General features: G+C 44.9%; 1 protein-coding gene across 1 annotated transcript; it reads left to right on the top strand.

Annotated features, from left to right (window-relative positions):
• Positions 1 to 16,622: 16,622 nt before the first annotated feature.
• LOC141100006 (uncharacterized) lies at positions 16,623 to 44,742 on the top strand. Its single transcript, XM_073588180.1, has 4 exons — positions 16,623 to 17,350; positions 17,516 to 17,675; positions 17,781 to 18,270; positions 44,557 to 44,742. The coding sequence occupies exons 1-4, from the start codon at positions 17,305 to 17,307 to the stop codon at positions 44,740 to 44,742; spliced, it is 882 nt and encodes a 293-aa protein (XP_073444281.1). The 5' UTR covers positions 16,623 to 17,304.
• The last annotated feature ends 27,347 nt before the right edge of the window (positions 44,743 to 72,089 follow it).

Below are 72,089 nucleotides of genomic sequence, written 5' to 3'. Positions count from 1 at the left end.
ATAATTCGAGGACATGTTCCGTTCTTACAGACCTCCACCTTCTAGTTTTGTCTGGTTTTCAAACAGCTAAGTACATTTGCTGTTTGATCACATTCAAAACTATAGAGAGACAGCGTGTGTCAGTCCGTATACTTAAAAAACACGGAGCTTGACAATTTTACAGACACCGGACAGCGGTGTACGTGCACGCTCCTCTCTCAGTACCGTGTAACGGCTGTTATCACGGCCACAGTGAAGCTATTTATGTGTGACTCTGTAAGGATGTCGAGGACATGTTCCGTTCTTACAGACCTCCACCTTCTAGTTTTGTCTGGTTTTCAAACAGTTAAGTATATTTGCTGTTTGATCACATTCAAAACTATAGAGAGACAGCATGTGTCAGTCCGTATACTTAAAAAACACGGAGCTTGACAATTTTACAGACACCGGACAGCGGTGTACGTGCACGCTCCTCTCTCAGTACCGTGTAACGGCTGTTATCACGGCCACAGTGAAGCTATTTATGTGTGACTCTGTAAGGATGTCGAGGACATGTTCCGTTCTTACAGACCTCCACCTTCTAGTTTTGTCTGGTTTTCAAACAGTTAAGTATATTTGCTGTTTGATCACATTCAAAACTATAGAGAGACAGCGTGTGTCAGTCCGTAAACTTAAAAAACACGGAGCTTGACAATTTTACGGACACCGGACAGCGGTGTACGTGCACGCTCCTCTCTCAGTACCGTGTAACGGCTGTTATCACGGCAACAGTGAAGCTATCTGTGTGTGACTCTGTAAGGATAAGTCGAGGACTTGTTCCGTTCTTACAGACCTACACTCTAGGGAGATTCCTTTTCTGCCCAATTCTATATACACCTTGTAGTTTGTCATACACTAGGAGCGGTGTACGTGCACGCTCCTCTCTCAGTACCGTGTAACGGCTGTTATCACGGCAACAGTGAAGCTATCTGTGTGTGACTCTGTAAGGATAAGTCGAGGACTTGTTCCGTTCTTACAGACCTACACTCTAGGGAGATTCCTTTTCTGCCCAATTCTATATACACCTTGTAGTTTGTCATACACTAGCCAATTTCTGCCTGTGACATAGCGGTGTGATATTCACTGGGCCTCACACAATCCAACAGTGTCCACAAGTGTGTTCAGAAATTCTACATCTCCCCTGTCCTATAGTGACATTTTTCACACCTACGACATTGAGCCTGTGACATAGCGGTGTGATATTCACTGGGCCTCACACAATCCAACAGTGTCCACAAGTGTGTTCAGAAATTCTACATCTCCCCTGTCCTATAGTGACATTTTTCACACCTGCGACATTGAGCCTGTGACATAGTGGTGTGATATTCACTGGGCCTCACACAATCCAACAGGGTCCACAAGTGTGTTCAGAAATTCTACATCTCCCCTGTCCTATAGTGACATTTTTCACACCTGCGACATTGAGACTGTGACATAGCGGTGTGATATTCACTGGGCCTCACACAATCCAACAGTGTCCACAAGTGTGTTCAGAAATTCTACATCTCCCCTGTCCTATAGTGACATTTTTCACACCTGCGACATTGAGACTGTGACATAGCGGTGTGATATTCACTGGGCCTCACAAAATCCAACAGTGTCCAGAAGTGTGTTCAGAAATTCTACATCTCCCCTGTCCTATAGTGACATTTTTCACACCTGCGACATTGAGACTGTGACAGAGCGGTGTGATTTTCACTGGGCCTCACAGAATCCAACAGTGTCCACAAGTGTGTTCAGAAATTCTACATCACCCCTGTCCTATAGTGACATTTTTCACACCTGCGACATTGAGACTATGACATAGCGGTGTGATATTCACTGGGCCTCACACAATCCAACAGTGTCCACAAGTGTGTTCAGAAATTCTACATCTCCCCTATCCTATAGTGACATTTTTCACACCTGCAACAATGAGACTGTGACATAGCGGTGTGATATTCACTGGGCCACACACAATACAACAGTGTCCACAAGTGTGTTCAGAAATTCTACATCTCCGCTGTCCTATAGTGACATTTTTCACACCTGCGACATTGAGACTGTGACATAGCGGTGTGATATTCACTGGGCCTCACACAATCCAACATTGTCCACAAGTGTGTTCAGAAATTCTACATCTCCCCTGTCCTATATATACCTTGTACCTTGTTTTACATTACTATATAGTTTGTTGGATTTTGTCTACATTTTTACCAAAAATGAGGAAGGCTGGTGGAAGAGGCCGTGGAATTGGGCGGGGGTTGCCAGCTGGTAATGATGGTGTTGGTGGTGGATCTGATGGTAGTGGCAAAAGCAAAATAGGACCGAATGCAGGAGGTGTTGAGCCTGCGTCATCGTCTGGCTCTACAAGGACTCGAAGGCTTAGTTTTCTAGGAGCTGGCAAGCAGCTTTTAAAGCCAGAGCTTCAGGAAAAAGTTTTGGCTTACATTGCTGACTCACTTCAGCTCTATCGCCTCCTCTTCTGAAGTTGTAAAAAATAAAAGCACTGAGTCGTCATTGGAGGCTCATGTTCATGAACCAAACCTTTCCTTGTGTCCTTCACCCCAACCAAAATTGAAGGATGACGCAGGCCATACAACTGATTACTCCATGCAGCTGTTTTCACATACCATGACTGGGTTATCAAGTGAAATGGTGAATTACCCAGGCCAAGATGAATCTGACATGGAGTGCACTGATGCACAGCCACTGATAGATGATTCTGCTGGTACATTCACTCAGAGCACTACATTGTCCTCGCAGTGTAATGAGCCAGATTCTGACCCTGATGAGACTCAGGTGCCCCTTCCCGCATAATATACCACCATACACGGTGACACAGAGGAAGGTGCACATGTCATTGAAGAGGAGGTGATGGATGACCCAGTTGTTGACCCAGATTGGCATCCATTGGGGGAAGAGGGTGCTGCTTCCAATAACTCAGATGGGGAGGAGGAGCATCCACAGCAGACATCGACATCGCAACAGCTGTTATCTGGCAGGCCCGAAGCACTCCAAAGACAGGTTCCAATAATCAAAAGAGTTGCTGGACAGCTTGTCCAGACGGTCAAAACAGCACAGCGTGCTAGGCCGCAAAATGTCTTCCAAAGTAGGAAGAGTGCAGTGTGGCACATTTTTGAACAAAATCCTCATGATCAGGCCAAGGTAATCTGTAAGAAGTGCGCAAAGACCTTTAGCCGAGGGAAAAATCTGAAAAATTTGAATACCAGTTGCATGCTTAGACATTTAACCAGCATGCACTTCCAAGCATGGACACAACACCAAACCTCAAGTACCACATGTGCAACTGATCACAAAGAAGGTAGTCAGCAACGCTACATTGTTTACCCCACTGTAAGCCCACCGGTTAGCACAGCAGCAAATGTTGAGGTGTCGTTGCAAGGCCACAGCAGTCAGGGAATCCCACTGTTATATCAACGAAAGACTGAATCTAGGCCATCAGAAAGAACACCAACTCCATCACCATCATCAACCCTCTCTCAGTCCGACCTGTCCACCGCTAGTTCCACCATATGCAGCTCTCAAGTCCAGCTCACCCTCCCAGAGACTATGAGTAGGTCAAGAAAGTACTTAGTCTCTCATCCACATACACTGGGTTTGAACGCCCACATTGCCAAACTAATCTCGTTAGAGATGATGCCCTATCTGTTGGTTGAAAGCACAGCTTTCCGCGAACTCATGGCCTATGCAGTACCACGCTATGACCTACCCAGTCGCCACTTCTTCTCTCGCAAAGCCATCCCAGCCCTCCACCATCATGTGAAAGACCGCATTTTCCATGCACTCAAGCAGTCAGTGAGTGGAAAGGTGCACCTCACAACAGATGCATGGTCCAGTCGGCATGGCCAGGGCCGTTACGTGTCCATCACTGCGCACTGGGTTAATGTTGTGGATGCAGGGTCCACAGGGGACAGCGTTGGTGGGACAGTGCTGCCTAGCGCACGTTATAGGAAACAGTTGGCTGTAGGCATTCGACCCTCCTCCTCCTCCTCCAGAAGCGAAAGCTCGTCCACAGAGCGCAGTCGTACGAGCACTCCATCTGCAGCTGCCACTGTTGCACACGAGGTGTCCCCCTATCGAGCAGCTAGTGGAAAGCGTCAGCAGGCTGTGTTGCAGATGATGTGTTTGGGCGACAGACACACCGTGGAGGTGCTGGCCGAGTACTTTCAGAGACAAACTGAGTCATGGCTGGGCAGTATACATCTTGAGGCAGGCAAGGTAGTTAGTGATAACGGCCGTAATTTTGTGGCAGCCATAGCCCTTTCAAAACTCAGCCACATACCTTGCTTGGCTCAAACCTTGAACCTGGTGGTGCAGTGCTTCCTCAACAATTATCCAGAGTTAACAGCCCTGCTCCAGAAGGTGCGAAGACTGTGCTCGCACATCCGCCGGTCGCCTGTACACTCCATTCGTATGCAGAAGCTGCAGCGATTGCTCCACCTTCCCAACCACCGCCTCATTATCGACATTGCAACAAGGTGGAACTCCACCCTGCACATGGTTGAGCGGCTGTGAGAACAGAGGCAGGCTATAATGCATTTGTGGGAGTATACACGGCCAGGCACTTTGAGAGCAGACATGTAGTTGACAGGTGTGCAGTGGTCGAAGCTGAAAGACCTCTCTAAAGTCCTTCAGTGTTTTGAGGAATGCACAGGGCTGATAAGCGCAGACGACGCCATCCTAAGCATGAGCATCCCACTTATGCGTCTGCTCATGCAAACTTTGACGCACCTTAAGGAGCAGGCGTCTGCAGCCAATGTTGACGAGGAGGAAGAGGAGGAGGGAATCCATGATGACATTCAGCCATTGTCTGCTCAGGGACCTCTCCTGGATGAGGTGGAGGAAGAAGAGGAGGAGGAGGATGATGATGGGGATGATTACTTAGGGGAGGAGGATGTATCTCATGGGGCAAGTGAAAATGTTGGCATGGCAAGGTCTGGTGCAGGGTTTGTGCGTGACAGGAGGGATGTGGATTTGCCAGAAAGTGCTCCTCCAACCAGCACTGATGGTTCTCACACGAGCCGTACGGGCCGGGGGCAGCTTGGCAGAGGTGTTCGTGGTGCACACAGCAGAAGTGGCGTTGGAGACAGGGGTTTCATGACATTGTTGTGGACTGATTTTTCAAGTACCGCTCACACAACTGGTAATACTGCATTGATGAAAAAGTGACAGGAGACAGCAGTTGTCAACTATGGTTACAAACTACTTTTCCTCCCATATCGATGTTCTCCTGCACAGGTCATTCCCCTTTGACTATTGGGCCGCTAAACTGGACACCTGGCCTGAATTGGCACAATATGCCTTACAGGAGCTCGCTTGCCCAGCTGCAAGTGTGCTATCGGAAAGAGTCTTCAGTGCAGCTGGATCAATCCTGACAGAAAAAAGGACCCGTCTGTCAACCCAAAATGTGGATGATCTATCCTTCATTAAAATGAACCATGCATGGGTTTCCAAGGATTTTGTCCCACCTTCCCTTGATGACACATAGGTTGCCAGAAAAATGGCTTGCTTTGGTCCTCCTCCTATTCCGCGAACTTGACCTATTTCGCCTTTTGCAGCAGCTGAATGTCCCACATCAACATATGCCACTTTGTAAACCACCCTAACTGGGCTGCCCCCACCCCCATGGCCAGGGTCACCACCTAGCGCACAAAACCATGCGAGTGCCATTGCCCTGGACAGGTGGGTAGGCCGACTCTTGGGCACGGGCACTGGCACAGGGTCCCTCATAGTGCAATCAAGTGTCTCTGACGGTGGTGGTGCACACCCGCCGTCAGACACACCACCGTACTATGAGGGGCCCAGTGCCAGTACCGACGCCCACGAGTGTGCCCCCCTTGCTTGGGCAGGGCCCCAGCATTTGCAATGTTTACCTCTCCCTGCTCCTCCGCTGTGTAGTCTGGGCTGTCAAATCCTTCACTGGGAGTGCCACTACAAATTGATTGAACTGAAAGATGATGGTTAAGATGTAGCTATGCCCTGTCCTGCTGGCCGGGCTCTAGCTCCAGATGATCAATGGCTTCCATTTCTTATGGACGTTGACTCACAATTACATGCAGTGGTGGTTTATCATCAGCTTTCACAGTTTTCCTACTCACAAACGTGTGACATTCCGGCGCACATTTTAAAATGTGCCCTCTCATGCCAATCAAATAGAATCGCCTACGGCCTGTGGCTTCTGTCTTTTGCACTCCAAAGTTATGTGACAGATCATGATAGCCAGTGAGCACCATGTTTACATGACTCCCTGTGATAAAAATTGGATTGAGATGAGTAACAGTGATGGAATCAACGGAAGTGCGATACAGCAAGACTTTATTCACAAAAAAATGTTTTCACTGTCTCAACACACAAATTAATTGAGGGTCAGCATCGCCTATGAGAATTGTGATGGAAATTTTTTACGTGAATAGTAATTCCTAGATTTCTGCAATCACTAGCCTTTATGTCAGTAATTGTATGCATCTCATTTCCTATTGCGGAGAGGCTGGACTGTATTACTGAGACAGAAATATATATGAAGATTTAAAAATAACACCAAAAGTATATAGTTGTGTACGCCTCAAATGCATTTCCTTTTTTCCACTTTTTAGATTGCTGTGTAATCCATACTGAGAACACGGAGATTTTACATGTTTAAACTATGCTATATATACCTGCTATCCAGTGATAAAGTACCCTTTCTCAACTTTGTATAATCTGGTCAAATCCATACTGGGCCTGAGAACATCTGAGTCTGCCTCCTGATCTATAGACATATATTTTTAATGTGTAAACTAGGCTACATATATACGTGTTATCCGGTGAAACTGTACCCTTTATCAACTTTCTACAATGTTGTTGAATCCATACTGGGCCTGAGAACGGCTGCCGAGCTGTTAAGCAAGCTACAGCACCTGTGGTTTGGACACGTAATTTTTTCAGGAATGACGGTGAGGCCTAACTCCGGAATTGCGGTTGACCTGAACTTACTGGGAAATCATCGCTCGCGAGGAATAATCTGAATCCCAGATCCCCATCACTAACGGAGTTCAGCAGGTTATCTGCACCTGTAAGCGACAAAAGCTGGTCCTTTCAGTGTAGCGTGCATGCAGCCCTGGACATGTACGGGAATGCTAGACCTGTTATTGCTCGATCTCACGTGCCAGAGCCTCGCTTATCCCTCTAGTAAGCTTGATGCGTACTGCGGGGGCTTGCCGAAGTCTCGGTTGTTAACGGAATAAAGCTGAGAAATCGCTAGCACAACTACAAACACACATACCACACCACACACAGAATCGACAAAGCTTTCAAAGTGTGCATCTTTTCTTTAGGTGGCATGGTTGTGGTTTCCCGGGTGGAGTCCAATTAAGCCACAGGCTCCACTCCTGGTGGTGCCCTTTTGGACATTCCTTTAAGGTTCAGCTTTGCAATCATACTGCCCCCGGAAACCAAAAACTTTGCCTTCATGGACGCTGTTTGGAGGTTCGTGGGAATAACGCCGCCCGATCAGCAGTCGGCATATGGGTCGCCCTCCCAGGGCTGTGGGGTACTCGGTACCGGGCCGGTGTCAGTGGGATGTGTCACAGCAGCGGTGACCCGGACGGTGGCCCTAGGCGCCCATGTAAATGGCGTGGTATAATGGTAAAGAGTTTATATAGATAGTTTGACGCCACCTGTGGTGTTCGGCAACATAGATGTTAGGCCGACGCTGCATGCAGATCCTCTGGGACTGATGGTGTTGTGCAGCAAAGATGGTGAAGCTCCCCACAGGAGGAGTTGAAGTCCCAGGGAAGTGTAGATGTAGTGATGGGGGAAAGGCACAGGCGGTGTAGGTGCTGGTACCCAGATGTTGCGGTGCTGGAATAACTGTAGGACACCAGAGCGTGCAGTTCCAAAGCTTTACTCACAGTCTGCAGGTTACACAGATGCCTGCCTCCTTGCTGTGTCCTCCGGGTCAGGACCTCAGCCAACCTCCGGGACCACAATGGAAAGCTCCCTTCCAACACTCCGCCAAAATGTACCTTCCTGAACGTCTCCTTTCTAGCGCTTGTGGGGGAAGCACTCACAGGACCGTGGTTCACTGAAGCGCCTCCTGTCTAACAGATGTTCCTCAGACTTTACTTGTATGGCAGACAGCTGTAGCCTTTTGCTTCTGGCTCCCACACGTTGATGCTGGGGCCTCCGAGCCTTAGTTAGGTACAGAGCATTTATAGCTGCTACTTCCCCCGATTTCTGCTGCAGGAACGTCAGTGTCCCTACAAACTCGGAGACCGGAATCGGGACCATGAGCTCCAGCTAGGAGTGAGCCTTAACTCTGCTCATCCTCCAGCTCCCCTTCTCACATCCACACACTTCCCCTTCCCTGCACAGAGTGCCCTAACTTACCTCCTCCCGACCACAGAGAGCAGCTCCTCAGCAGTCAGGTTCAGAGGTCTCCCTGCTAGCCTGGAGTGGGAAATGTGTTGTGTCTTGATTTCACTGCTAGAGATCCTTCGTTGCTCCCAAGCTTGACAACACACTCCCAAGGAGGAAGGTAATGCCACAGTGGCGACAGTACTCTTGGGGACGCCACAAGTGCACTGAGGCCCAGCCACTGCTTGATGATGCTGCTGGTACATTGACCCAGACCACAACATTCCCCTCGCACTCTACACAGCCAGAATCTGACCCAGAGGAAACTCAGGTTCCCCTTCCCACATACTATACCACCTTACATGGTGACAAAGAGGAAGGTGCAGATGAAAGTGCAGGTTCTTTGAGCAGGTGGGGGGGGCATACTCATGGGCGATGGCACTGGCACAGGGCACTGCATAGTACGCCAAAGTGTCTCTGCCGGTGGGAGGGACTAAACAGCCAAGTGCAGTGAGATGGAAGATGGGGACGACAAGGAGTTCAGAGTAGTGCAGGGATTCCATAGCAAGGAGACTTATGTAATTGTTTTCAATGTTGGGACAGCAATTTTTGGGGAGCACTATACTCTGGTGAATGATATATGGGGCCCACCATACACTGGAGCATTCCAAAGGTGGACATCAGACACTGGAGCAGCATTTAAAGGGCCCATTATACACTAGAGCAGTAGAAATGGGGCCCATTATATATGGAGCATTATTTGGACCCATAAGACAGTGGAGCTTCATCCATTGGGACCAACATATACTATAGCATTATGTGGAGCTCATCATATACGGTTTGAAACATTATATGGGATCAATGATTCCATATGGAAAAATATATGGGCCTCATTACTCTGTATAGCGCACTAAGCGCTGGCCATAATACTGTATGGAGTAATATACTGTCCGTTTTTGGAGGTATTGGAGAATTTAAAATGGATATCAGTCATGAGATGCAAGAAGTGAAGTATTTTTCATTGTACTATACCGCTATTTCTCTGCCGTATCGGAGCATCATGAGTTGTGGTATGTGTTAAAGGGACGCTCTTTGGCCCTGGGCCCATGAAAACCTGGAGCCAGCCCTACGCCCCCACAACTGTAGCCAAATAACCCCCATTTTTCAGTGCGTAACTAGTATTATGAAGTAAATTAAGGTTGACAAGCTTAAGTAATAAGAATTGATGCTTTTGGCATTCAAATGGGCACTGTAGGTGTGTTTCCTGTCCTCCTCTCACTGCCGACTTTAATTCCCCATTGACTTACATTGGGTTTCGTGTTTTGGTCGGACCCCCGACTTTTCCCTATAGTCGGCCGATTTTGCATGAAACGAAACTCGACCCTAAAAAAACAAAAGTCGCTCAACTCTAGCTATTACTATCAGCTCTTCACTTTTGTTAAGAAATGAGTATTTCCTAGCAGGGGACTCCTTCATTATAATAACTCACAACTTCTTATTTCAATATGTGATAAAGTGTAAACTGTTAAAACGGTGTAAACTATAGGATCCAATTAAACATAAACAGTATGTGATACATTTTGTAAAAGTTGAACTGTTCCACAGTTTATGTTTTATATATTATAACAGGTAAATATTATTCTACTACTTAGTTCATTCTACTAGTGTAACTATTTTCAAAACATTTCCTCTTTTATTTTATTTTCCTTCCTGCTGTCATATTATTTCAGCATGGAGACTGGTAATAGCTTTTATACTTTGAGTAAAATATATTTCCAAACAACAACAAAAACAACTTTTCATTTGTCTCATATTAAAAAGATAATGCATGCTCATACGTAGCGTTTATGTCTTACTGCTGATCACCATCCACCTTCTGACCTTATGATATTGATTATAATTACCATAATATGTTTTAAATAATAAGACTTTGATAATGCAATTGTCTACTGCTTCATTGTATAAAATGTCTGTTAAGTTAACTATCAGATATCTCATATGTAGTGTGCAGAATATCACAGAGGCTTAAAATAGCAATGAACTTTTGTAACCTCTTACAAAGCGAGTATTAAAAAGACCAGTCCAGTTTTAATACCTTGCATATTGAAGCTTTTCAGCAATATAATATATTGGTACCCAACTTTACCAGATATCTTTGACTATAGCATGAATACATTGCAATGTTCAAAGTATGCTGTGTAAAAAGTTCAAAAGCATATTGTTAATTTTATTGAATGTGTCCAGACTTCCAGAAGTGATAGCTTTACAAGATGGGATTTAGAAATCCATGTATACATTTCCTTTAGAATTCACAAATACTTGGACTGTGACATGGCCAGAGGAAAGTGCCCTATGATTAGCACTGCTGCTGAGGTAACAGGTGGGCAAAGGAAAGTTTTATTTCCAGCCTGTCCGGATGTTCCAGTCTGTAGTAGTGTCTCCAGTCTGTCAGGATGGGGGGGAAGTAGTATCCCCAGTCTGCCAGATTGGTGGGAAAGTTGTATCCCCAGTCTTTCTGGAAGGTGGGAAAGTGTGTACCACAGCCTGTCAGGATGATGGGCAATTGGTATCCATAGCCTGTCAGGATAGTGGAAAACCAAAGAAAAGACAATTACCCTTATCAAAATAAATAAGTAAAAAAGCAAGTGCATTAAATAATTAACTTGGGGTACTTAGTAAACACTATTTTTTATTAAAGCTGTCCCACCATGACAAGGTGTACCTCATTGGGACAGTACATGCACTCTCTAATGTTAAAACCTGGTTAGTGTGAATTGTGGCAGAGAGTCACTGGGTCCCAACCCCTTTGCCACTAGTCACACTAAGTAGGTTTTATTGTGGGATCCAGGGAGGTTTGCCGTAAGGTGGACTTGGGAGATAATCTGTAAATCAGTCTCGTGCCATTTTTAAATGGAGGTGTCTTGGTGAAAAAATAAAATCCATCAAACTTCTCCAGAAGAGAACAAGAGCTGAAACTTCAAACTCCTTTTGAAGTAGGCCTCACCTTGAACATTTAAAAAGGGAGAGAGAATCAAATTAAAATAACTTTTGAAGCAGAGATTACCTGCCATTGACACGTAATTAAGACAGGAAGATCTACCTGGGAACCAGAATGATTGCAGAAGAGAACTGTCCCCACAAGCCAGAATCTTCTCTTTCCTAATAACCCCCCACGACAGCACACAGGAAGATGTCACCTCACCTTAATAGAGACAGGAAACATAAAAAAAGTCAAGTAGCTCCTCCCACATCCTTTCTCCAGTGTTTTTTTCTGTCCCTAATGGGATGAAGAGGTCATCCTAGGGTGCTCTGTGCACCGTCTGGAACTGACAGGGACCTAAGGTACAGTTGAGATTGCAAGTCTGTTTGCCAAAGAGGGGCAACATAGACGGGGAGCGTCCAGTGGCTGCCAATGGGAAGATTCTTCTGGCCTTGGTGATAGAGATTGTGCAGGACAAGAAATGGCAGGGCCAGAACAGGAACAGTACAGGAGATGTCATGCTTGTGTTTTGCTGGAGCGGATAGACTATGACTATGAAAAGAGAACTTGATCCTATTAAAGTTTTACAGAAAATGCACAAGGCTCCTGAAGATATTTTTGTGTGTTTGCAGCCCCATGGGACCCTGTATCCTGACCAGGCTACGGTCCCGCAGGTGGGGGAATAACTACATACAGACCGCACCAACACCAAGACACACTCCAAAGTTGTTGTTTAGGAGAGCCAGGTTGCTGAAGAGTTAAAGCCCCTCATCACAGCTGGCACCCGGGCCCCCGTTACATCAGGCAGCATTAATCTTCTTAAAGGGGCAATATTCAACAGTGGGTCTCATAAAATGTTGTAGCCTATGCTGTGAGTGTATGGGCTTCCAAGAATTCCGACACACCCCAATATCCCTTTCATAAGATGTCCAGGAGGGCCTTCCTAAAAAAGGTATTATTGAATGCAAGGCCTGCCCTGCTACCAATTCATATGCACCCCATTACACCATGGTACCCACATACTGGATGGGCCCAGGAAAATCCACTTCAACCCATTAGACCTTTGAAACCACACACAGTATGGACCCGAAAAATCCACTTCACAATTTTCATTTGGTACTCCTGTACTCTTTGTTTTACACATTCCCAGCAAGGCCATCTCTGATGCATAGTCATATGCACCCCATTATACCTTTGAAACCACATACTAGATGGGAATACGAAAAGACACTTCTCCATATTTATTTGGTATTCCTGTACTCTTTGTTTGACACATTGGCAGCAAGGCCATCTCTGCTGCATAATCATATGCACCCCATTACACCTTGATACCCACATAGTGGAAGGGCCCAGGAAAATCCACTTCACAACATTCATTTAGTAGTCCTGTACTCTTTGTTTTACACATTGGCAGCAAGGCCATCTCTGCTGCAAAGTCATATGCACCCCATTACACCTTGGTACCCACATACTGGATAGGCATAGGAAAATCAAGTTCACAATATTCATTTGGTACTCCTGTACACTTTGTTTTACACAGTGGCAGCAAGGCCAGCCTTACAGCCTAGTCATATGCACCCCATTACACCTTGGTACTCACAGTATGGACCCATGAAAATCCACTTCACAATATTCATTTGGTACTCCTGTACTCTTTGTTTTACAGATTGCCAGCAAGGCCATCTCTGCTGCATAGTCATATGCACCCCATTACACCTTGGTACCCTCATACTGGATGGGCCCAATATTTATTTGCTACATCCAGAAGTCGCCAATGATAGACATACAGTTGTGGCCAAAAGTATTGACACCCCTGCAATTCTGTCAGATAATACTCAGTTTCTTCCTGAAAATGACTGCAAACACAAATTCGTTGGTATTATTATCTTCATTTAATTTGTCTTAAATGAAAAAACACAAAAGAGAATAAAGCAAAACATTGATCATTTCACACAAAACTCCAAAAATGGGCCAGACAAAAGTGTTGGCACCCTCAGCCTAATACTTGGTTGCACAACCTTTAGGCAAAATAACTGCGACCAACCGCTTCCGGTAACCATCAATGAGTTTCTTACAATGCTCTGCTGGAATTTTAGACCATTCTTCTTTGGCAAACTGCTCCAGGTCCCTGATATTTGAAGGGTGCCTTCTCCAAACTGCCATTTTTAGATCTCTCCACAGGTGTTCTATGGGATTCAGGTCTGGACTCATTGCTGGCCACCTTAGAAGTCTCCAGTGCTTTCTCTCAAACCATTTTCTAGTGCTTTTTGAAGTGTGTTTTGGGTCATTGTCCTGCTGGAAGACCCATGACCTCTGAGGGAGACCCAGCTTTCTCACACTGGGCCCTACATTATGCTGCAAAATTTGTTGGTAGTCTTCTGACTTCATAATGCCATCCATGTCAAGCAGTCCAGTGCCAGAGGCAGCAAAGCAACCCCAAAACATCAGGGAACCTCCACCATGTTTGACTGTAGGGACCGTGTTCTTTTCTTTGAATGCCTCTTTTTTTCTCCTGTAAACTCTATGTTGATGCCTTTGCCCAAAAAGCTCTACTTTTGTCTCATCTGACCAGAGAACATTCTTCCAAAACGTTTAAGGCTTTTTTAGGTAAGTTTTGGCAAACTCCAGCCTGGCTTTTTTATGTCTCGGGGTAAGAAGTGGGGTCTTCCTGGGTCTCCTATCATACAGTCCCTTTTCATTCAGACACCGACGGATAGTACGGGTTGACACTGTTGTACCCTCGGACTGCAGGGCAGCTGGAACTTGTTTGGATGTTAGTCGAGGTTGTTTATCCAACATCCGCACAATCTTGCGTTGAAATCTCTTGACAATTTTTCTTTTCTGTCCACATCTAGGGAGGTTAGCCACAGTGCCATGGGCTTTAAACTTCTTGATGACACTGCGCACGGTAGACACAGGAACATTCAGGTCTTTGGAGATGGACTTGTAGCCTTGAGATTGCTCATGCTTCCTCACAATTTGGTTTCTCAAGTCCTCAGACAGTTCTGTTGTCTTCTTTCTTTTCTCCATGCTCAATGTGGTACACACAAGGACACAGGACAGAGGTTGAGTCAACTTTAATCCATGTCAACTGGCTGCAAGTGTGATTTAGTTATTGCCCACACCTGTTAGGTGCCACAGGTAAGTTACAGGTGCTGTTAATTACACAAATTAGAGAAGCATCACATGATTTTTCGAACAGTGCCAATACTTTTGTCCACCCTCTTTTTTATGTTTGGTGTGGAATTATATCCAATTTGGCTTTAGGACAATTCTTTTTGTGTTTTTTCATTTAAGACAAATTTAATGAAGATAATAATACCAAAGAATTTGTGTTTGCAATCATTTTCAGGAAGAAACGGAGTATTATCTGACAGAATTGCTGGGGTGTCAATACTTTTGGTCACAACTGTAAAAGGTCTAAGTAAATCAACACAAGTGATGAATAATGGGGCATCAGTGCAATATTTTCAACAGATCAAAGTAAATAACATTTGCACGCCCAAAAAAATTAATGAAACCTCCATGCAAAGTGTTCTTTTTCTGACCATATATTTTTTTTTTTTTTAAGTGTAATTGTATCAGATAAAGAAAATAATGTGGCTTCACTGAAATCGTCTTCTCATGGCAAATAGAAGCATTCGGTGAACTGTTAAAATGTAGGAAAAATCTTACTTTGCAAGATGGTGGACGTTACACAAGGCATGGTTACAAAAGATTATTCAAAGGTCCGAAAACTGCTTTTTTTCCCTAAAAAATTACATTTCTCAGTGTTCAAATAAAAAATCACATAGAAAATCACACAGAGTGAAAGAGAAGTGACTGCAAGTAAAAAAGGAAAGAATATGCATCTCTTCCACCAAAACTTGCTAACACTTCAGAGTTGTGGTTGATCAAAATGTAAAAAATTAGTCCAAAAGCCAGTGAAATAGATAACTTTAAATCCTTGCAAGACTATAAAGTTTACTAATGTGACACAAAATCGTGTAGGTTTTCAGTTAAGCTTTTGAGAATAAACAACAATGTAGTCTGAATGATGTGATTGGAGACAGGAGACTGTTGAAACAAAAAAGAGAAAAAATGGACCATGAAACCTTAAGCTGTCAAACCCTTTACTGGTTTTCAAATGTTAATGGAATTCCGACAATATGTTGAGAGCAGGATGCACTACATTAAAGAACAATCAACTTTTCGTACTTTTTTAATGGTATGATGGTTCCCTCTTTGCAGAATAATTTAATGAATAATAATTTGGTTATTTTATTTGAAATTTTTTTAAAAGAAAGGTTCATATACGGCTTTAAATATGGCTAAGGCTGGTTTCACATTTGCGCTTTTGTGCGCAGCGCATCGTGCGCACCAGTGCGCATGCGCACTGCGCACCTATATTTAACATGATGTGCGCATGGTCTTGCACATACTTGCGCTTTCGTGCGCATGCGTTTTTTTGTCTTTCGCGCCAGGCGCGTCAGACGCAACATGTTGCATTTTTGGTTCCGCCCTGTCTCGTCAAAAAAACGCATGCGCACGCTTGTGCACGGAATGCGCAAAAACTCCACATTGGAGCCTATGGGAGCGCATACGTGCGCATGGTCTTGCGCACGCTTGCGTTTTTATGCACATGCGTTTTTAAGATAAACACGACTGAAATGTGGTCTAGACAGTAAAAAAAAAAAATTAAACCAAGGTGATAAAATGGTGTGGGCACTGGGATTCCACAATACTTTAAGGATTGCTCACGAGTGGACACACAGCACAAGCTGCACCAATGTAAGTATGAAAAACCTAATGTCTGGCTGAAATTTCAATACATTTCTATAGTACTTATGTCTCTTTTTTTTTTTATTGCAGCATGTCTTCATCTGGTGAGGAATATGTCCCCGGGACAGGGCAAGAGGCAGAAGAAGTGAGTACCATGCTTCCGTATGGATTGGAAAAAATAAACACATGTGGTTAATTTTTTTGGTTTAATTTTCAGACCTCATCCTCCATCACGCCACCACCACCGGAGGAACGGCAGGAGCAGCAAGGCCAAGTGCGGGCGGGAAGACGTGATGTAAGTACAGACGGACTGTTTTTTTTTTTTACTTATTTTCTAGGCTGGTTTATTTTTATTTATTTTTTTTTGGTATTTTTTAAAGTTTTTTTTTTAAATTTTCATGGTTGTTTTTTTCGATGTTTGTTGCTTTTTTTTGCATTTAAAACAAAAAAATTTTTCATGGCTTGTGTACCAATATCTAAAGCTCAAAGTATGTATGTGTGTATGTGTATATATGTGTGTGTGTGTGTGTGTGTGTGTGTGTATGTTTGTTTGTTTGGGTATATGGGCACGGGACTATGGGATGGCGGATATGTATGATGGTATATGGGCACGGGACTATGGGATGGAGGATATATATGATGGGTATATGGGCATGGGACTATGGGATGGAGGATATGTATGATGGTATATGGGCACGGGACTATGGGATGGAGGATATGTATGACGGGTATATGGGCACAGGACTATGGGATGGCGAATATGTATGATGGGTATATGGGCACAGGACTATGGGATGGCGAATATGTATGATGGTTATATGGGCACAGGACTATGGGATGGCGAATATGTATGATGGGTATATGGGCACAGGACTATGGGATGGAGGATATGTATGATGGTATATGGGCACGGGACTATGGGATGGAGGATAATTATAATTTTCTATAACTAACCACAGTTAGTTACTATGCCCGGGCAGCGCCGGGCTCTTCAGCTAGTTTTCGAGATTTTTTATTTTAAAATCTTTCAAAGATTAATGTTTGTCTTTCTTTTCTAGGCTCCACAGCGGGAGGAGGACCTCGCCCTGGACAACGACGAGCTCATTCGTCTAGTCCAGGAGCGAGTCCCGTTGTGGGACACCCGTCACCAACTGCACTCGGACAACGTGGTGATCCGGCGGCTCTGGAACGAGGTGGCCGCATCGCTGATGGATGGCTGGGACCACGCCTCTCCCCGGGTCCGCAAGGATTTTCGTAAGTATTTAAATGCAGTGTGATGCAGCAGTGATCTTGGCCGGGATCACCCAACTGTGTGTGATGCTATTAACTCCATGGAGTTTCTATCATCACACACAGTTGGATGATCACAGCCTCCAGTGCATAGTCTTACTTTTTTCTTTTTTTTTTTTTCCACCACAGTGAACAAAGTCAGAACCCGTTGGCGCTCGATGAAGGACCGCTTCAACAGGGATATCCGTCAGGAGAGTCAGGTTCGCAGTGGTGCTGCGGCAAGGACCGGCACGAAGTACAGATACCATCGTGCCTTGGCATTTTTAAGACCGGTCCTTGCCTCCCGAACGTAAGTATTTTCTAGTTGTATTGTGTTTTATTCTGTGCTTTTCTATTCCACAGGAGTTGGCGATTGTTAATTTATGGTAGTAATTTCTTTCTTTTCTTTTCACAGCACCTGGAGCAGCACCCTGCAACCTGGGCCCAAAGCGGTCCTTCATCAAGCTGCCCCGGACCCCTCCCAGCCATCCATCAGCGAGGAAGCACCTTGCAGGTCTGCACCACAGTCATCTGGAGACCAGGAAGCTGGTCGCTCAGGTGTTCCCCTGTCCCAGGTCTCTGCCACTGTTTTTGCGGGCACTTCCCGCCAGCAGCGGCAGAGGACCTCGGACAGGCCTCTCATGCCCGAGTTCGTTGAATTGAGCTCGGTCTTTCAGAGTAGCCTCAAGGCACTCTCCGATAGACTTGAGAGTGGTTTCCTCCTTTTGGACCAACGCTACAAGTCTATCGAGGGTCGCCTTGAGCGCCTGGAAGTCGACCTCGCCAGACCAGCGCATCATTTTTATACCCAAATAGCTCGGGACACGGCGGAACACCTTACCCCTGACCTCCAGTTGACTGTCATGCAGCCTGCAACAATGCTTTTATGCAGGCTATGCAGCAGAGTAGGATTATGCAGCAGTCAGTGGTGGCATTTCCACCGGTGCCACCCCTGACTCGTTTTACAGCATTACCTACTTCTGCTGCATATCACTGCACAGCCACCACACTTCCAAGCCTCGCCAGACACCAATATACCGCCCCAAGTCCGAGTGCAGCTGGACACTTACCCGCCAACATAATGCCAAGCGCTGCTCCTGCCTGGCCCACCACTGCTGCCGCCACCACCACTGGATGGCCCGTCGTCACCACCCCTGCCTGTAGCGCCGCCACCACCACCACCAGCGGGAGGACCACCCCGGTATGGACCGCCACAGCCACCACGCCTGCATGGACCGCCACCACCATCAGCACCACCACCTCGGAGCAGCATCAGCTGGGGGACCCGCATTCAATATTTACGGCCCCTGCCAGGACATCCACCACCACCAGCATGCCACAGCAGGTACAAGATCCTGGCAGGCGGTCCACAAGCGCCAGGCGGTCCCCCAGCTCCAGCCAGTCCACAGCCTCCAGGCGTTCCAGAGGCTCAAGGCGGTCCAGAGGCTCAAGGTGGTCCAGAGGCTCAAGGCGGTCCCCGGGGTCTAGCCAGTCCTCAGGCTCTAGCGAGGACAGCAGCAAGATGACGGGCCACCGTCATAAAAAAACAAAGAGGAGGACTCTTACCCTCCCTCCTCCCTCACCTCCCACTTCACAACTTTCCTTGCCTCGGCTCCCTTCCCCCACTTCTTTGGTTCCTCCTTCCCCTAGAACCCCTTACTCCACCCAAAGCCGTTCCTCATCCCTCCACACCCCCCAGTTTCCACCAACTCAAAAATAAGTAAAATAAATGTTATATTTTTATTTCAAAATAATGTTTGGTTATTGTGTCTTTCGACGCCTGCACACACTGCGCCGTACACTATGGTTTGTTTTTCTTTAGTTTATACCGGATGGTCAGCCATCCAACTCTGAAAGGGATACTATATTTCATTTTTTTTTTTTTTATATATATATATATATATATATTTAAATATATATATATATATATATAAATAAAAAAAAAATGAAATATAGTATCCCTTTCAGAGTTGGATGGCTGACCATCCGGTATAAAGTAAAGAAAGGGAAACCACCAAAAAAAAATAAAAAATAATATATATATATATATATATATATATATTTATATATATATATATATAAATTTATATATATAAATATATAAATAAATATATATATATAAATATATAAATATATATATATATAAATATAAATATATATATATAAATATATATATATTTTTATATATTTATTTATATATATATATATATATATATATATTTATATAAATATATATATATATATATATTTATATATATTTATATAAATATATATATATATTTATATAAATATATATATATATATATAAATATATATATATTTATATAAATATATATATATATATATATATAAATATATATATATATATATATATTTTTTTTTTTATGGTGGTTTCCCTTTCTTCACTTTAACCTGGGCAGGTGAGTAGTGGAGTTTATTAAGACACAGTACACTGGGTACAGGTATAAAAAACCATGTATTTTATTTTTAACAAACAACAAAACTATTAAACCATTTGATCCTGCCATGCTACACGACCAACATCGGATAAAAAGAAGTCTGCAAATTGGTCCCTCATTTGGGCAACTTCGACTGAGGACCGAAGAGGGTGCTGAGTAAAATCTGGCAAAGGGTTGGCAGCAGGCTCATCCATGTCAAAGTTCGGCCGCTCCTTTGCCATAACAAAATTGTGCAGAACCACGCATGCCTTCACCACCTCATCCACTGTTTCCATTTTGAGATTGATGGCGGTGCTGAGAATTCGCCATCTGGACACTAGAATGCCAAAGGCGCACTCTACAGTCCTGCGAGCCCTCGTAAGCCTGTAGTTGAAAATTTTCTTGCGGTGGTCCAAGTCACGGCTGGAGTACGGCTTCAGCAGGTTTGGGCACATCTGAAATGCCTCATCCCCAACCACTACAAATGGCAGTGGTGGAGTTTGGGTTTGGGGAAGAGGCCGTGCCAGTGGAAAATTGAAATGGTTGCCGTACAACCTCCAGCCCATATCAGAGTTCTTAAAAGTCTGTGAATCGTTGCCCCGTCCGAATGCCCCTATGTCCACCGCCACAAACCGTCAGTCTGCATCCGCAATGACCATTAGGACTGTGGAAAAGTACTTCTTGTAGTTGTAGTACTCGGAGCCACTTCTTGCGGGTTTTGTGATGCGGATGTGCTTCCCGTCCACCGCTCCTAGGCAGTTCGGGAAATTGCAGACTGCCCAGAATTTCTCCGATATTTGAAGCCACTTTTCGGCAGTGGGCAATGGCAGAAACTCCGGACACAGAACATCCCACAGAGCCCTGCAGGTGTCGGCAACAATCCCGGATAAAGTAGAGATTCCCAGCCGGTACTGGAAATGCAGGGATGAAAGACTCTCTCCAGTTGCCAGGAACCTGCCAAACATAAAAAGAAAAAATAATTATATTTCTGTCTTGGGTATTACTAAAAACACTGAAAATAAAAAAGTACATGGCCTAACTATTTTGCATGTTTTTTTAATACAACATAGCAAAAAAACATTTTATAAAGGCTTGGGATTAGTACATGACAGAAGAAAAACCATTATGCAAAAAAGCAATTTCCCAAAAATAATGTTAAAATTCAATAGCCAAAAAAAAACCTAATTTTTTGGACCAAAAAAAAAAAAAAAATGGAAAAAGCCAAAAAAAATTATGCAAACATAACAACATACATACCGTAAGGTGACAAGGAGCCTTTCTTCGGGAGGAATGGCACGCCGGAGCTGAGTGTCCCGTCTCCGGATGTTTCCTTCAACCATACCCAGCAAGTCAAGGAAGCTTTCCTGGGACAGCCGTGTATAGTCAGCAAATTTCTCCGGGTTTTCCTGTAGCTCGCTGTACAGCGTGTGATATGCTCCACGGCTTGCCCGGAGTTCGATGATTGGATGCCTCCAAAACCGACGCCGCTGCCGTCTCTGCTGTCTCTCCCTCTCCCTTTCTTGCTGGCAACAAAAGGCATACGCCTGAGACAGCGCGATGTCAAGATTCAGCTTGAAGCGGAAATTATCCAGACGCAGGTCCATCTTGACACTGGAAACAGCAGCAAAATCTGATGGATTCAGCAGTACAGGGTCTATAAAACATTCCAATGACACACGCCCACTGGTGACCCATTGGTGTTCAAGGATTTTTCTATTGTGAAATGTCACACCTAAAAACGCATGCGCATAAAAAACGCAACCGCATGCAAAAACGCATGTAAAACGCAAGTAACGCTGCGCTATTTTGACGCATCAGCGTGCGCATGACGAAAAAAAACGCGCGTTTGTTTTGCGTTTTTCTTTGCGTTTTTTATGCGCACGATGCGCTGCGCAAAAAAACGCTAATGTGAAACTAGCCTTATACATGCAATCTATCTGTTTTGTAATTGAAAGTAAAAAAATAAAGTAATAGTATGATTGAATAGAATGAATGCGTGCACTTTGGTATATTTTAATATACAAAGGCTAAGTACATATATCAATTAAATACATCTAATGATTAAGTATATATAAAGATTAACTACATACAGTATACTTACATCACCACCAAGAGGCTTTTAAGCATCATCCGTCTGGAATATCAGAGAAGCAACACCAAGACAGAGAACCCCTGGAAGATTCAATACACTGCATGGGCGTCCCCAATTATGCAAGTATGAACACACTGTACATGTACAGGTACCCCATTTTTGGCATCTGTCTTTGTTATGTTTCTCTGGTGTTAAATAGTGATTTACACTATGTAGTAACTCAAGTTTCACCCAGCCCTTCAAGTGGCCAGCTTTCAAGGTCGTATGAAACTAAGATATCATGTAGTCATCAGACAAAGGGCCATAAACCCTTAGGGCCCCGTCACACATAGCGACTGACCAGTGATCCCGACAACGATATCAACCTGTCAGGATCGCTGGTAAGTCGCTATGTGAACGCTGGTGAGCTGTCAAACAGACAGCTTCACCAGCGATCAGCGCAGCAACACCGAGCGCGTGGCATCGCTGTGTACATTAGTTACCAGCGCATTGATGCAGGGAGCTGGTAGCTAAGGTACACATCGGGTATCTAAGGGACGTGCATCCCTTAGATACCCGATGTGTACGTTAGTTACCAGCTCCCTGCATCAGCGCGCTGGTAGCTAACGTACACATCGGATATCTAAGGGATACATGTCCCTTAGATACCCGATGTGTACGTTAGTTACCAGCTGATCGCTGGTCTCCCGCCTGTCACACGCAGAGATGCGTGCTGGCCAGCGGGAGACCAGCGACCAAAAAAATGTCCAGGGATTTCCTACAGCAATCAGCGATACTGGCAGGGGGGCCGGTCGCTGATCGCTGTCACACACAGCGATCTCGCTGGTGAGATCGCTGTTGTGTCACAAAACTTGTGACTCAGTAGCGATCTCGCTAGCGAGATCGCTATGTGTGACGGGGCCCTTTGAATATAAAAGCCACAAGGATTTCAATAAAACCACTACAGACAGAGGTTAAGTAAACTGTAAAGTTTTACAATCACAAACCATAAACATATGGAAGCTTAGAAGGGTTTGTGAAGTCAGTAAACAATCAGTTCTCAATATTGTTGCAGAATGATATTTTTCTTTCACATCTGTACATCTTTTACCAGGAATACAGCTAGGTAATTGTCTGAATGCATTCTGTCTATTTCAATATGGATTCAAAAGATCCATTTGTATATTCGCACGACACTATTAACAGCAATCATATGTATATTCAGCCATTCTTAAAAAAAAAAAGATTAACATATAGACTACTATGGATAATCATGACAATGTTCTTGACCAGTATCTATCGGTAAGTAATGTTCAAAATATGTTCCACTATGTATCCTGTAAATAAAAGAGGGAACTGCAAGAATGTGAAGATGTTCTAAAACATAACTGTGACCATGGTCACTATTCCAAAACTGTTCCATTCTGCTGTGGTGTAAATATTGGAGACTCAATAGATGATCTGACATCGTTTCACAAAAATTTCTTTACAGATAAAAATAGCATTTATTATTAGTCCTGTTTATTATCCTAGAAAGAAAGAAGGAACATGCAGTCTCCCTCATCCAAGTTATCTCAGCCAAAAATGATTACATTACGTACTCTGCGTCCACAAGCATTCAGCTGTCAATTTTTGCTATTAAACACTTCCCATTGGATGCAGCCAAAGTAACGGCTTTCAATACGATAAAATATATCGTGTCAAAATATATCTTTATAGTTAACTACTGAACCAAATTAACAGCATTTCTTTATCAATGTTATATACTGTAGATTGTGTCCAATTTGATCAACCAGTCAACCAAAAACTGAGCTTAAAGGGCATGTCACAATAAGAGATATCGCTAGCAATATCGCTATAACTTGTGACGTTATAGCGATATTGCTAGCGATATCGCTATGTCTGATACTTACCTACAACCCGCTCCCCCGCTGGTTATCGCTGATCGCGCGAGATATGGCTGGACTGTTTCTCGTCGTCAGCTTCATGCGGCGCTTCCTGCTCTGACGCCGAGCGACGCGTGGAGCCGGGCGGGAGGACGCAGGATCGCCTGGTGTGACAGGTAAGTAGCGATCCCGGTCCCCAGCGATGTCGCTAGTGAGATCTGCCTGTGTGGCAGCTCACTAGCGACCACTTAGCGATGCACCAGCGATCCTGACCGCTTCATATCGCTGGTCGGGATCGCTGGTGCATCGCTAAGTGTGACAGCACCTTTACAAGTGATGTCTTTAAAGCACAAATAATTTCTGAAGGATTTGCAAACAAGGCTGTGGTTTACAAAGGCGGGGGTACCTTGGTAACAAATATACTCTTGTCATCACAGACACACTTGCCCTAAATTGTACTGCCTATAACAGCACAGAAGACGTTCCCCCTGGTCATCTATTGGCTGTTAAGGAGGAGACAGTGATGAAGGCCTCATTAACAAGTAGGCCAAATGTAAAGTACCATGTCTCCTATACTAGTAATGCCCATACATGCCGTGCATTGGCTGACAAACATTTCCCCATGGTGGCGAACTTAGTAAACAAAATTTTAGTGCAATCATAGACATACTTGCCCAACATTGTACTTCCATAAACAGTGCAGACCACGTTTACCCTGGTCATGTCATTGCAGAAAAGAGGTACACATTGAAAAGGTTTCAGTACCAAATGTGCACAAAGTAGTGTTGAGCGACTTTTGGTTTTTTAGGGTCGAGTTTCGTTTCATGAAACCTGACTTTTCCAAAAGTCGGGTCGAGCAAAATCGGCCGACTATAGGGAAAAGTCGGGGTCGTCCCGAAACACGAAACCCAATGTAAGTCAATGGAGAATTAAAGTCGGCAGTGAGAGGAGGACAGGAAACACACCAACAGTGCCCATTTGAATGCCAAAAGCATAAATTCTTGTTACTGAAGCTTGCCAACCTTAATTAACTTCATAATACTAGTTAGACAATGAAAAATGGGGGTTATTTGGCTACAGTTGTGGGGGGGAGGGCTGGCTCCAGGTTTTCGTGGGCCCAGGGCCAAAGAGCGCCCCTTTAACACATACCACAACTCATGATGCTCCGATACGGCAGAGAAATAGCAGTATAGTACAATGAAAAAAACTTCACTTCTTACATCTCATGACTGATATCCATTTTAAATTCTCCAATACCTCCAAAAACAGACAGTATATAACTCCATACAATATTATGGCCAGCGCTTAGTGCGCTATACAGAGTAATGAGGCTCATATATTTCTCCATACGGAATCATTATTCCCATATAATGTTTCAAACCGTATATGATGAGCTCCACATAATGCTACAGTATATGTTGGTCCCAATGGATGAAGCTCCACTGTCTTATGGGCCCAAATAATGCTCCATATATAATGGGCCCCATTTCTACTGCTCTAGTGTATAATGGGCCCTGTAAATGCTGCTCCAGTGTCTGATGTCCACCTTTGGAATGCTCCAGTGTATGGTGGGTCCCATATATCATTCACCAGAGTATAGTGCTCCCCAAAAATTGCTGTCCCAACACTGAAAACAATTACATAAGTCTCCTTGCTAGGGAATCCCTGCACTACTCTGAACTCCTTGTCGTCCCCATCTTCCATCTCACTGCACTTGGCAGTTTAGGCCCTCCCACCGGCAGAGACACTTTTGAGTACTATGCGGTGCCCTGTGCCAGTGCCATCGCCCATGAGTATGCCCCCCCACCTGCTCAAGGAACCTGCACTTTCATCTGCACCTTCCTCTTTGTCACCGTGTAAGGTGGTATAGTATGCGGGAAGGGGAACCTGAGTTTCCTCTGGGTCAGATTCTGGCTGTGTAGAGGGGAATGTAGTGGTCTGGGTCAATGTACCAGCAGCATCATCCAGCAGTGGCTGGGCCTCAGTGCACTTGTGGCGTCCCCAAGAGTACGGTCACCACTGTGGCATTGCCTTCCTCCTAGGGAGTGTGTTGTCAAGCTTGGGAGCAACGAAGGATATCTCTAGCAGTGAAACCAACACACAACACATTTCCCACTCCAGGCCAGCAGGGAGCCCTCTGAACCTGACTGCTGAGGAGCTGCTCTCTGTGGTCGGGAGGAGGTAAGTTAGGGCACTCTGTGCAGGGAAGGGGAAGTGTGTGGATATGAGAAGGGGAGCTGGAGGATGAGCAGAGTTAAGGCTCACTCCTAGCTGGAGCGCATGGTCCGGATTCCGGTCTCCGAGTTTGTAGGGACACTGACGTTCCTGCAGCAGAAACCGGGGGAAGTAGCAGCTATAAATGCTCTGTACCCAACTAAGGCTCGGAGGCCCCAGCATCGACGTGTGCGAGGCAGAAGAAAAAGGCTACAGCTGTCTGCCATACAAGTAAAGTCTGAGGAACATCTGTTAGACAGGAGGCGTTTCAGTGAACCACGGTCCTGTGAGTGGTTCCCCCACAAGCGCTAGAAAGGAGACGTGCAGGAAGGTACATGTTGGCGGAGTGTTGGAAGGGAGCTTTCCATTCTGGTCCCGGAGGTTGGCAGAGGTCCTGACCCGGAGGACACAGCACGGAGGCAGGCATCTGTGTAACCTGCAGACTGTGAGTAAAGCTTTGGAACTGCACGCTCTGGTGTCCTACAGTTATTCCAGCACCGCAACATCTGGGTACCAGCACCTACACCGCCTGTGCCTTTCCCCCATCACTACATCTACACTTCCCTGGGACTCCAGCTCCACCTGTGGGGAGCTTCACCATCTTTGCTGCACAACACCATCAGTCCCAGAGGATCTGCATGCAGCGTTGGCTAACATCTATGTTGCCGAACACCACAGGTGGCGTCAAACTATCTATATAAACTCTTTACCATTATACCACGCCATTTACATGGGCGCCCAGGGCCACCGTCCGGGTCACCGCTGCTGTGACACATCCCACTGACACCGGCCCGGTACCGAGTACCCCACAGCCCTGGGAGGCCGACTCATATGCCGACTGCTGATCGGGCGGCGTTATTCCCACGAACTTCCAAACAGCGTCCCTGAAGGCAAAGTTTTTGGTTTCCGGGGGCAGTATGATTGCAAAGCTGAACCTTAAAGGAATGTCCAAAAGGGCACCACCAGGAGTGGATCCTGTGGCTTAATTGGACTGCACCCGGGAAACCACTACCATACAAGCTACAGAAAAGATGGACAGTTTGCAAGCTTTGTCGATTCTGTGTGTGGTGTGGTATGTCCGTTTGTAGTTGTGCTAGCGATTTCTCAGCTTTATTCCGTTAACGACCGAGACTCCGGCATGGCCCCGTGGTACGCGTCAAGCTTACTAGAGGGATACGTGAGGCTGTGGCACGTGAGATCGAGCAATAACAGGTCTACCATTCCAGTACATGTTCGGGGCTGCATGCACGCTACACTGAAAGGACCAGCTTTTGTCGCTTACAGGTGCAGATAACCTGCTGAACTCCGTTAGTGATGGGGATCTGGGATTCAGATTATTCCCCGCGAACGATGATTTCCCAGCAAGTTCAGGTCAACCGCAATTCCGGAGTTAGGCCTAACCGTCATTCCTGAAAAAATTACGGGTCCAAACCACAGGTGCTGTAGCTTGCTTAACAGCTCGGCAGCCGTTCTCAGGCCCAGTATGGATGCAACAACATTGTAGAAAGTCGATAAAGGGTACAGTTTCACCGGATAACACATATATATGTAGCCTAGTTTACACATTAAAAATATATGTCTATAGATCAGGAGGCAGACTCAGATGTTCTCAGGCCCAGTATGGATTTGACCAGATTGTACAAAGTTCAGAAAGGGTACTTTATCACTGGATAGCAGGTATATATAGCATAGTTTAAACATGTAAAATCTCCGTGTTCTCAGTATGGATTACACAGCAATCTAAAAAGTGGAAAAAAGGAAATGCATTTGAGGAGTACACAACTATATACTTTTGGTGTTATTTTTAAATCTTCATATATATTTCTGTCTCAGTAATGCAGTCCAGCCTGTCCGCAATAAGAAATGAGATGCATACAATTAGTGACATAAAGGCTATTGATTGCAGAAATCTAGGAATTATTATTCACGGGAAAAACTTCCGTTACAATTCTCATAGGCGATGCTGACCCTCAATTAATTTATGTGTTGAGACAGTGAAAGCATTTTTTTGTGAATAAAGTCTTGCTGTATCGCACTTCCGTTGATTCCATCACTGTTACTCATCTCAATCCAATTTTTATCACAGGGAGCGATGTAAACATGGTGCTCACTGGCTATCATGATCTGTCACGTAACTTTGGAGTGCAAAAGACAGAAGCCACAGGCCGTAGGCGATTCTATTTGATTGGCATGAGAGGGCACATTTTGAAATGTGCGCCGGAATGTCACACGTTTGTGAGTAGGAAAACTGGGAAAGCTGATGATAAACCACCACTGCATGTAATTGTGAGTCGACGTCCATAAGAAATGGAAGCCACTGATCATCTGGATCTAGAGCCCGGCCAGCAGGACAGGGCATAGCTACATCTTAACCATCATCTTTCAGTTCAATCAATTTTTAGTGGCAGTCCCAGTAAAGGATTTGACAGCCCAGACAACACAGCGGAGGAGCAGGGAGAGGTAAACATTGCAAATGCTGGGTCCCTGCCCAAGCAATGGGGGCACACTCGTGGGCGTCGGTACTGGCACTGGGCCCCTCATAGTACGGCGGTGTGTCTGACGGTGGGTGTGCACCACCACTGTCAGAAACACTTGATTGCACTATGAGGGACCCTATGCCAGTGCCCGCGCCCAAGAGTTGGCCTACCCACCTGTCCAGGGCAACGGCACTCACACGGTTTTGTGCACTAGGTGGTGACCCCGGCCATGGGGGGGCCGCCCACTTAGGGAGGTTTACAAAGTGGCATATGTAGATGTGGGTCATTCAGCTGCTGCAAAAGGCGAAATAGGTCAAGTTCGCGGAATAGGAGGAGGACCAAAACAAGCCATTTTTCTGGCAACCTATGTGTCATCAAGGGAAGGTGGGACAAAATCCTTGGAAACCCATGCATGGTTCATTTTAATGAAGGTTAGATCATCCAAATTTTGGGTTGACAGACGAGTCCTTTTTTCTGTCAGGATTGATCCAGCTGCACTGAAGACTCTTTCCGATAGCACACTTGCAGCTGGGCAAGCGAGCTCCTGTAAGGCATATTGTGCCAATTCAGGCCAGGTGTCCAGTTTAGCGGCCCAATAGTCAAAGGGGAATGACCTGTGCAGGAGAACATCGATATGGGAGGAAAAGTAGTTGTTAACCATAGTTGACAACTGCTGTCTCCTGTCACTTTCCATCGATGCTGTATTAACAGTTGTGTGAGCGGTCCATGAAAAATCAGTCCACAACATTGTCATGAAACCCCTGTCTACAACGCCACTTCTGCTGTGTGCACCACGAACACCTCTGCCAAGCTGCCCCCGGCCCGTACGGCTCATGTGAGAACCATCACCATTGCTGTGTGCTGGGAATACCTCAACCAACCGGTTAACCAGAGTTGCTTGTTTAGTAGCCAATATTAGGTCAAGGTTCTCCTGTGGCATGATGTTTTGTAATTTGCCTTTATAGCATGGATCCAGGATGCTGGCCAACCAGTAGTCGTCATCGTTCATCATTTTGGCAATGTGTGGGTCCCTTTTTAGGATCTGCAAGGCATAATCTGACATGTGGGCCAATGTTCCCGGTGTCAATGATGCACTGCGAGTGCTGGGTGGAGGAGCACTTTCTGGCAAATACACATCCCTCCAGTCACGCACAAATCCTGTACCAGACCTTGCCACGCCAACATTTTCACTTGCCCCACGAGATGCATCCTCCTCCCCTAAGTAATCATCCCAATCATCATCCTCCTCCTCCTCTTCTTCCTCCACCTCGTCCAGGAGAGGTCCCTGAGCAGACAATGGCTGAATGTCATCAAGGATTCCCTCCACCTCTTCCTCCTCGTCAACATTGGCTGCAGACGCCTGCTCCTTAAGGTGCGTCAAAGTTTGCATGAGCAGACGCATAAGTGTAATGCTCATGCTTAGGATGGCGTCGTCTGCGCTTACCAGCCGTGTACATTCCTCAAAACACTGAAGGACTTTACAGAGGTCTTTCAGCTTCGACCACTGCACACCTGTCAACTCCATGTCTGCTCTCAAAGTGCCTGGCCGTGTATCCTCCCACAAATGCATTATGGCCTGCCTCTGCTCGCACAGCCGCTCAACCATGTGCAGGGTGGAGTTCCACCTTGTTGCAATGTCGATAATGAGGCGGTGGTTGGGAAGGTGGAGCAATCGCTGCAGCTTCTGCATACGAACGGAGTGTACAGGCGACCGGCGGATGTGCGCGCACAGTCTTCGCACCTTCTGGAGCAGGGCTGTTAACTCCGGATAATTTTTGAGGAAGCACTGCACCACCAGGTTCAAGGTGTGAGCCAAGCAAGGTATGTGGCTGAGTTTTGAAAGGGCTATGGCTGCCACAAAATTACGGCCGTTATCACTAACTACCTTGCCTGCCTCAAGATGTACACTGCCCAGCCATGACTCAGTTTGTCGCTGAAAGTACTCGGCCAGCACCTCGGCGGTGTGTCTGTCGCCCAAACACATGATCTGCAACACAGCCTGCTGCCGCTTTCCACTAGCTGCTCGATAGGGGGACACCTCGTGTGCAACAGTGGCAGCTGCAAATGGAGTGCTCGTATGACTGCGCTCTGTGGACAAGCTTTTGCTTCTGGAGAAGGAGGAGGGTCGAACGCCTACAGCCAACTGTTTCCTATACCGTGGGCTAGGCAGCACTGTCCCCTGTGGAACCTGCATCCACCACATTAACCCAGTGCGCAGTGATGGACACGTAACGGCCCTGGCCATGCCGACTGGACAATGCCTCAGTTGTGAGGTGCACCTTTCCACTCACTGACTGCTTGAGTGCATGGACAATGCGGTCTTTCACATGATGGTGGAGGGCTGGGATGGCTTTGCGAGAGAAGAAGTGGTGACTGGGTAGGTCATAGCGTGGTACTGCATAGGCCATGAGTTCGCGGAAAGCTGCGTTTTCCAACAACCAATAGGGCATCATCTCTGACGAGATTAGTTTGGCAATGTGGGCGTTCAAACCCAGTGTACGTGGATGAGAGACTGAGTACTTTCTTGACCTACTCATAGTGTCTGGGAGGGTGAGCTGGACTTGAGAGCTGCATATGGTGGAAGTAGCGGTGGACAGGGCGGACTGAGAGAGGGTTTATGATGGTGATGGAGTTGGTGTTCTTTCTGATGGCCTAGATTCAGTCTTTCGTTGATATAACAGTGGGATTCCCTGAATGCTGTGGCCTTGCAATGACACCTCAACATTTGCTGCTATGCTAACCGGTGGGCTTACAGTGGGGGAAACAATGTAGCGTTGCTGACTACCTTCTTTGTGATCAGTTGCACATGTGGTACTTGAGGTTTGGTGTTGTGTCCACGCTTGCAAGTGCATGCTGGTTAAATGTCTAAGCATGCAACTGGTATTCAAATTTTTCAGATTTTTCCCTCGACTAAAGGTCTTTGCGCACTTCTTACACATAACCTTGGCCTGATCATGAGGATTTTGGTCAAAAAAGTGCCACACTGCACTCTTCCTACTTTGGCAGACATTTTGCGGCCTAGCACGCTGTGATATTTTGACCCTCTGGACAAGCTGTCCAGCAACTCTTTTGATATTTGGAACCTGTCTTTGGAGTGCTCCGGGCCTGCCAGATAACAGCTGTTGCGATGTCAATGTCTGCTGTGGATGCTCCTCCTCCTCATCTGAGCTATTGGAAGCAGCACCCTCTTCCCCCAATGGATGCCAATCTGGGTCAACAACTGGGTCATCCATCACCTCCTCTTCAATGTCATGTGCACCTTCCTCTGTGTCACCGTGTATGGTGGTATAGTGTGCAGGAAGGGGCACCTGAGTCTCATCAGGGTCAGAATCTGGCTCTGTACACTGCGAGGACAATGTAGTGCTCTGAGTGAATGTACCAGCAGAATCATCTATCAGTGGCTGTGCATCAGTGCACTCCATGTCAGATTCATCTTGGCCTGGGTAATTCACCATTTCACTTGATAATCCAGGCATGGTATGTGAAAACAGCTCCATGGAGTAATCAGTAGTATGGCCTGCATCATCCTTCAATCTTGGTTGGGGTGAAGGACACAAGGAAAGGTGTGGTTCATGAACATGAGCCTCCAATGACGACTCAGTGCTTTTATTTTTTACAACTTCAGAAGAGGAGGCAATAGAGCTGGAGGCTGAATCAGCAATGTAAGACTAAACTTTTTCCTGAAGCTCTGGCTTTAAAAGCGGTTTGCCAACTCCTAGAAAACTAAGCCTTCGAGGCCTTCTGGAGCCAGACGATGACGCAGGCTCAACACCTCCAGCATTCTGTCCTATTTTTCTTTTGCCACTACCATCAGATCCACCACCAACACCATCATTACCAGCTGCCAACCCCCGCCCAATTCCACGGCCTCTTCCACCAGCCTTCCTCATTTTTGGTAGAAATGTAGACAAAATCCAACAAACTATATAGTAATGTAAAACAAGGTACAAGGTGTCTATAGGACAGGGGAGATTTTGAATTTCTGCACACACTTGTGGACACTGGACACTTTTGGATTGTGTGAGGCCCACTGAATATCACAGCGCTATGTCACAGGCTCGATGTCGCAGGTGTGAAAAATGTGACTAGAGGATAACGGAGATTTTGAATTTCAGCACACACTTGTGGACACTGGACACTTTTGGATTGTGTGAGGCCCAGTGAATATCACAGAACTATGTCACAGGCAGAAATTGGCTAGTGTATGACAAACTACAAGGTGTATATAGAATTGGGCAGAATAGGAATCTCCCTAGAGTGTAGGTCTGTAAGAACGGAACAAGTCCTCGACTTATCCTTACAGAGCGACACACAGATAGCTTCACTGTGGCTGTGATAACAGCCGTTACACGGTACTGAGAGAGGAGCGTGCACGTACACGGCTGTCCGGTGTATGTAAAATTGTCAAGCTCCGTGTTTTTTAAGTGTACGGACTGACACACGTTGTCGCTCTATAGTTTTGAATGTGATCAAACAGCAAATATATTTAACTGTTTGAAAACTAGACAAAACTAGAAGGTGCAGGTCTGTAAGAACGGAACATGTCCTCAACTTATCCTTACAGAGCAACACACAGATAGCTTCACTGTGGCCGTGATAACAGCCGTTACACGGTACTGAGAGAGGAGCGTGCACGTACACGGCTGTCCGGTGTACGTAAAATTGTCAAGCTCCGTGTTTTTTAAGTATACGGACTGACACACGCTGTCTCTCTATAGTTTTGAATGTGATCAAACAGCTAATATATTTAACTGTTTGAAAGCTAGACAAAACTAGAAGGTGCAGGTCTGTAAGAGCGGAACATGTCCTCCACTTATCCTTACAGAGTGACACACAGATAGCTTCACTGTGGCTGTGATAACAGCCATTACACGGTACTGTGTGAGGAGTGTGCACCGCTGTATGGTGTGAAAAAATGCACGCTCAGTACCTCACCAGGACAAAAAAAAATTGGGATTGCTTTTAAAAAAGCAGTTTGCAGAGCAGTGGGTAAACAGCAATGCAGCCGTCAGGAAGCCTTAGAAGTCAGCCTAACAACCAACACCGCTGATCCAGCAAAATATAGCCTCCACTTGCACTGCACACACAGTGACTGGTGTGTTGTACAGGCAAAATCGCTAGCAGCAGAAGCAGTTTTTGGTGTCTTCTTCCCTGCCTAACGCTCTCCCTACAAAATCAGCAGCAGCAGCAGCTCTCCCTATTCTGAGATCAGCATGAGTAACATGGCGGTCGGTGTGCACGCGATTTTATACACCCTGTGACGCCCACCAAAGCAAGCCAATCACTTGCATGCCCTTCTGAAAGATGGTGGTAACCCCTGCCTATGTCATCACGTTGCCCACAGTGTCCGTGGATCCTGATTGGCTGAAAAAGAGCGCAAAACAAACTTTTGAAAAGCGACTTTGGCGCTTAAGTCGCCAACCTTGTGGCCGACCTCATCCTAGGGTCTGGTTTCATTTCATGAATCCCGACTTTGCCAAAAGTCTGCGACTTTTGAAATTTTTCGACCCGTTTCGCTCAACTCTAATAATAACAAAATGCCCTATCAGGTCAGAAAATGCAACATTGATGAAATTCTGGAAAATAGCGGGTGCATTAGTTATCCCAAACGGCATTACCAGGTTTTCAAAGAGTGCTTCTGATGTGAGGAACGCAGTTTTCCACTCGTCCCCTTCCCGAACCCTTGTCAGATTGTAGGCCCCCTCGGAGATCTAACTTGGAGAACCATTGGGCCCCATCTAACTGGTTACATAAGTCTGGGATGAGGGGAAGCGGGTAAGTGTTCCTAACCGTTATCTTGTTCAGCTCCCGAAAGTCGAGGCACGGCCTCAAACCACCATCTTTCTTCTTCACAAAGAAGAATCCTGCTGCCACAGGTGACACAGAAGGCCTGATATGCCCTTTGCGGAGACTCTCAGCTATGTACTCCTTCATGGCTTGGTGCTCAGGCCCAGACAAATTGAACAATCGAGCCTTACGTAATTTGGCTCCGGGTACTAAATCAATGGCACAATCATAGGGTCTATGTGGTGGCAGCGCCTCAGCCTCACTTTCGGACAAAACATCTTCGAAATCCTCCGGAATACCTTCGAGACCGACAGACGGCACAGATACTGATTTAACAGTGTTAACAAGATGTCCCAAGTTACAACATTTATCCTTACATCCCCATTGAGTGATCTCCCCTGTAACCCAATCAATGGTAGGATTATGGCATTGAAGCCATGGCATCCCCAGTACCAGTCCTGCAGGCAAGTTATTTAGCACAAGACAACTTAGTTTTTCCACATGAGTGGAACCAACTTTTAGAGAAAAAAGTTCAGACCTGCAACATATACCGTCCTGGGTAAGAGGGGATGAATCAATTGCCACAAGTTTAACAGGATCCTGAAGCCTGATTGTCCCTATCTTATTAAGAGTCATAATTTTGGTATCAATCAGGTTCACAGCAGAACCACAGTCAACAAATGCAGTAGTCTGAACCGGACCATTACCAAGTTCCAGTTCCACCTGCAGCACCATTTTTGCACGTGAGGAAAATTGTACCTTAAGGTCTGAGTAGCCTCCTCGACTACTACCCAGAACCTAGTCATTTCCTCCCATCTTGGAGGATGACGGACAGGTGGGGCAGTCCTTCTTCCAGTGTCCAGATTCCCCAGAATAGAAGCACAGCGGCTTCTCCCGGCAGCATCTTCTTTCCTTTTCCTCACAGGTTACAGCGTTCAACTCCATAGCCACAGGAAGAGTCCGGGTCTCATCTCCACTGAAGAATAATGGTGTTTCCAGTTGCATAACGCCTCTAGCCTGCAGTCTGGTCTGCGATCCATGCGAACCGCTTGGGTCATGGCATACTCCAGGGAGTCAGGCGGAAGATGGAGTGCCAAGGCATCCTTCAGATGTTCACACAGGCCTCAACGGAACAGCCCCTGAAGGGCGGCATCACTCCAAGAAATCTCGGCTGCCCAACGTCTGAATTCAGTACAGAACCACTCGGCCGAGTGCTCCCCCTGACAGACACTCATCACCTTGTCCTCAGCCAAACGCACTCTATCAGGCTCATCATACATAAGCCCTAAGGCTTCAAAAAATGCATCCACAGACATTCTCTCAGGGGCAGAAGAGGAAATCGAAAATGTCCAGGCTTGTGGGGACACCCTAAGCAGGGACATAACCACCCCCACCCTCAGTTTCTCATCCCCAGAGGAGTGGGGTCTCAAAGAGAAAAAGAGCTTACAGCCCTCCTTAAATGCTCTGAATTCATCTTTGTTACCGGAAAACGTATCTGGCAATTTAACCGGGGATTCGGGTGGGACTAAAATGACATCTCTATTCCCCACATGCTGGAAGCCTGCGTAAAGTACCCCCTGAACTGAGTCCTCAACCCGCCGTTGGGACTGGGCCAGAACTTGATGTTCCAAACTAAGCTTCTGCAGTGACTGAGTCAAGCATTTCACCTGCTCAGATAAAGCACACATTGGGTCCATGCTGCAGAAGTGAGGAGAGAAAAAAAAATTCAGCCGGCCAGTTATAATGTCAGGAACACTGCACTGAACTTGCTCACTGAGCCAGTGCGCGTGTCCTGAGTAAAGCGAACTCTGCTGAAAGATACCTGTGGAGCAGGCAGCAGCCGAGTAGATGCGTACTTCAGAACAGCAGGACCTGAAGCACGTGACTGCTAGGGGTGTGGCCTAAACTCCAGAGAGCTAGGAGCTGCAAGAGAACTCATAGCAGGGTAACTGCGAGACAAAGTTACCAACGGGCATAGATAGGGAGGATAGTCAGAACATAGCCAATGAGTCATACACAGAGATAGCTGCAAGGTACAAGAAGGGCGAGCAGAGAGTAGTCAGATCACAGGCAACGAGTCATACACAGAGAGGGTAGCGCAGTACAGAATCAACAGGTAAACTCACAACGGGAAACAGAACCGGGTCAGAACCATATAAACAAGCTATAACAACGAACATGCACAGGCACACGGAGGTCAGCACACTCGGCCAAAGGCAAAAGTATAACTGGCAGGGATTGGAGCTTCCCAGGGGTTTAAGAAGCTCTCCCAGAACCAAAAAGAGGCTACAATCATTAACCCCAGGTGCGCAGGACAAAACCTGCACTGAGCTCCAGACATTAACCCCTGACGTGCAGCTCAAAAACCTGCACTGGGATCATGACAAATACAAACAGCAGATATACGGTACTGTATCAGAAACGTACAGCTGTATACGGTGTAGGGGAAAATTTAAATCTCCGTATATATTTCCTTAGTCACGCACAGATGCTCTCACAGTATGGATTTCACCGTAATGCAAAGAGCAGATATATGGTACTGTTGTTACACCCGGTCCCTGTCCTGGCACTGCGCCCAGGTCTGCCTCTGTTACACCTGGTCCCCGTCCTGGTGCTGCATTCAGGTCTGCCGCTGCCTCCCATTCTGGGCACTCACCTCATACCTCGCATGCTGTCCTCAGGCAGCAGCTGGCTTCCCCTGTGTCTCATGCTGCTGTTCAGCATTCAGGCCTCTCCCCTTCCCCCATCTCCTGGCATCCTGTCAGCAGATCTACAACTAGAGCTATTAGGGCATGCCCACCTGCTCTCCTGGCTTCTTAAAGGGAGAGCGTGCATTTTTCAAAATAGGCAGTTAACCAATGGCAGCGCACTGGCTGCTATTTCTGGCCTCTCCTCCATAGGGAGAGCGCCGGAGCAAAGAGAACTAATCATTGCTACATCCGGTTCTCTTGCTAACCAGTCTGCGCTGCGTCTGAAGTTTCTGTGTATTCTCTAATGCTATCTTTCTCCACAGAATATCAGTATCCTGATCATCCTGGTTATATCTGCAACCATCTGGGCGAAAGCAATCCCATTCCGCCAACAGCCAACCGAGTCCGAGGACTGTGTCAAAGTCACTGGAACCAGCTACTTATCAACTACCTGGATCCAGGACCCGTCTCATTACGGACTCTGCTGTTGCTTTTGTTATCCCTTTTGGTCCCGCTGGGACAGCTGCCACGTGTCTGGGGTCTAACTGGAGGTAGCACCTGTGTCCTCCGGGTATTCCATTCTGGCTCTGTCTGAGGGGCATTACTACGGGTACCCGGGGCTCACTAGTCACACCCCCTTCGGAGCCCCTCGAACCGTGGTCACAAGGTTCCACTTTAAAAATTAAAACGAATGTGAACTTCACCATCTCTGCCTCCGCTTCCATTCATTACAGATTGCGCTGGCCATGGAATCTGCTGGACCCCAGAGGCCTCCGACTATGGAACTGTGCCAAGAAGTGACCCCCTTAAAAGATCAACAGGACAAGATCATGTCTTATCTACGTAACCTGTCCACCCGCATGGATTCTCTGCTGAACCCAGCTGCTCCTGATTCACCTATCAACACCCAGGTACCCACTGTCACAGCAAGCAAGGGTCCTCGCCTGGTGGCTCCTCCCCGCTTCCATGGTGATCCGACTCAGTGTTCGGGTTTTCTCAATCAGTGTACCCTACACTTCGAAATCTTGGGGCACATGTTTGCATCTGACCGTGCTAAATTGGGCTTCATTATGTCACATCTAGCAGGAGAGGTTCTCGCTTGGCTAAACCCGCTATGGGAGAGAGGAGACCCGCTGGTTAATGATCTTCAATCTTTCTTAGAGACTTTTCTCAGGACCTTTGATGAACCTGGCTGGGCCACGTTGACCGCTTCTGCCCTGCTTCGCTTACGCCAAGGAACCTTCACAGTGGCTCAGTATGCTGTTTAGTTCCGTACCCTCTCGTCTGAGTTATCCTGGAACAGTGAGGCCTTGCTGGCTACCTTCTGGGAGGGCCTATCTGGAAAAATTAAGGATGAGCTGGCGGGACGGGACAGGCCAACCATCTTGGATGACCTGATTTCCTTGGCAACCCGGATTGACCTGCGTTTTCAGGAGTGTTCCATGGAGGTCAAGCGAGACAAGAGGTCCTACCATCTGGACTCTAGTTCTTCCAAGATGGCTACCTCATCTTCTTCTCCCGAAGCTATGGAGGTAGATCGAGTAAGTCTGGCGAGCCGCCGCCAGGATGTGCGTCGCAAAGACGGAAGCTGTCTATATTGTGGTAGTTCCAAACACCTGATCGGCTCCTGTCCAAAGAAGTCGGGAAACTCCAGTGCTTAGGTTCGGTAGGAGAGGCCACCATAGGTAGAGAATATTCCTCTCCTTCGTTGCAGATCTCGGTCTCCGTGACTTGCGGAGCAATAACATTTTCTGGACACTGTCTGTTGGATTCCAGAGCCGCCGGGAGTTTTATCCAGCAGACGCTTGTAGATCGATACCGCTTACCAGTTCAGGCTGTTCCCAATCCATTGCAGGTGACCACTGTCGATGGTCAGCCACTGACTAAACCCGTCCAGTTCCAGACTGAGCCAGTGGAACTCTGGGTAGGTCTTATGCATTCTGAAAGAATCCATTTTTATGTGTACCCTGGTTTGTCTCACCCCTTGCTTTTAGGTTTGCCTTGGTTCCAGAAACACGAACCAGTTCTTAATTGGAGAACAGGCGAAATTCTGTGCTGGGGAGATTCCTGCATGGACCGTTGCTTAACCCGGATTGAACCAGTTTCACCCCCGATCCAACTTGCTACCCTGCCTGGATTACCATACGCTTACTGGTCCTTCTCGGATGTCTTCGGGAAAAAGGAAGCTGAGAAATTTCCCCCCCACAGGTCGTATGACTGTCCAATAGATCTTCTTCTTGGAACATCTCCTCCCCGTGGGAGAGTTTACCCTCTTTCCCAGGTAGAGACTCAGGCTATGTCGGACTAAATCCAGGAGAATTTGGCCAGAGGGTAATTCCGAAAATCTTCATCACCGACAGGAGCAGGATTTTTCCTCGTGAAGAAAAAGGACGGATCCTTGCGGCCCTGTATTGACTACCAGGGACTGAACCAGATCATGGTAAAAACAGGTACCATTTACCTCTAATTTCAGAACTGTTTGACCATCTCCAAGGGGCCAAAATCTTCTCCAGGCTGGATCTCAGAGGTGCCTACCACTTGGTCTGAATCAGGGAAGGAGACGAATGGAAAAACAGCCTTCAATACCCGTGATGGCCACTACGAGTACCTGGTAATGCCGTTTGGTCTAAGCAATGCACCCACTGCTTTCCAAGAGTACGTCAATGATATGTTCAGGGATCTGCATAACACCTGTGTTGTTGTCTATCTCGACGACATTCTGATTTTCTCCTCTGACTTGGTCACGCACCGGAGGCAAGTGCGCCTAGTCTTATAGAGGCTCAGGGAGAACAGACTGTATGCCAAGTTTGAAAAGTGCCTCTTTGAACTATTCTCTTTGCCTTTCCATGGTTACATTGTTTCCTCCACAGGATTGAAAATGGATCCAGAGAAGTTATCGACTTTACTCAGGTGGCCTCGTCCGTCTGGGCTGAAGGCCATACAGCGATTCTGGGATTCACCAACTATTACAGACAATTCATTCCTAACTTCTCCATCCGAGTGGCGCCCATCTCAGCTCTGACCCAAAAAGGTACAAATCCCAAGGATTGGCCTCCTGATGCTGAGGAGGCTTTTGTTTCTCTCAAAAAGGCCTTTGCTGTCGCACCTGTTCTTCCGCAGAGAAGAACTATTCCATTGGAGATTTGGAATTGTTGGCTATCAAATTGTTGGCTCTGCTGGAGTGGAGGCATCTTCTAGAAGGGGCTCTTCATCAGGTAGTCATATACACCAATCACAAAAACCTTGCTTACCTCCAAACTGCGCAAAGGCTGAATCCTCATCAAGCTCACTGGGCTTTGTTTTTTGCTCGATTTAATTTTGTTCTTCATTTTCGCCCAGCTGACAAAAATGTCACAGCAGATGCACTTTCTTCCTCCTGATCAAGAAGAGGAACCGCAGCACATCATTGAACACACAAGGTTAGTCACTGTCACTTCTGCTGATCTTATCCGGCTTCCCCCGGGAAAACTTTCGTGTCTGCTTCTGAATGTACTTGTGTCCTTCGGTGGATTCACTCCTCCAAGTTGGCTGGTCATGCCGGTAAGAGAAAGACTCTGCAACTCATCACCTGGTACTGTTGGTGGCCTTCTATGGCTAAGGACATTCAGGAGTGCGTCACAGCCTGTCCTTCCTGTGTCCGTAACAAGAAGGCCAAACACCTACCTGCAGGTAGGCTTCAGCCTCTTCCAATTCCGTCCGCTCCCTGGCAACACATCGCCCTGGACTTCATCACAGATCTTCAGATCTCATCCGGCTGTTCTGTGGTGTGGGTAGTGGTGGACCGCTTCTCTAAAATGGCTCACTTCACTCCGCTACCCGGCCTTCCAACAGCTCCTGAATTGGCGGATCTGTTCATCCGGCACATCTTCTGTCTCCATGGTTTCCCTCTCCACATCATGTCTGACAGAGGAGTCCAGTTCACCTTAAGATTCTGGAGAGCAGTTTGTAAGCTGGTAAGAATTGAACTGGATTTCCCCTCAGCATACCATCCCCAGTCCAATGGACAAGTGGAGAGGACAAATCAAATCCTGGCTGGATTCCTGCGTCACTTTGTCAATGCGCATCATAACGACTGGGTAGACTTACTGTTCTGTGGTGAATTTTCCTACAACAACCAAGTAAGTGAATCTTCTGAAAGTCTCCCTTTCAGATTGTCTTCAGACTGCAACCCGGAATTCCTCTTCCCATTTCTGGATCATCTGGCCTTCCGGCTGCCGATAGTTTCTGCGAAGATTTTTCTAAGGTTTGGAGCGACACCAAAATTGCTCTGGAGAAAGCCTCCCAGCGTATGAAGAGACATATCTTAATCTTAATAAATCTACTTATTTATTTCCAGAGTCTCACACACAGACGCTCTCCCAATATGGATTTGACCGTAATACAAACAGCAGATATACGGTACTGTATCTGAAACGTACAGCTGTATAAAGTGTAGGGGAAAATTTCAATCTCTGTGTACATTTCCTTAGTCACACACTGATGCTCTCCCAGTATGGATTTGACCGTAATACAAACAGCAGATATACAGCACTGTATCAGAAACGTACAGCTGTATACGGTGCAGGGGAAAATGTAAATCTCTGAATTTATTTCCGGAGTCACGCACAGACGCTCTTCCAATATGGATTTGACCGTGATACAAATAGCAGATATATGGTACTGTATCAGAAACATACAGCTGTATACGGTGCAGGGGAAAATTTAAATCTCCGTATTTATTTCCGGAGTCACACACAGACACTCTTGCAGTATGGATTTTACCTAATACAAACATCAGATATACAGTACTGTATCAGAAACATACAGCTGTATATGGTGCAGGGGAAAATTTAAATCACCGTATATATTTCCTTAGTCACACACAGACGCTCTCCCAGTATGGATTTGACCATAATACAAACAGCAGATATCGGTACTGTATCAGAAACGTACAGCTGTATACGGTGTAGGGAAAAATTTAAATCTCCATATATATTTCCTTATTCACACACAGACGCTTTCACACTATGGATTTGACCATAATTCAAACAGCAGATATACGGTACTGTATCACAGGGTTCCCCAACTCCAGTCTTCAAGGCCCACCAACAGATCATGTTTTCAGGATTTCCTTTGTATTGCTCAGGTAATAATTGCTTCACCTGTGCAATACAAAGGAAATCCTGAAAACATGATCTGTTGGTGGGCCTTGAGGACAGGAGTTGGGGAACCCTGCTGTATCAGAAACGTACAGCTGTATACAGTGTAGGGGAAAATTTAAATCTCCATATTTATTTCCGGAGTCACACACAGATGCTCTCCCAGTATGGATTTGACCGTAATACAAGCAGCAGATATACGGTACTGTATCAGAAACGTAGAGCTGTATACGTTGTAAGGGAAAATTTAAATCTCCGTATTTATTTCTGGTGTCACACACAGATAGTCAGCATGTATTTGTCCATGATACCAGCTGGTACACGGTAGTGTGTGAGGAGCGTATAGCTCTATACGGTGTGGGAAAAAATGAACACTCGGTAACTGTGCAGAAAAAAAGAATAAAACTATTAGTGCTGTGTAAAAATCAGTCTGCACAGCGGTGTACACACAACAATGCAGCTATCAGGCAGCCTAAGAACCAGCGCTGCTGCACACAAGAAAATCCTCCCCTGTCACTGCACACTATCTGTACAGCACAATTGCTATCAGCACAAGCACAGAATCTTTTTCCTTTCCTGCCTAACTCTCTCCCTACTGAGAAACAGCGGCAGCAACCTCTCCCTATGCTAAGATTGGCAGAAGTAAAATGGCGGTCGATGGTCAGGGCTTTTATAGCCACTGTGATGCCACACAAAGCAAGCCAATCACTGCAATGCCCTTCTCGAAGATGGTGCTGGCCGCTGCCCATGTCATCTCATTGCCCACAGTGTGCGTCCTTGCTCATTGGCTGAGAAAAGGTGCCTGCAAGCATTATGGGAAACGCGACTTTGGCGCTCGAGTCGACGACTGCATGGCCGACTTCACGCTATGGTCAGGTTTCGCTCGGTGAAACCCGACTTTGGCTAAAGTCGGCGATTTTTTAATGTGACTGACCTGTTTCGTTCAACTCTATCAATTAGTCATCCGAAGAATATTACATGATTTCTGTTACATTTAATAATAATAATAATAATTTTTATTTATATAGCGCCAACATATTCCGCAGCACTTTACAATTAAGCGGGGACATGTACAGACAATAAATTCAATACAAGTTAAGACAATTCAAACAGTGACATTAGGAGTGAGGTCCCTGCTCGCAAGCTTACAATCTACAAGGAAATGGGGGGACACAGTAGGTGAAAAATGCTTGTTAATTCAGGTCTGGCAATTATAATAGGGATTTTCATATAAAGCTGCATGATCCGGTCATCAGCCCGTGTGTTTAAGTGCAATAGACAAGTATCAAGTGCAGTTATCGTGTGCATGGAGGGTGTGGAGACAGATGAATAGTAGGACATTTCAGTACTATATAACACTCCAAAAAGCCCTGAATTTTTTTCTGGATTTAATTAGTCTTTAGGGATGAGCGAACATGTTTTGTTACATTTTTTTATCACTTGAGTATCATGGTGCTCAAATATACTCGTTACTCAGGGAGTATTGGGCGGTGCTCTATGTAAAACTGGAAATCCCACTCCTCATTTTTGACACCTGTTACACAGCCAATATGCATGCGGGGATTATGTATGCATGACCGTAATGTTATAGAAATCTTGGTTGTGGCATTACGGTGATTGACTTGCCGTGTGACATCATCAGGGGTTTAAAGAAACAGACTCAGCCTGATGCCATTGCACAGCTCCGTTACATTTCTTATTGGGGGGAGAGAGTGCTTGTCTAGGCCTGTGTTTGCACATTATAATGAATCAGAGGTCTGTAATGTTGATACTGGTGCTGAAGTTGAGCCATCATACTAACAGCCCGTCTAAGGGCTAATCATTTGTTTTGCTGTTTGCATAACATACATTTTGCACTTAGTCTAGGGAGGAAGAAAGTCACAAGAGCAGGGAGAGTGGCTGAGTACAATCAGTTAGGTGTTAATGTGAATGAAAGATCATCTAAACAAACACCATTTTGTCCTATCCATAGTCCACTGACAGCATCTGTTTCTGGCCAGCCTACCCGAATCCATTTCTTTGGCAGCCGCACAGCGGTATGCCTTGTAGATGAGCTCAGAAAGAGCATGTGCTCCAGTGGATGGCAAGCGCTAGATCAAGTGGGCTCTCCTCCTCTTCCTCCACCTTATCATCACACACAGCACAATCCTCAGAGGTGGCACCCCAATCACTTTTGTTTTCCCCAAGTCAAAAATTTCCAAACGCCAACTGACTGTGGGGAACCTCAGATGGGCCATTCTGAAGAGCTTTTCACACATTCTATTCCATGAACATCAGAGGTCTGCTCCGAAGAATCACAGAATCCAGAGGAGGAAAGCACATCTGCACTGATGCCCCAAATTTTTTCATATTGGATCCGGGCAGGGCAAAGTAGGGTCCGAGCATAATCCAGGACTACATCATCAGACATTAACCATCAAGAGTGGAAATGATCCTGATGACACTCAGCTACCTGAGGTTCAAAAGGACTGTACTGTGATGTAATGGCAGGAAATGAAGGAGGATGACTCTCAGGGTGAGGAGAGTGAGAACAGAGAGGAAGACGATGAGGTAGATCCCACTGGGTGTGAACCAAGATGTATGCTTCTGAGTAGCTCAGAAGAGGAGATGGAAGAGAAGGAAGAAGAGGAGGTTAAGTTGTGGCTTCCACACAGCCTCAAAGTGACGCAACCATGACATACACTGCATCCTGAGCTCCAATTCTGCCTGTGGCCAGCATCAGTCATGATTGTGCAGTCGCAGAGGCGGCAAGGGTTGCCTAGCCCGGGTATTTTTTGAGACCGTAAAGGATGACCCCACACACATAAGCTGTTAAATTTGCAAACACATCTCAGTAGAGGGAAAAATTGAAATAATTTGACAACTACATGCATGAACCAGCACATGCGCAATCAACATGCCTTTGCGTGGGAATCGCCAACCACCAGCCATCCCATCAAGCCCATCTGCTGCTTCTCGTTCCTCCATCACCATTCCAAGTGTTCACACACAGGTCTCCGGCCTCAGAAACTACAATTGTTTACCCACCAAAGTCAGAGTGAGTGAGAGCCTGTGAGCTGCTATGAAGGTAGATATGACTGTTGATTTTGTGTCACCAAGCACAACATATCTTTCTCAATATATCATAACATCTCCGCCTGCACCTCACTCACAGTCCAGCAGTTTCTCCTGTTCTCCAAACTCCACCCTCTCTCAGCATAGCAGCCAGCTCTTGGTCCTGCAGTTGTGGTCACATAAAAAAGAATGTTTCCTCCAACACATGGCTCCTCCACAAGTCATTGAGTCCCCAAGACTTGTGGACAAACCTCTGTGTCTAACAGTTCCTCCACTGCTTCTGCCTCCTCTACCTCCTCTAGGATCTTCACCTGTGACCTAAACCTCTACCTTAATGTGACATGCCTTCCAACAGTTCAGATAGAATCGCCACATGTATGTACTTAACAGCTATGGCTCACTGCAATCAGGCAGTGTTTAAATTAATATGCCTTGGAGATCGCAGTCACGTAAGAGTTGTGGACAGGTATCCAGGCTGAGTTAGAGCAATGGCTGTTTCCACTAAACCTAAAGCTAAGGAAGGCCATGTGCGATAATGGTGCAAACCTAGAGGCGGCTCTACGCTGTTGCAACCTCACACATGTGCCTTGCGTGATGCAGTAATTTCTCCCCCACTATCCCGGCCTGGATGCGCTGCTGCAGAAAGCATGGTCACTGTGTGCTTACTTCTGATAATCGCACCCCTTAGGTCATCAACTTACTACAGAGGTTTTTTGAACTTAACCGTTTTATTAGCGATGTTGCGACAGAGGTGAAGGCGCTCTGCACATTTTGAAATGGCTGCTAACATGGTTAGCTCTCACGATGCTGTCATCAGGATCACTATTCAAGTCATCTACATGATGGAACACACTTTGAAAAGTCTGCTTGAGAAGGTGATGGTCCTAGAGAAAGCAAAGGAGGATGCAGAAGGGATAACAATATCTCAAATTTCCAGATTGTCATCGCACTGGCGGGTGCCATGGCAGGGTGGCTTACAATGATCAAGGGGACTCATGATGCCATACAAACTGTTAGTGAACATACAGGAGCCGAGGAACATATTGAATAGGACGAGGTGATGTACACGCAACAGTCAGGATATGAAAAGGATAATGATACGTTCTCTATTGTCTGTGATTGGTGGTATGGAACGGAGGAAGGAACATTGAGTGTTGCACCACCACCAACACAGCATGGGCTTGGACCTCATGGAAGCACCCAACACATGAGCGCCTTCTTGATGCACTTTCTTCAACACTATGCCTGTATTCTTAGAGTAAGAAATAGTGCTGACTACTGGTTTGCCACTCTGTTACAACCACAGTATAAGAGAAAATTTAGCCAGATGCTTCACCCCCTAGAAAGGGATCCATGCATCCTGGATTATCAACATACGCTTGGAGGTAATCTTGAGAATGATTTTCACCTGGATAGCACTGAGGCACACAGTGTGCATCCCAGTTGTTTTTGTCTAAACCTGGGAACATCAAGGCATTATTGACAAAACATTAACAGCAGCATTTTAAGCGGCATAAGCAATTTCTGTGAGTTGTTTAACACAATTTTTAGACCAGCCCGTGCACAAGCAGAACAGAGTAAAATATGTCACGTTGTGAATGACTGGAGAGGATGGTGCAACAGTTTCTGGAGCTCAATATCAATGCCATCAGGGGGGTTTTGAACCCCTTTACATTTTGGTCTTCAAGAATTGAAGAGTGGCCTGAACTCGCCTGTCATGCCTTGGAAGTTTTGTCATGTCCAGCAGCCAGCGTTTTCTCAGAATGTGTCTTCAGTGCTGCTTGTGGTGTACTGATGGATAGCGCATCCGGCTCTCCCCTTGAAGTGTAGACCATCAAACTTTCATTAACATGAACAAGTCATGGATCTCCAATGACTTTTGCAGCACAGGCGCATTTTGTGCAGACTAGGCGATGGTGTCGTTTTTAGTGTCATGTACTGATCTCAGGTTATTGCAGTCTGTGCCATTTTTGTGGTGTCTTCTGTGCCTGCTGCTACTGCTACTGCTGTTGCGGTTACAAATAATTTTTTGAAATGTGGAGACTCCAAATTGGGTCTCCATCTGTTGGGTTGCCTGTGGTTGAAGGTGTGTTAGAGGTCTATTATACTGTTTCTTTTGTTTTTAAACTTCTTTTTATTAATTTTGAACAAGAAGAAGTAACATAACATGCGACAGGTAAGATATACTTTCATCAGAAACACAGCTGGTAATGCCAATCTTGCTGAACAGATATCAGTACATTTTTATCACTTCCTATAACCATTTATCACTTGGTATAACAAGTAGCAGCATTGCTTCGGGACCTTCTGTGCATAAGTCCAATGCACGTTCTTTGACATAAATTTCTGATAAATATGTCTACAGTTGTCGCTGTATAATATAAACTTTTAACTAAATAGATAGAATAGAAGTGTGGGATAGTGCAGAGATCTAGAAAGGAAAAGAGTTTGGGGGTAGGGTGATGTGAGGGGGACAGTGGGAAGTAGTGTCCAGTCAGCAATAAATTTACCCTATCCGCTCGGGGGGGTCAGATTTTATCAGCTGCAAGAATTCATCTGTTTCTCTAAAGAGTAACCAAGGCATCCAGATCAAGTTGAACCTACTTGTTCCAAAGGTCGTGCTAGCTATTATTTCTTCAATATGGTATATTTGGTTGACTTTGTGTAGCCATTCTGCAATAGAAGGACAGTTCTGAGATAGCCAGTATAAAGGAATTAGCATTTTAGCTGCTGCCAGCAAATACATAAGAAGTTTTTTGTGTTTAAATTGTGCTGATTCACCAGACCAATTCAAGAAGATAAATTTCAAGGATGGGGGGTTTGGGAGTTGGCAAAGTTTTGTCGAAATTTTAAGCAATTTTCTCCAAAGTGGCTGAATTTTATCACACTGCCACCAAATGTGTAAATACGATCCTTTTTCTCCAAGACATCTCCAGCAATCCGAGGATGCCTTGGGTTGCCACTTCTTTTTTGCGTCAGGGGTGGCATACCACCTGGTAAGGACTTTGTAAGAGTTTTCTTGGACCTTTACACAGCCAGAAGGACCATGTGAGTTTTTATATATCTTGTCAACCTCCCATTCTTGCAATTCAACCCCAAGATCTCTCTCCCCCTTTAATATAAACGCTCTTTTAACTGAGGTAGAGTGGGTCAAGAGCATCTGATAAAGCTTACCTAGCACGCCCCTTGGTTTGTTTGTTTGGGCCATCAATTTTTCGAAAGCAGTCAATTCTCTAAATGGGAGTCCAGATTGTAAATATGACATGAACAAATTTTTGAGTCTGTTGTAATGAACAAAGTTAATATGGTAGTGTGGAAATTTCGCTTGTAAATCCTGCAGGGGGAGAATCACTCCATCCTCCATAAAATCGTCTAGATTGTCATTTATCTTGTGTAGAGAGTCAGTGTCTTTAATTTAAGGGAGGTCCAGGTAGAGGCCAGGTAGGTCTCTTACTTTTATCAGAGGAGATGGGAGCGGCATCAGTGAGGATGAGAATTTAGACCAGGACTTAATCAAGTTCCGTGTTATTGCGTTTTGGGAGGAAACTATTATACTGTTTCTACTCTGTGGAATTCAATGGCACTTTAATGCTGTGTGACAATTATTTTTTGAAACGTGGGAACTCCAAGTTTTGTCTCCAACTGGTGGGTTGCCAGTGTAAGTAGGTCTCCCAAACAGGCAGGCCTGCACTTACTTTCAATCAATTACCTGTGAAACTTTCCTTACATTTTTCTACCAATACAAGTGTATAAAACTGATCAATTGATCCATCTACTACCTGTGCTACTATTCTTACAGTTTTCTATCAGTAGTAGTATATAAAACTGATATTTGTGCCATCTGAGTGTGGTTGGAATTAAAAAAAAAGTTTGGAGGTGTTGCATTAGGTGTGAGGTCTCTGCCTAAGAAGGCTTACCTGCTTCCATAACCACCAGTTCCTCATTAAAACTTCAATTCCAAGCTAAAAATGCTGGGCCAGAGCCTGGTACATCATGCATGGCCCATGGCTGACTGCTGCTTTGCCATTTTAAAATTTCTACTGTGGGTCAATTGATGCCACTTTTCCGAGTGTCTGCCCCTAATTCTATCTGTTTGGGAAACTTTTTGTCACCCCTTAAGGTGTTGTCTCTGCATTTGGTTTTGCCTCCCATTGAACCGTTTGGTGAACCATTTGGCGAAGGAGGTCCTTTCGGCGAATTCGAACCAAACCGAACCTTGGAAGGTTTGTTCATCTCTAGTTGGTACTGCTGGAAAAAAATGGACATTTCTATGTGAGTGTCACATTGATTTTACTTTTTTGCATATATTCACTTCTGTATAATAACAATGTGTTTAGTCAATTAATTTTGTATCACTCATGTTATATTATTAAGCGACAGGTGCTTGTACCAGATAAAGAATTAACATAAATGCACTATCTGTTTCAACAAGGTATTATGATTAAGGGTGCTGTGACACTTGAAATGCAAAGATACTGACGCCAGCCCATGGTAGTGCTATATTGTCATGAAGTCTTACTAAATGCCCTCTGTTTCACATTTATATGAATAAAGAAGATTATTTGTTCATCAGAGCGGGATTCCCTTTGCTCTTGTTCATACTCACGTGCCATGGAAGAGCCAATATCCAAGCACCGAATAGCATAGGAATAATTAACGATGAGCTGGAATACTTCTCTTATCTCCCTCATCTGCCAACTTGGCAAACTTGTTGGGGAACATCTAGACCAGCCTACATGATACTTTTTCCTCTGTTATGACCTTTGTCTCCCAGCTCTTTGCTTCAGTGAGTGATGGAAGAATCCCCTATTCATCCACATCCATCAGAAAATCTCATTGTGCTGCCTATGTGTTGTAGTAAATAGCATTTTTGCAGTAAAGACTTCCTCCTGGGTTTGGGGCACAGAGCACTGCCTGGTAGAACTTTACAATCAGTCACAACAATATGCAGCCTGAATGTCTAAGGCTGTGTGCCCATGTAAGTGTTTTTTTCGCATTTTTTAAGCATTTTTCCCTGAAAAAACACTTAAAAAATGCATACATTAAGCATCCCATTCTTATAATGCATTCCGCAATTTTTGTGCACATGATGCTTTTTTCCGCAAAAAAAACAGCAGCTCATTATTTTACAATTCAATATATTTCATTAGTCAAAAATATGTTATAATTAGTTATAGCACTAATATTATACTATGTAATACTATATTCTACAACTCTTTTCCATATTTGAAGAAACTATAAAATCATTTTTTTATAAATTATATATCTAACTGGCATTAAACACAGAATTTTTATGCAATTACATTTCCAATTTGAACTGTGTGACAGCTCACGGTGACTTACTCAGTAGCAACTGTCAACATAGTAAAGTCCTTTACCATTACCTTTTTATTTGTTACTTACTTTTTAAAATATGCATGGATGGGTCCATGGTTTTTGACAACACTTGTCTGCAAGAAATTCTGTTCCTCAGCCATAGGGACTTTTTATTACTTTGCTTAGATCTGTCTAAGATTCTACCGCAGCTTCCATCAAGCTTTTGAGGATTTTTTAATGCAATAATAGTAAAGACTTTCACTTTATTCTTCTGATCTAAAATAAAAGTACCTTAAAAGACCCAAATGAATTTAACTGGGTCAAGAATTGTTCGTTTAGGTCCGTCAAGAATGGATCTTTAACAAAAGCTTCTATTATAAATTTCCATGACCCTTTTACGTACTTATTTTTACTTTGTTAAATGTATATTATCATTTATTTTAGCATTCACTTTTTTAAGCAGTAAAGCCATACAATCTTTATATTTGCAAACCTTGTGATAATCCACCAGCTGAACATTCTAAATTGTGTGACTAGGAGAATACATATTTGATTTTATCAATAAACCTCCATATTCTTCAAACATCTTATCTAAAATTACAGAGGCTCTGGCAAACAGGATTGAACAGGAATCATCTTTTACAAGGAAAAAGATTTTCTCAACTCAACAGTTTGTATGTCAGCTACTAAATCTAAGTAACCCTCATTATTTATTCAGCATCCAAACTTCAAAGAAGGCAGAGAGATCTTTTCCGAATTCTATCTATTACAAATAGTCAACCATTATAGAAGTGTCTCCTGAATTTCTTCATGTTGTTTTTTTGTAAAAATAGAAAACCTAAGACCGATGTCGTCTTACTTATATAGGTAACATGTGGCGCTGCTAAATGTCTGATTTTATGCTTACATATTGCCTGTAAAGTAGCAGTTAAAATATAAAACAGCTGAAAATGATATGGTAATGATTACAGACTGGACTGGTACTTTCCAATGTTGTAATGATTTGAAAAGGCCGTTAGTGAAATAAACGGTAGGGTGCTTTTAGGGTAATTTTGATTATAAGAGTTTTCTGGTTTACAATCATAATGTAGATAAAAAGCCTCAGCACCAAAACAATGATGGAGAAAGAAGATCCTGATGCAGTAAGTGAATATTTTATTTTGACCCGTCTCGAAAATATCCAACGTTTTGACCAACTGAGATCTGTATCAAAGACATTAGTGATACACAAGAGCAGAGTATGGATTAGATGCAGCTGCATGTAGCTCTCCTGCATCACTAATGTCCTTGTTAAAGGGTTAAATATCTTCTTTGTAGAACCAAATATAGAAGGTTACAGGTCTTAACATAGAATAATCATCCAGGAATTCGTGCAATTTCCAGTAAGAGATAGGAAGGATTTTCTCTATGTTATGGCGAATAGGGTTAAGACATATGGATCAACTAAAGCTTGCATTTTTTAATTGTTTGAACTTGATGGATTTAGGCCTTTTTATCCACCAGCTTGCTAGTTTGCAGCTTTAAAGTAGTAAAATTAAGTTCTTGCAGAGTCCGGAATTGTGCCGCCTGATATCAAAAGACACTGCACATCAGTTGATATGTTTATAGTAATGTTGACAAAAGTTCTCCAGGCAGTCAGCATCACTTTTGTTTGGATAAAACCAACAATTTAAATTGTTATTTGAAAGTTTCCTACATTTAACCTTATCTGATAGACCTTCTTGACGGTTTAACTTTTCTCTAAACTATTTCTTTTGTAATCTTCTGCTCTTTGCAGGTTCAACAACTAATCCTCACGCATCCTCTGTTATATCTGGTAGCTCTTTACTATAATTGGTTTAGAGAAAATCTCTGTCAGAACAGCATCAACAATTATGCAATACCTTTGCTCTTGACTCGAGGCTTAATATAAATGGGTACCACATTATTTTTTTATTTTATTTCAAACATAAATTGTGTTTAGCTAAATGATTATTTTTTTTTTTAACCAAAAGCCAATTCCATTCACAAATGATGCTTTATAAATTTATGTGCGCACGCTGAGTAATATTTTATTCTCTATTTAGCTGGAAAACAATCATTCATTTTTTTACAGTTTTTTTTTTAAGCAAAGCCAGGAGCAGATTCTAATGGAATATGAATTATTAAAAAACAGACTTATACTTCTCCATCCTGCTGATTTTACCGCTGGCTTGGGCTAAAAAAAAACTGAAAAAAATGACATGCATGTTTCCAGCCTTATTGAAGTTTAATTTAAGTTTGATCATTTATTTATATATAACCTAAGATTGCTGTATTAATCCTGGAGAGCAAATGCTCTGCACTTTAGGCACATATGTTAGACCTGTCTCAATTGAAAAACGCTGTGTTCACAAAAAGAATTTGCATTTGCTGTGATGGCCTGAAAATGTGGTAGAAATGGATCGATTTGACCGCATTTTTGGAAAACTGCCGTAAAATAATTGCAATGCAATTGCATCATGTGAACATGGCCTTAAGAAGAAACTCAGCACTGCTGTCAGAGAGGAGAGAAGCCTGAAGAAATGAGCCACATTGGGTAATGTTATTTATGCCTATCGTGGGGAAAAGAAACTTCCTAAGGGCACAATCAGACAGCCGTATTACACAGATGGCGATTGCATTGCAGTGCACAGACTGGTTGGCGGCTCTCCTGAAGGTCACAGCTGCATAGAAATACATACTGACATGCTTGAGTCAGGAGAAGTAGGAAGATACAACTTGCATTGCATGAAGAGGAATTCCAAATAAAAGCAAAGTGACTGTTGGGGTCAGCACATTGTTCTTAATGAACACATGAACTCCAATATTGCTGTGCACATTAAAACATAAGGTACTTAGCATTTTTGGATAAAAAGCTCAACAGCCATCCAAGCATATCAATGAGTACATTGATTATGGATGGTCTCCTTCACTAATATCCATTCATACACATAAACAATGGGTGAGTAAGGGTGATAAGGGTGTACAACCTAAATCACACCCCTTAATGCAAAGGTGTGCATACCTATAGTATTAAATTAATATGCTGGTGCACAAATATATACAAATATATTGTGGCCCATTATTATTTTTTTGCAGTGTACATTGGATGAGTTTGTTCCCTCCTTCTTAAAACTTAGTAACTTTATCTACACATCCTTCCCTGACATGTTTTTAATTGTGAGCTTTGCCTGGTTTCCATTGATTTCCCCATTTCAGATGATACCTGGTTTGGCACATGGAGAGGTAGTGGATTAGCAATAGGGACCATTCATATTTAAGGTTCTCCTTGATGTAATTGGATGGATTTTGTTATTTTTGATCAAAGAGTTAACTAATTAACAATGTTCTTAACATGTACTGCAATGGAGGAGTTTATGCATTCATTAATCAGGCGACTTGGACTCCAGCACGCTATCTTACCATATCCAGCACAAAAACGTCAGTCTTGATGAATTGCGGCCAATGACTTCATGCTTGATTGGAGAAGTGTTTGTGTATTGCAGAAGATGTTACTGTTATCAGCTTTTTCACACAAAGAATTGAATGGAGGAATGCAATCAGCTTAATTGCAGGCTGTTATAATCATTCCATACTGTCCTGAGAATGGTATGAATTCCACGCAGTTTCCATTTGCAAGGTTCTCTAAATAACAATCAGGACAAGGTGCATGTACTGAAAAGCATGCATGTAAAGTATGATAATTAGAACTGATCAAATCGATTTGATGTAAATTGAATTTGAGTCAAACTTTATGAAATTTGCTGGTTGTGGCGAAATTATTCAATTTGTAATTCGATTTCAGGAATCATAAAAAAATTGCCTCCACCATTTTACACAATACAGAAGATTGTATGTACAGAAGGCTGACATGACCTCAGATATATCCAGTTGGCTTCCTCAGTGCCTTGCAGCTATAACATTAGCAGGTGACGTACTGGGTACATAATAAGGGCTCATTCAACTTCAAAAAGGATCAAATGCACTTAATGAATTAATGAAAGAGCGGTCTGTGATGTCTGTAGAGATATATTGTGAAGCACTGAAAATGAAATTAGTCTTGGAGCGGGTGCAGAGAAGCGCGACCAAGGTTTTTAGAGAACTGGGGGGTCTGCAATACCAAGACAGGTTATTACACTTGGGGTTATTTAGTTTGGAAAAATGATGGCTTAGGAGTGACCTTATTACAATGTATAAATATATGAGAGGACAGTACAAAGACCTTTCTAATGATCTTTTTACTCTTAGACCTGTGACGGGGACAAGGGGGCATCTTCTACGCCTGGAGGAAAGAAGTTTTAAGCATACTCACAGATGAGGATTCTTTACTATAAGAGCAGTGAGACTATGGGACTCTCTGCCATATGATGTTGCAATGAATGATTCCGTACTAAAATTTAAGAAGGGACTGGATGCTTTTTTTCAAAAGTATAATATTATAGGTTATATACACTAGTTTCTTTGATATTGTGTTGATCCAGGGAGCTAGTCTGATTGCTGTATGTGGAGTTGGGAAGGAATTTTTTTCCCCAATGTGAAGCTTACTGATTGCCACATGTTTTTTTTTGCCATATGATGTTGTAATGAGTGATTCCCTACTAAAATTTAAGAAGGGACTGGATGCTTTTCTTCAAAAGTATAATATTGCATGTTATATACACTAGTTTCCTTAATATTGCGTTGATCCAGGGAGCTAGTCTGATTGCCGTATGTGGAGTCGGGAAGGAAATTTTTTCCCCAATGCGAAGCTTACTGATTGCCACATTTTTTTTTGCCTTCCTCTGGATCAACATGTTAGGGAAGGTTAGGATAGGATATGGGTTGAACTAGATGAACTTAAAGTCTTCCTTCAACCTTAATTACTATGTTACTATGTTATGGGTAATTCGGTTTCTAGGAACCTTCCATGACAGCAGCATCAGAGGATGTCTCCCTGCCCTTATGGAGGACAGGAAAGACAAAGCGGTTAAATACCCCTTCCTACAACCACCAATATTAAAATCAGATAGGGAGGGAAATTTGTGCTGTCATGGAAGGTTCCTAGAAACTGAATTATTGGTTAGACTAATTCGATTTTCTCTAGTCACCTTCCATGACAGCAGTATCGGAGTTATTCCAACAGCTAATTTCTTAGGGAGGGACCACAGCCTGCAGAACTCCTCTGCCGAATGTTAAATCCCTATTAAAACTTCGTATGTAGTGTCTGGTAAATGTATGGACAGAAGACCAGGTGGCGGCTCTGCATATCTGCTCAGTAGATGCGCCCCCAATCTGCCTACCATGCTGATACTGAACATGTAGAATGAGCCTTCAGTGATGCAGGAGTAGATAGATTCTGTGGTGAGAATGCCGGACAGATAGGTTGTTTTATCCAATTTGCGATTGAATTCTTAGCCGCCTCCTTGCCCTTATTTTGTCCTGAGAGCTGAATGAATAAGTTTTGGTCATTTCTCCAACCCTTGGTTTGTTGGAGGTAGTAGAGAACCACCCTGCAAACATCAAAGGTGTGAAAGGTTTCTTCCTTCATATTGGAAGGATTTGGGTAGAATGAGGGTAGCACAATATCCTGACCTCTATCAAAGTCCGAGATTACCTTAGGCATAAAGAAGGAATCTAATCGGAGAATAATGTAATCTGCAGTAACTGTTAAGGTTCTCTATTGCTTGGGCCTGTAAGCTCCTGTATTGAACCCAGAGCAGTGCAAAAGGTTGTTAATTTGATAGCGGATAATGCTTCCAGTCACATTGCCGCCACCACTGCCACCACCTTCCACACGGTCAAGTCTCAGTAGCCGTGAGTCTGGACCGCATATTCCTCAACCTGATCCTCCTTCCTCCCACCATGCCGGGCACCCGGAGATAACTGATCCCACACTTGGACACTCCAAAGAGATGTTCACTTATCCATTTAGAGATTCAGGCCTCTCCCCTGGTGGACTTAAAGTTGGGCAAGAGGAAATCGCATGAAGCGATGCTCAAATATTTGAGCAGCCACGTTCACATGAAGGTGATGGTGGGAATGTGTCACAAGAGATGGATGATGATGAGACACAATTGCCCGAATGTCAGAAGGAGGACCAGGGTGCGGAAGTGGAGGTGGTGAATGATATAGTAACTGACCCAACCTGGCAGGAGGACATGTAGAGCGAGGACAGCAGTACATACAGGGAGGGAAGCATAGCACCCCACCAGGCAGGAAGAAGCAGTGTGGTGGCCACAGAAAGAAGACGGGCAACTGTTCCCGGTAACACCAACACGAAGGAAGTTTTCATTACAAGTGTTTGGTCTTCTAGAGTCTGGTTTGTTTTTAAAGACTTTGTTGATAACTCCAAACAGGCCATTTGCACCACCTGCCATGCTCGCATCAGCAGGGATAGCAAAACCTCCATCCTCACCACTACCAGCACGATCAGGCACACGGCAGCAAAGCACCTGACTTTGTGGGCCAAGCCCGAGGGTCCAGGAACACAGTCTGCGGGTAATACTACTGCTTCTTCCGCTGCTGTGCATAGAAGCCAAAGATGCCTCCTGCCCCGCACCTGTCATTGCACACACTCAACTAGCACCATCATCAAGCATGTTCACGTCCTTGTCAAAGCGCAGCTTTCAGTTGTCCATACCCCATTCCTTGGGACAGAAGCGGAAATACGCTGCCAATGCCCCACAGGCTACTAAATTCACACATTTCTCATCTACTTGTGCTTGAAATGTTGCCTTTTTGGCTCATAGAGATGGAAGCTTTCCACTAGCTGATGGTGGCGGCTATCCCAAGGTACTCGGTCCCCAGCCGCCAATATTTTTCTCTGTGTGCCGTCCCCGCATTACACAAGCACGTGTCCCACAACATGAGACATGCCCTCAACAATGATGTTACTGGGAAAGTCCACCTAACCATGGACATGTGGACAAATGCTTCTGAGCAAGGACGGTACATCTCGCTGACGGCACACTGGGTTAACATAGTGGAAGCCGTGACCCAGTCGGACCATCAAATGAAGAGTTGTGGACAGCTCTGAAAGAGCAGGCAGATTTGTGACTGACACTGCTGAACCTACAGCCAGGCATGGTCGTGTGTGACAATGGCTGGAACCTAGTGGCAGCTCTGAGGCGAGGCAAGCTCACACACGTACCATGCCTGGCCCATGTGCTTAACCTAGTTGTTCAACAGTTTCTCAAAAGCTACCTGGAGCTGTCTGATCTGCTTGTGAAAGTAAGCTGCCTGTGTGCCCATTTTAGAAAGTCAGCTACAGCTTCCGCCGCCCTTGCCATGCTTCAGCAGCGTTTGTAGATTCCAGCTCACTGACTGGTGTGTGATGGCTCCCTGCGTTGGAACTCAACAGTGCATATGTTTGAAAGGATTTGTGAGCAGATGAGGGCAATTATTGACAACCAGTATCAACAAGGCCATCAGTATTCTGTTCAGACTCCACATATAAGACCTCAGGAGTAGACATGGATGTCAGACATATGTACCATCATCCAAAACTTTGAGGAGTCCACAAAGATGGTGAGCGGTGATGAAGCCATACTTAGCATCACCATCCCACTTCTCTGTGTTTTGAAATGCTCACTGCTCACAATCAAGAGGATGCTTTGCAGGCAGAGCACAATGAGATCGAGCAAGGAACCATACAGGGTGATTATACACAGCCCAGCATCATGTCTTCACAACGTGGATTGGTTGACAATGAGGACGAGGAGGAAGAGGAAGAACAGGAGCTACTTTCATGGGCTATAGATGGTACTACAAGCACAACTGTCATATTGTCTGTTCAGCGTGGATGGCCTGGGGACAGGGAGGAGGAGAGCATGTTCAGTTGTCCTCTTGTTGAGGACACAGAAGTCTTGCCTGTTAACAGTCTGGCATGCATGGCTGACTTTATGTTGCCCTGCCTTTCCCATGACCCTCATGTTCTCAAAATTTTGGGTGACAGTCATTACAGGATGGTGATACTTCTAGACCCATGCTACAAGGAGAATTTTCATCTTCTTCTTCCAGAGGCAGGCAGGTGTACTAAAATGGTGCAATTCCAGAAGGCCCTTGTTTGCAGAACTAATTAAAAAATTCCCATCTGAAAATGCTGGCAGCAGAGGTCACAGTACGTTGGACAACCAAGGAATACAGGCGAAAGAGACACAACTCCAATCCAGCAGAAGCAGGGGAACACTAGCAAAGTTCTGGGAGAATTTTCTCAGACCTTCCCATTGCAGTGGCCCTGAGGTGCGGCGTACTGTCACAAGGAGTGCAAAGTTTTGGAAGATGCTGAGGGAGTACCTTGCTGACCGTACCAACGTCCTCTGTGATTCCTCTGTGACTTATATTTATTGGGTATCCAAGCTGGACACGTGGTATGAGGTGGGTCTCTGTGCCTTGGAGGTGCTGGCCTGCCCTGCCACTAGCGTTTTGTCAGAGTGGGTTTTTAGTGCCACTGGTGAAATTATTACTGATAAGCGCATCCGCATGTCAACTGAAAATGCTGACAGGCTGACTCTTGTAAAAATGAACAAGGGTTCGATTGGGCCAGGCTTCTCTACACCACCAAATGAGAACAGCAAAACATAACCTCAAATCCAAGTGTCAGTTTTTGGGAGGTATATTCCCATGCAACTCTACACACCAACACATTGGTATATGCTTCCTGATTTTGCCTATTTGCTATTACCCTCCTCCTTCTCCTCATCCACATTATCATTATCCACAACTACTAGATCACCAAGGTGACAGTGGTCCGTGATTCTACAGCCACGTTATTGTGTCAAAGTGTGTTTTTGATGCAAGTAAAAAAAAATTAACACATTATGTTGATGTGTACCCTCCAGGGGGAAATGTTTGTCAACCCATACACTTAGTATATGGGCATTACAAGTATAGGAGTCTGGATCTCTTCAGACATGACCACTAGATCACCAGGGTGAACATGTTCCATGATGCAACAGCAACGTTATTGCTTTCAAGGGTGTTTATGTTGATGTGTACTCCCCAGGAGAAAATGTTTGTCAGCCCATACACTTAGTGTATGGGCATTGCAAGTATAGGAGACTGGCTCCTTTAAATTGGGAAAAGATTTTTAGGAAGCCCTCCTCCACATCTCTTCCAAGGGGTATTGGGGTGCATCCAAATTTGGAGCACGTCTTGCATTCACTTCATGGGCATACATTATGGGAGTAGCAAATTAATAATAATGGAACTTTTGTTTCTTGTGTCCATCCACTACGTTGGTTCAAAGGGTTATTGGGGTGTGTGTAAATATGGGGCAGGGCAGGCCTTGCATTCAATACATAGGCTAACAGTATAGCAGTAGCAAATTAATAATAATGGGAACTTTGGTTTCATGTGGCCATCCAGTACGTTGGTTCAAAGGGTTTTTGGGGTGTGTTAAACTTGGTGCAGGCTTTGCATTCCCTTCATTGGCAAACTTTCTGGTAGTAAAAAACCATAATAATGGGAATTTCATGTGGGTATACAGGACATCTGTTTTTTGGGTTATTTTGGTGCATCCAAATTTGGAGCAGACCTTTCATTCACTTTATGGGCAAACTTTCTGGGAGTAAAAAAAATCATAGCAATGGGAACTTTGGTTTCATGTGGCCATCCAGTATGTTGGTTCAAAGGGTTATTGGGGTTTATGTAACTTTGGGGAAGGGCCATGCTTTCAATGCATAGGTAATAACAATATAGGAGACCCGCTGTTTAATAATGGGAACAACAAAGCATAGCCGGCTGATGGCTAAGAATAGTGAGGACCAACTGCTGTCCCCTTAAGAATATTAAAGTGCACCTGATGGTCCTCCTCCTTTAACAGTAGCTCCTTGAAACAGGATGTGTCTGATGTGTGTGGCCAGCTAAGGTTGTAAAATGTTAAAATTACATTTCCCAGTGAATGCATTTGTCTTGGTTGAAAGCAATGCTAAAGTTAAAAAACGCATCAAAAACGCTATGTGTGAACATAACCCAAGTGGTGGAGGAATTTTTTTTTGGGGGGGGATATTTATTTTGCCTTACATACAAATCATTACCCTAGAAAGGATGCTCCTTAACATATTTCCAAGGAAAATCAATTTGGTTTTGTTTTTGCATGTTTTATTGTGGGCCAGGAAAAGTGGAGGAAGACTGACAACATTGTTCACATCTGCGAGTTGGGAGTCAGAAATGCTTTCAGGGGTCTACCCCATGATTTTCCCATGTCATTCGAGCACTATTCCCATCAATTTCTGACATTTTTAGACCCTAAAATGACCCCCGGGGGGTTGTGGCAAAAATAGTTGGGTCTCCCATAGATTTACAATGGGCTCGTTGCTTGGGTCGAGCACCCGAGCATTCCAATTTGCTCGACCAGGTAAAGAGAAAGTGTTTTTTTTTATTATTTTTATTGAAACCGGCAAGCCCTCGGTAGGATGTGAGATACAGGGGGCAGGATAGGAGACACGGAGGCAGGATGTGAGACACAGGGAGCAGAATGTGAGACACGGGGCAGAATGTGAGACACAGGGGCAGAATATGAGACACGGGGGGCAGAATGTGAGACAGGGGGAGGATGGGAGAAACAGGGGTAGGATGTGAGACACAGGGGGCAGAATGTGAGACACAGGGGGCAGAATGTGAGACACAGGGGGCAGAATGTGAGACACAGGGGGCAGGATGTGAGACTCAGGAGGCAGAATGTGACAGAGGGGGCAGAATGGGAGACGCAGGGGCCAGAATGTGAGACACAGTGGGCAGGATGTGAGACACAGGGGGCAGAATGTGAGACACAGGGGGCAGGATGGGAAACACGGGGGCAGGATGGGAGGCACAGGGGACAGAATGTGAGGCACAGGGGTCAGTATGTGAGACACAGGGGGCAGGATGGGAAACGCGGGAGCAGGATGTGAAACACAGAGGGAAGAATGTGAAACACAGGGGGCAGGATGTGAGACACAGGGGGCAGGATGGGAAACACGGGGGCAGGATGAGAAACATGGGGGCAGGATGGGAGACACAGGGTGCAGGATGGAAGATATGGGGACAGGATGGGGGACATGGGGCAGGATGGGAAACACAGGGGCAGAATTTGAGACACAGGGGCAGATTGTGAGACAGGGGGCAGAATGTAATACACAAGGGGCAGAATGTGAGACGGGGCAGGATGGAAGACACAGGGGGCAGGATGGGAGACATGGGGGCAGGATGTAAACACATGGTGCAGAATGGAGACATGGGGCAGAGTGGAGACACGGGGCAGGATGGGAGACATGGGGGTAGGACATAAACACGTGGGGCACAATGGAGACATGGGGAAGAATGGAGACACAGCGGAGACTGGAGACAATGGGAAGACTGGAGACATAGGGGAGACTGAAGACATGGGGGAGAATGGAGACACGGGGGCAGGATGGAGACACAGGGCCAGGATGGAGACATGGGGGCAGGATGGAGACAGATGGGGCTGGATGGAGACAGATGGGGCAGGATCATGGTGCAGGATGGAGACACATGTGCAGGATCATGAGGCAGGATGGATACGATGGAGACAGATAGGGAGGCAGGATCATGGGGCAGGATCTTGGAACAGATGGGGCATGATCATGGGACAGATGGGGCAGGGTCATGGGACAAGTGGGCTCAGGATGGGGAGATTGTATAGGGGCAGAATGGATACTCATGAGGGCAGGATGGGAGAATATATGGCTGTAGCCAGGAATGAGATACGCAGGGACAGGATGGGGGATATTATTACCATAGGGGCTAATTAAGGGATATTATTACTGCATTGGTGTATTTATTTTTTGAGGATACTGTTTTAAATGGGGGCAGTCCTGTCACTGTGTAGGGCGACACTATGTCACCTTTTTTTCTTCCTCTAGTGTATTGTAGAAGTTGAGAAAAAATTAAGTAATGTGTTCTGCAAGCAGAGCTCTAGATAACTGTGTTATTTCCTGCAGAGACGAGCCCTGACTGGAAGACGTGATGGCGGTCTGTACTGGATGACGCTGAAAAGCAAAACTGAAGGCTTCACCTAGAGATGTCACTGATGGGTCAGAGTGTTACCTGTACACTGACACTATGCACTGTGAACAGAGTTCCTGTGTACAATGTCACCAGCGATCACTGTATTACCTGTACACTGGCACTATATACAGAGTGCCTGTGCATATTGTCACCAGTGATCACTGTAATACCTGTACACTGACACTATATGCAGAGCTCCTGTGTTTAATGTCACTGGTGATCACTGTATTATCTGTATGCAGACACTGCATACTAAGTACAGATCTCCTGTGTATAATGGCACTTATGGGGATAGTATTGTGTTTTTTTTATTAAAGATCAGTATTGAAGTATTCAGTCACCATGTGGTGGTAATATGTGGTCTGGTCATAGTGTGGTGGTATTGGTCCTTTGTATGTGATCTTATTCGGTCACTGTGGTGGTAATAGTTGGTCTGGTCATGGTGTGGCTGTATTTGTTCCTTGGATGTGGTATTATTGATTACCATGTGATGGTAATATGTGGTCTGGACATGGTGCAGTGGTATTTGTCCCTTTGGATGTGATATTATTGGTCATTTTAAAAATTAAAAATTAAGTAAAAAACATACCTAAATTATTTTGGATATTTTAACAAATATTTAATAGGTTATAGTAGAGTAGGGCCCGGGTAAAAGTGTCTACCTTGTCGTGGTGGCAGATTAAAAAAAATCTTTTGGCCAAAACAAGAGGTGCTGGCTATATGTGTGATCTGGAGATCGGAACTGTTAAGGTGTGATTGGTGAGAAGTGGAGTTTTTCCAAGAGAGAGTGGTAGGACTGGGGACAGTTCGAGGGGTGGAGGTGGTGCTGGGCTGGAGCCTGGGCAGAGTCTCAAGGGGGCCCTGAAAATTTTGCCAGTATGGGGACCCAAAATTCCTAGTGGCAACCCTGTTGCTCACTTATCACTAATTGTGAGATATTGGAGAATTATTCAAATGGGGTAGCATTCATGATCCATTCAATTGCAACTAGTCATCCAGTCCCTGTAGCTGAAAAACACCCCCATAGCATGATGCTGCCACCATCATGTTTCACTGTTTGGATTGTATTGGGCAGGTGATGAGCAGTGCCTAGTTTCTTCACACCTACCACTTAGAATTATCACCAAAAAGTTCTATCTTCGCCTCAACAGACACGAGAATTTTATTTCTTATAGTCTGGGAGTCCTTCATATGTTTTTTAGCAAATTCTATGCAGGCTTTCATATGTCTGGCACTGAGGAGAGGCTTCTGTCGGGCCACTCTACCATAAAGGTCCAACTGGTGGAGGGTTGCAGTGATAGTTGACTTAGTGGAACTTTCTCCCATCTCCCTACTGCATCTGTGGGTCTCAGCCACAGTGATCTTGGGGTTCTTCTTTACCTCTCTCCCCATGGCTCTTCTCCCGTGATTGCTCAGTTTGGCTGGACAGCCAGGTCTAGCAAGAATTCTGGTAGTGCCAAATGTTTTCCATTTAAGGATTATGGAGGCCCCTGTGCTCTTAGGAACCTTGAATACTGCAGAAATTCTTTTGTAACCTTGGCCAGATCTGTGCCTTGCCACAATTCTGTCTCTGAGCTTCTTGGCCAGTTCCTTTGACCTCATGATTCTCATTTGGTCTGACATGCACTATGAGCTGTGAGGTCTTTTATAGACAGGTTTGTGCCTTAACAAATCAAGTCCTATCAGTTTAATTAAACACAGCTGGACTCCAATGAAGGAGTAGAACCATCTCAGGGAGGATCACAAAGAAATGAACAGCATGTAACTTAAATATGAGTGTCTGAGCAAAGAGTCTGAATTCTTATCACCATGTGATATTTCAGTTTTTCTTTTTAATAAATTTTTAAAAATTCCTACATTTGTTTTTTTTCAGTCAAGATGAGGTACAGAGTGTACATTAATGAGAAAAAAAAAACTTTTTTGAATTTACCCAATGGCTACAATGAAACAAAGATTGAAAAAAATAAAGGGGTCTGAGGTCTGAATACTTTCCACACCCACTGTACATTAGTTTGTGAAGGACACATATATTACAACTTCCTTCAATTCCTAATCATAATTCTCTAAGAGTCATTTTTCATTTTTACTTTGTGATAGTGGACCATGTAGCAAAATAGTCTTCATTTTCTCTGATAATGGCACCATTCATTCTATGGTTGTATCACTCATTATGTTATATTTTCTGTTATATAAAAATAAATGACGTACTCCATGATGTATAACAGGTATCATAAAGTTCCCTTCCTATTGGTACTAAAACATTTTACCCTACAGCTAAAAGCAGCAAATAACAAAAAAACTTTGTCAGGGACAAATAATTATCAAAGAGCATTAAGTGATTATGCCTTTATTCCATTAGACTACAGATAAAATGGAAGATTGCATAATTATTTACCTTGCTAGTTCTTATCATTCTATACTTTATTGTACTTGACCTTTTTTTCCAGTACATTTTGCCTCTGACTAGAAAAAATGAATGCTTTATTTTGCCTAAGTTTGTTCTAGAATTTTTATTTAATGTTATATAAACTTGTCTGTTTTTGGACACCTGTTTTACAAATGTAATTTTAACTGAACACACTGCACCTATACTGTGGCCTTCTGCTGTACATTTATCTAGCATTTCTTGTTATGTACTGAGCATTTAGAGCCAGCTGTCAGTCAGTTTTGGTTACAGCTACCGCTTTTTACACACTGAGTGGTGACTGAAGCCATGCTGGCGAAACCCTATGACTAAAAGCTGAACACTGCCGGAGGAAACAAACTTAATTTTCTCCCTGCAGCTGGGCTCTTAGTGAGGGTGCTATACAGTGTCAGAACGCTATCAACCTGTATATTAACCTCATATCTGCAGGTTAATAGCATTATTTTACGTGACGTATTCCCTTTAACCCGTTTCCGACATTGGGTGTAGTAGTATGCGAATGCCGGACTTCCCAGTGACAGAGACTGCACCATTCTGGTCACTTGACAGCTGATCTGTATAGCTGACATGTGCCCACAACAGCTGTGGGTGGAATCTTGATCCATCCGCAGCTGTTAACTAGTTAAGTGCCGTTATCAGTCTCTGACAGCAGCATTTAACTCATGCTTGCCGGAAGTGCATTGCTAATCCCGCCTATCGATGACCCATCACATGATCGCGGGTCATCAATGGGTTGGCATGACAACCAGACATCTGAAGCAGACCTCTACGGTCATCAATGCCAGATTGCTATGAGTTCCACCCCGTGGTCAGCGCTCATAACTAGTGAGCATTTCTGCTAAACACAGGCGATCTGATCTTCATCTGTGTGTAGCAGAGGTGATCAAAGTATTGCAGCTTCTAGTCTCCCGTGGATACTATTTAAGCATGCAAAAAGTTTTTAAAAATATTAAAAAAATATGAAATCAAAATCACCCCCCTTTCGTCCGATTCAAAGTAAAACAATAAAAAAATCAAATATACACATATTTGGTATCGCCGCGTTCAGAATCGCTCGATCTATCAATATAAATAAGAATTAACCCAATCGCTAAACAGCATGATAAGAAAATTTTTTTTAAAAAGTCAAAACTACGTTTCTTTTTGATAGCAGCTACATTGCAACAAAATGCAATAACTGGTGATCAAAAGCCTGTATCTACACCAAAATAGTATTGATTAAAACATCAGCTCGGCGAGCAAAAAAAAGTCCCCCTCCTAGGATGAGGCCATGAAAAATGGAGACGCTACAGGTCTTGGAAAATGCCGCCATTTTTTTTTTTTTTTTTTTTTTTTTTTTACAAATTTTGGATTTTTTTGCCTCTTAAATAAAATATAACCTAGACATGTTTGTCTATGAATTCGTAATGATCTGGAGAATCATAAAGGCAGGTCAGTGTTAGCATTTAGTGAACATGATGCAAAAAAACTTGAGAAATTATCCTTTTTGTTACAATTTCACTGAACTTGCCAGCATCGTCCCAGCACTGATTCTCTGTCAATCTCTACCTTTACAACTGCTGGTGACATTACATCAGAAAAGGTAATACTAGGCTGATGTGGGAATAGTAGTTCAATCCTGGAATCTTCCATCTTTCGTAGTCATACTTTCCTCACAGCCCTGCCCCCACCCACCTCCTATAATTGTTTTCTGCAGTTCCATTGTTAGATTTCATTGACTGGGTGAGAGAGGCAGGGTGCATTGCTTGAAGTCTAGATCTGGTTTATTGTCTGACTAAACAATGTAAATTAGCCACTCTGGCTCTGAGCCATAGATGGGAGACTGGTCCAGAAGGCAAATGCCTCCAAATGTGTCCCAGTCTAGTATGCACCTACATCTTGCTCACAGTAGAATAATAGTATTAGGCCGGGATCACATTTACATATGGCTTCCAATGCGAGAGCATGGGATGCGATATGCTAATGACTCTCTTGTTGTGAGTTCATTTTCCCCTTTACCACCGAGGCCCGATGAACTCCCTCTTCTAGTAAAGAAAGATAGTGAGCCTGATTATCAGGCATCTGGGTCTAATGATGATGATTGGCTGAGTGGAGTTTCTGACTGGATATAAGGCTGTCCACGCCCGTCTGCTCTGCGGGTGATTTCTCTGTGGATCCTTGGATACCAGTCTAAATTCCTGCTCTCCAAAAGCTAAGTTTTCTGCTCTGCCGTTTGCATTTGTTTGTTGTTTTTGTTTTGCTGGATTTCTGTCATTCCCTGCTGGGGTGATCTGAATTCCTTTAGCTCTGTCTTCAGAAAATACCTGAGTGCTGATATAGTTTTTGAAGCCTAGCTGCTTCAGGGCCTTTTTCCATATCAGCCTGTTGGCTTATGTCTTTTCAGATTGCAGACAGCAGCTGTCCTATCCTGTCCTATTTTAGTGAGTTTGGGCCCCATTGTTTGCTCAGCCTATCTTTCTATCTGTGTGTGTGTTTTTTCATCTTGCTTCACCGTCATTACATGTTGGGGGCTGCCTTTTACTTTGGGTTCTGCTCTGGGGCAGTTTAGTTTTCCTTTTCTGTCTTTAGGCTATTTAGTTTCTCTGGCTGTGATCGAGGGGTCTAGGGCACCGTAGGAACCCCCGACGGCTACTGCTAGTTGTGTTGTTAGGTTCAGGGGTCTGCAATCTGATAGTTGCCAACTTCTCCGGTTTTCTGGACTTAGCTGCTTTTTTTGTGTCTGCCTCCTACGGTGACTCATTCATAACACTCTCGGCTCCAGCTCTGCTGCAAGTGTGTCGCCCCCACTGTCTTCACCCAGGGCTGTGGGGTACTCGGTACCGGGCCGGTGTCAGGGGGATGATGTGTCACAGCAGCGGTGACCCGGTCCATGGCCCTGGGCCCCAATATCAATGGCGGTGGTGTTTGTAATGTAAAGTTCGTGATGCCACCCGTGGTATTTGGCAAGTAAGGTGGTAAGCCAACTCTGCTTGCAGATCCACTGGGACTGATGGTGTGATGCAGCTAAGATGGTGTAGCTCCCCACAGGTGGAGCTGTAGTCCCAGGGCAGTGTATAGGTACGATGGAGGAGTAGGGGCACAGAATGGTGTAGATGTTGATACCCCCAATGTAGCGGTGCTGATGCGGGAATGAATGGAGGACACCAGGGCTTGCAGTTTCAAAGCTTTACTCACAGTTCATAGTGCACACAGGTACCCGCTTCGGTACCGTGTCCTCCGGGACAGAGGCCCAGCCAACCTCCAGGCAAGATAGGGCTCTCCCCGCCAGCACCCCTCCAACATGTGCCTTTGCTGAACGACTCCTCTATAGCACCTATTGGTGTGAAGAGCTCCAGCACCGTGGTTCTCTGAAGTTCCTCCTGTCAGATGTTCCTAATAACTCTCTCACTTGTATGACAGACAGCTGTAGCCTGCTTCAGGGACTCCCTTCTCCTGAATCCCAGCTCTCTATCCGTTTCGCTGTTGTGTCTCAAGTCTTGGATGGGAGTAGTGCATTTACAGCCAACTACTCCACCGGTGTCTGCTGCAGAACCATAAGTGTCCATACAACCTCAGGGACCGGGCCCCGGCCGTGCGTTGAGAACCTATAGGCAGGGTTCCTATCCAACCCACTCATCCTCTCTGTTCTCCTTCCACTTCGTTCCGTACTTGTCTTTCTCTCTCTTATGGAAATGCAGGTTACAGTTCTACGTCTCTCTCTCTCTTTCCCGTGCCAGCTGGCTCAGGTCACTGAGGCAGCTGCAGCACTCTTTCTTCTCTTTCTTTCTTCGGGAGCTCTCCACTAAGACCAGTCCTCAGCCTCTCCCAACTGACTGTCTTTCCTCCACCTGAACTCCCGACAGGCTGACCTCCTGCCAGCCTGCTCTCCTCTGGGACTCACCCCAGACTGCACTCCGGTCAGACTGACCCCAACGGCCCCCTAAGGGACTGACTTGTAATTCTATCTTTCCCAGTCTTTTTAAACTAACTCCACCCACCTCCCAGCACATCTCGTGTTACGAAGCAGGGTTCCACGAAGGGTGCTCTGCTACCCCCAGCTTGAAGCTGCTAGGTGTCCCTGCTGAACTATCCTGTGTGTGGGATGCAGGTGTTGGAGTGTGGCAGGGAGTTCCCACCTTACCTGAATGGTGGGGCACTACACCTTAGGAGAAAGTGCAGTACCTCTGTGGTGACCGAGCCTCAGGGGCGCCACACAAGCAGGAGCCAAGTGTCATGCGATGTGTTCCGAGCCTCTCGCACAGCTGCGGAGTAGGCAGAGAAAGTAATTTCTCCATCTCCTCCATTGCCGGTGTCAGCATATATCACACAAGACTCAGATGATAACCAAGTGATGTGCGCTGTGTCACTCCGACCCATAGACTTGTTTGGGTGCGAGAGAGCAGAGATTCAGCCGAGTGTCTGTGACAATCGCAACATGCTGCGATTTCACTTGCACGTTGAAACCAGCCGAGAAAAAAAACACTGATGAAAGCTACCAAATACTGTATGTATATGAACTTCCAGGGTAGCATGGTGGCTTAGTGGTTAACACTGCATCCTTGCAATGCTGGAATCATGGGTTCATATCCCACCAAGGAAATATGCAAGGAGTTTGTATGTTCTCCCTGTGTTTGTGTGGGTACTCCTGTTTCCTCCCATGTTCCAAAAACTTACTGATAGGGAATTTAGATTGTGATCCCTGTCAGTGATGATAATGTGTTCAAAACTTTAAAGCTCTGTGGAATATGTAAGCGCTATATAAATAAACAGAATATTATTTTTAATTTGCTTTAATTGTTTTATTATTTAAAAATAATAATCTCTTGATTTACATAGCACCAACATATTCCACAGTGCTTTATAGTGGTGAACACATTATCATCGCTGTCCCCAATGGGGGTCACAATATAAATTCCCTATCTGTATGTCTTTGGAAGAAAGCAGAGTACTCACACAAACACAAGGAGAACATACAAACTCCTTGCAGATGTTCTTGGTGGGATATGAACTCATGACTCTAGCACGGCAAGGTTGCAGTGCTAACCACTAAGCCACCATGCTACCCCAGAAGTTAATATACATATTTGGCATCACCATATTCATAAAAACTTAATCTATTACTACATAAAAAGAATTAATCCTATCTGTAAATGGCGTAGCTTAAAAAAAATTCAAAATGCCAGAACAACATTTTTTTTGCTCACTGCAACAATGAAATAAAATGCAATAACAAGCGATTAAAACATTGTATTCAAATAAAAATGGTATCATTAACAATGTCAGCTAGGCATGCAAAAAAATAAGCCCTCTCCCATATCCTGAAAAATGTAGACGCTATGGGTCTCAGAAAATGGCGACTTTTTTTTTAACAAACTTTTGATTTTTTTCACCACTTAAATAAAAAAAGTACCTATGTGTTATGCATCAGGTTCTTTCCTTTGCACAAGAGGAATTCCAAACCTTGCTGTCTGCAGTCTCCTAATACTCTCCAGCCGCAGAGAAGCCTGCTCAGCAAAGTCGTTGCTCTCAGCGTCTTGCTCAGTCTACTACTGTTGACTTGATTACTGCTGCTAATCTGGGTTCAGCTATGGTAACCTGCAATAATCAGCAGCGAGCAGCTCCTGGGACTAAGTCCTTCTTTCAGTCCACTGAGCATGCCCGTGGGAAGTTCTCTCATTGGAGTTCTGAGGTCACATGCTCAGGTCCTATCACTGCTCCCATTGGACCACTTGGAATGTCCCAGAAGGACGCTGCTATAAAAGAGTTGCATGGGCGCACGGCCATGCGCTAGTATAGACTCTTATGCTTATTTGTGTGTATGATGATGGATGCATGTATCTGGTGACTGACTCATTATAACTCCCCTCCCTTGGATACGCCTGTTTATTAGGGATTTAAAGTTAGAGTCAGTGCCAATATGTGGCTATGCTCACGCCACTGTGCTCCTAGTACTCTGCACACACTAACATCCAATGGTGTCACCCACTGCAGTGCACTATAGTACCGCACCTTACGTAACCTGTGTGCTTATCTGGCCCAACCCTGGGTGATTAGAGGCATCTGCCTGAGTGGCTCTGTGCACACCTGCATGCTTATCTGGGATTATTATCCGGTGCTGGCACTGCTGCAGCGGCGCCGAGAGCTAGTAGACTAGAAGTACTCTAATCCCGTGTCCTTGGGACAGAGTCCTGTTTCCGTATTCTAGCGCTCATCTGGCCGAGTCCTGTGAGCTTAACAGGTTTCAGCATTTACTTTGTGCGGCACCGCAGTTCTGTGAAGTAACAGAACTCGCATCTGTACACACCGGGTGACGCTATCCCGCGTGTGTTCATTTATTGTCTGCCATTACCGAGCATCAATTCTACACCTCTGCACGGTGGACCACAGGCTGCGAATGCACCTCATTGTCATTTTTAGAGTTGAACGAAACGGGTCGAAATATTTCAAAATTCGCCGACTTTTGGCAAAGTCGGGTTTCATGAAACGAAACCCGACCCTAGGATGAAGTCGGCCACGAGATCGGCGACTTAAGCGCCAAAGCCGCGTTTCAAAAGTTTGTTTTGCGCTCTTTTTCAGCCAATCAGGATCCACGGACACTGTGGCAACATGATGACATAGGCAGGGGCCACCACCATCTTTCAGAAAGGCATGCAAGTGATTGGCTTGCTTTGGTGGGCGTCACAGGGGTATAAAAGGGCGTGCACGCCGACCGCCATGTTACTCATGCTGATCTCAGAATAGGGAGAGCTGCTGCTGCTGCTGATTTTGTAGGGAGAGAGTTAGGCAGGGAAGAAGACAACAAAAACTGCTTCTGCTGCTAGCGATTTTGACTGTACAACTCACCAGTCACTGTGTGTGCAGTGCAAGTGGAGGCTATATTTTGCTGGATCAGCGGTGTTGGTTGTTAGGCTGCCTTCTAAGGCTTCCTGATGGCTGCATTGCTGTTTACCCACTGCTCTGAAAATTGCTTTTTTAAAAGCAGTCCCAATTTTTTTTTTTGTCCTGGTGTGGTACTGAGCGTGCATTTTTTCACACCATACAGCGGTGCACACTCCTCACACAGTACCGTGTAATGGCTGTTATCACAGCCACAGTGAAGCTATCTGTGTGTGTCACTCTGTAAGGATAAGACGAGGACATGTTCCGTTCTTACAGACCTGCACCTTGTAGTTTTGTCTAGTTTTCAAACAGTTAAATATATTTGCTGCTTGATCACATTCAAAACTATAGAGAGACAGCATGTGTCAGTCCGTATACTTAA

Source organism: Dendrobates tinctorius, unplaced genomic scaffold, assembly GCF_039654945.1.
Source record: "Dendrobates tinctorius isolate UK_male_01 unplaced genomic scaffold, ASM3965494v1 ptg000011l, whole genome shotgun sequence".
NCBI classification, from domain to species: domain Eukaryota; kingdom Metazoa; phylum Chordata; class Amphibia; order Anura; family Dendrobatidae; genus Dendrobates; species Dendrobates tinctorius.
The sequence above is the reverse complement of the archived record's forward strand: the minus strand, read 5'-3'. Positions and strand labels throughout refer to the sequence as shown.

What these genes read in the sequence shown, in the direction of transcription:
- LOC141100006 (XM_073588180.1), top strand. Translation starts at nt 17,305, where the DNA reads ATGGATGGCTGGGACCACGCCTCTCCCCGGGTCCGCAAGGATTTTC. An exon ending in CCGGTCCTTGCCTCCCGAAC is followed by an intron (nt 17,676 to 17,780) that starts GTAAGTATTTTC and finishes TTCTTTTCACAG; the next exon opens with CACCTGGAGCAGCACCCTGC. An exon ending in TATGCAGGCTATGCAGCAGA is followed by an intron (nt 18,271 to 44,556) that starts GTAGGATTATGC and finishes ATGTAATGGCAG; the next exon opens with GAAATGAAGGAGGATGACTC.